The 72,089-nt window shown below is 41.9% G+C and overlaps 2 long non-coding RNA genes and 1 pseudogene across 4 annotated transcripts; 1 reads left to right on the forward strand and 2 right to left on the reverse strand.

The window, feature by feature from the left end:
* The first annotated feature begins 234 nt into the window (after positions 1 to 234).
* On the forward strand, positions 235 to 42,771 carry LOC140628680 (uncharacterized). The gene is made up of 4 exons (XR_012026691.1): positions 235 to 326; positions 20,994 to 21,118; positions 23,193 to 23,314; positions 42,614 to 42,771. It is a non-coding gene; the product is annotated as an uncharacterized lncRNA (long non-coding RNA).
* On the reverse strand, positions 22,980 to 32,880 carry LOC140628681 (uncharacterized). 3 transcript variants are annotated; one of them, XR_012026694.1, is made up of 5 exons: positions 32,635 to 32,880; positions 29,823 to 30,280; positions 29,564 to 29,718; positions 24,096 to 24,308; positions 22,980 to 23,239 (listed from the first exon to the last, which is right to left on the reverse strand). It is a non-coding gene; the product is annotated as an uncharacterized lncRNA (long non-coding RNA). The 3 variants fall into 3 exon arrangements; XR_012026693.1 differs by lacking the exon at positions 29,823 to 30,280 and having other exon boundaries at positions 22,980 to 23,236; XR_012026692.1 differs by lacking the exon at positions 29,823 to 30,280.
* Positions 42,772 to 71,767: 28,996 nt separating the features above from the next.
* LOC140628187 (large ribosomal subunit protein eL43-like) lies at positions 71,768 to 72,056 on the reverse strand (annotated as a pseudogene).
* Positions 72,057 to 72,089: the final 33 nt, after the last annotated feature.

A 72,089-nucleotide genomic window follows, 5' to 3' on the forward strand; every position in this document is an offset into this window, starting at 1 on the left:
GTGTCAATACAGTTGGTTCCTTTTAGGGCTGTGCGGGTGAATAGGTCCCATGCCTCTCTTCTAGCTTCTGGTCGTTTGCTGGCAACCTTGGGCTCTGCTTGCTGGAGACTCATCATGTTCACATGCTGTTCTCCTGTGTCCATCTCCAAATTGCCCCTCCTTTATGAGGACATCAGTCATATTGAGTTAGGGACCCACTCTTCTCCATTGTGACTTCATCTTAACTAATGATATCTCTAATGGACCCTACTTCTAAATAAGATCCTGGGGCTTAGGACTTCAACCTGTGAATTTTGGGGGGAATACAATTCAGTCTATAACATCTGGTAAGCGACTAATATGACTTCCACAGGGGCCCAGGGGTCTCTGTCAGGTTTGACAATGGGTCATTTTGACTAGATGCTTTTGGGGAAAGATAAGGGCAAAGTAGAAATCTACTGTCAACCAGATACTAGGACCATTTAATCCTATTTTTTTATGCCCCTCTCTACTTCCTCTCCACATTTGGGAGGACTGGGACTAAAAGTTGCTTGAACTTTGGTGAATCACTCACATTTTCTGAGGGTGCTTCAGGTCTCCCCCAGCCTTGGAGATCATAATCTAAGAATATTCTTCCTTAGTGTGTTCCATATGTTTTCCAGGCTAGCATGAAGTTTTGTGTCAGAAGACACATGGGTATTTTCTTTCTTTACTCTTTATAAAATTACTCTCTCCCACAGGAGGTATTCTCCCCAAGAATTTTCATATTCTTAACCTAACATGAGCTCTCAGAGTCCTTCCTTCTACTTTATTTGAAAACACATGGTCGAGTTTCCCTGCTGCACTCCCTTCCCCAGCCAACACCATGGCTGACTCCACCCCATCTTCACCCTTGTGGGGCTTTCTCCTTGAATTTGGGAGAATCACTGGGCTACCATTTTCCACTTGGAAGAAAGGGGATGGTGAGCATCCTCTTAAATATCCCAAACACTTTGGTTAGAACCATCCTGTCTGAGAAGTCAGCCCTTGGCATCGTGATGGGTTGTGTTTTGCAAGGATCTCTCTTGCCTGAGAACATCACCAGCGGTGCCTTGGACTTCCAGTGAGTAACGTCAGAGGATATTTGTGTCAGTGTTAAACTGTCCTTCGAAGACACCTTTCTCTTACCTGTGTGAAGCCCTCTTATGTTGCTCTGCTTCATCTGAGAACTTCTTCAGAAGTGGCTCCTTTTAATTGTTGATGATGTTTATTACAAAGCTTTTAGTAAGACAATAATAGCAGCTATGTATGCATAATGCAAGAACGGTTGAAGGGTTGAGTCAAACCACTGGGCAGTTCGGTGGGAAAGAATCATCAGGCCAAGCTTTCATCTGGCACCTCTTGGCTAAGTGTTGCATATATTTATACATACACATTTCATGATTAGATATTTACATATGTACATATACAAACAAAATCATGTTGTTTAGTTGTCAAACAGAAGTTATTGAAGTAAAACCTGGATGTCTCTGTATACAAATTAGTGACAAAATATACATTATAAGCCCATTGTAGGTATCAATGGGGGGGGTGCTAGGAGGCAAAAATCCAGATTTCTGTTCTCAACGAGCTTGATGTCTTAGTGGGGAGACGTGATTGTTCATTAATTCAAGAAAAAAATTTATTTTTTTTTAAGAAAAAAATTTAAACATCTAACATTGCAGGCCCAATTTGAGAAAGGATATATGTTGTAAGCTATTACCCCTATATGAAAGATCACAGCTTACTGGAGGATGTAGAGAGGTTGACAAAAGATGACAAAAGTCTGGTGGAGACTTTAATAGAGGAACACATAGGGCATTGCAAGAGTTGGTGTTAGATATGTTTAACTCAGACTAAGAGAGCCAGGGAGGCTTCCTGCAGGTGGCAGAAAACTAAGACCAATGCATTACAGCACCATAAGTGTTCTGCACTCACTGGGTGGTGCAGGTGTAAGTAGCATTGAAAGATGGGGAGGTCACTTCATGCTGAGGTGACAAGGGATGACCTCATGGAGGAGTGAGGTTTGAGATAAACTGTGTAAGTTAATGTCAACAACCGTACCTACCTGGCCACTCTGCAACTGGGCATTGTGGAAACTATCTGTGGGGAGTTGGGTGGTGAGACAATCCTGGGGTGTTGTACAGGTTGGAGCTAGAAGAGAGAGATTTAACATTGAATCTGAGCCCAGCTAGCCATGCTATCCAAGAGCTGTCACCTGTGTCATCAGTATTTGTGTGGGGTCAGGGGTTTCTGGGGAAGGGCAGGCTTCACAGCAGATGGATTTGGGAATGGAAGTGTGGTTACCTAGAGTAATGGATGGATATTGGAAGAAGGGGGCTTATTTATCATAGTGTATGAGTTAGGAATGCTTTTGTCTGCAAGTGAAAAAAACCAACTAAGAATGACTTTAACAAAAAAAGGACTGATTTTCCCTGTATATTCCAGAATCTGGAGTTAGCCACTGGGGCACTGATTTAGTGGTGCAAGAATGTCAGAGATGGCATCTCTCCCATTCTCTCAGCCTTCTCTTCATGTTTGTTGCCTCGTGGTTGAAATATAACATTCCCAATTCTAGACATCAGGTATGCACTGCGGGCAGGAAAAAGGGGGAAGGTTATGTCTATTTCTTTAATAAGGAAAGTAATATTTTCTCCAGAAGCACCCCAGGAGATTTCCCCTTGTGTCTTCATGGCTAGACCTGTAGTACATTGCCACTCCTAAAATCAGGAGAGGTTGAGAAAGAGTTTAAGATTTTTAGTCTGTAAGAAAAGGGAGAGGGGGCTTATAAATGAGTGTTGGGAGGGCCAAGCAGGAACTGGGATATGTGTGTTGGGGCGCGGGCGGGGGGAGGGGCGGGAAGCATGGGGAATTGCTAGGGCTATTTGTAGCTTGAGCTGGGGTACAGGGACCAGGTGCAGTACCAGAAGCGGCCTCAAGGGGGAACCAAAGGGAAGGACACGCGGCTGGGTCCCCACACAGTGCTCCTTTCCCGACTCTTTGGGTCTCTCTCCACCATCGTTGCCTCTTTACCTCTGCCCTTAATCCAGATCCTCGCCCTTTCTCTCAGATGTTGGCTTTTTCTTTGATGCTGTCATTGGCCTCTCTCTCTTCTCACTCTGCACACACCTGGAGGGATGTCAGGAAGCCGACATTAGCAGGGCCTGAGACTCCTGCCAGGCCTAGAAGCTGTGCCAACCATAAGCTCCCTCTGGGTAAGGCTCGGATTTGCCAAGCCTCGCATCCCAGCCAGCCAGAGAGGAGGAAAATAACAGGGGCTCGAGAGCCCAATGATTGGTGCCAGGCCAGTCAGTGGGAAGCCAGACTGTAGTCACCTGGGATAAGAAATCTGTTCTCTAAAGACAAGTTGGATTCCGGACTTGTGTATTTCCTTCTTGGTTTCTGCCTTTCCCTTAAGTTTCTTGGTATGCTTTTCCAAAACCCCCACCCTTATCATCTCAGAATGAAAAGAAAAAAGGAATTACCCACATCACACCAACGAGAGCCTCTTCCTTACCTCCCCAGCCAGGAAGGGGGAAGACAACCTGTCCTAGCCTGCAATTCGGGTAAGAAGAGGGTGGTTAGTGGAGTAACTATCTTGGGGAAGGGAGCCAAGGACAAGGGTGATTTCTACCGTCTTGAAGGGACTCTCAACCAGGGTCCCTGGGGAGATGGGGAAATCAGAATTTCTGGTGAAGCTGACCTGTTATGGTTTAAAACAAAGCAGCACTTTGCCCCATGGAGTGGTTTTTAATCACAGTGTTTATTTTGCATGTCCAAGGATACTAAAGGTGGGCATAGATGTTTTTTTAAGAGGCAGCATGGCCCGCAAAGACTTCTCTGAAGTACCTGTAAGAGGATTTGGCAACTTGAATGAGTGACCTAATGGGGGAGCTAGGCTTTGGAAGTCTGTTGAAGCCTATGAATTCCCTCTCAAGAACTGATCTTACATGCATAAAATAAAATACGTAGGATAACAATGAAAAGTCAACTATACTGAAAGACAGATATCAAAAAATTTAAAAATACCCAGGTCTGCAATAGACAAATACATGTGCTTCCTTATTAACATGTTAAATAAGATCTAGCAACAGTTCTAACAACTGCTGTAATTTTGAAGCAGTGATAAGTGTTAACAGTATTTTGAGATATCTGCAATGACTGAGATGTGAAATATGAAGATAACTGTGAGCTTTATTGGGGACAAAGTCACAGCCACTGCAAGAGGACTTTTGAGGTTTCTTGCCTATGTTGAATTGAAGGGAATGCCAAATTTCACTTGAGGGTTGAAACCCAAAAGGTAAAATTTTCCTATCCAAGTCATGGGCCTCCTGAATTCTACCCATAGACCTCATGGTGGTGGGGTGAGCGGGGGCCGGGCCACAGATTTAGAAGTCCTGACTACAAGGTAGAGAAAAGAGGAGACTACACAGTGGCAGGTTAATGCTACAATTAAGGAGGGCATGCAGAAGACCAGACAGTAGCCATGGGGGCACTATCCATCCTTCCGTGAATGGCCTGGAGTAGAAGCTGCATTCCGTTTTCTGGGTCTGTTTGGACTCACAGTAATGCCAAGTCCGGGAAATGGTGCTGTTCATTTTTTATTGGCAGTGGACTTGGTTATCTTGCGGGAGATTAATGGACTTAGAGTCTGCTCCAAGCCTGGGAGGGCTTCTGGTGAAGGTTTGCTCTCAGCCTTCCTGCCTTGACTGGCTCTGAAGCGTTCACACTGTGTCAGCCGGTGTAATGTTTATTTGCCTCCTCCATGAATGTGCTAAATGCAAATGAAAAGGCAACATCAAACACAAACGGAAAGGTGCAAGAAAAAGATTTGGCTTTGGGTCGTCCCTCTTTCTGAATATGGCACTGGGAGTCTAATTGCTAATACACATCAAGTCTTCAGTCAGAAGGTCACCTCAAGACTCACGTTAATCATTATTCTCACTTTGCAAACTGAGAAGGAGGACGGGCAATGAGTTCAAGGCCAAGGAGCATGACAAACAGGGTGTGATGAATAGAATTTCCAACCAAAGAATCACAATCCTTCTGGCCATGGATGCAGTTAGTTACACTGTTGAAAGCATGTCCACCAGTAAGCAAGTAATTATTGAATGCATGGCACATGATCCCAGCAAGGTGGGGCTGGAGGCCTCTTCAGCTGTGATGGTCAGGCATGGCCTCTCTGAGGGGGTGACATTGTCATCAAGAGCCCAATGAGGAAAAGCAGCAGCCACACAAAGATCCCAATAGAAGGAGTGGCGAGTGGCAATGCCCCCAGAGGGCAGCCTGTGTTGAGGGGCAGGGCCAGGTGGAAGGCCAGGGTGAGTGAGAGGGAGCATTGCAGGAGATGCAGCAGAGGGATAGGCAGGCCCAGAGCTGGGAGGGCTCCGGAGGTCACCGTGAGGAGTGGGGATTGTGGCCCACTTGAAACAGGAAGCCTCTGGAGGATTTTAAGCAGAGCAGCTGGCTTGGCTCGATGAGCAAGCTCTGACTTCCATTTCCACCCTAGCTCTGGCTGCTGGGTGAGGACTGCCAAAGTCAGGAGTGACCTGATGGGGAGTCGGGGCCACTTGGACTAGTACTGTAGCTGTGCGGATGGTGGGAAGCGCCCAGGTTCTGGAGATATTTTAGAGGCATAGACTATAGGACTTACTGTTAAATTAGATTAGACATATGAGAGGAAGAGCAGGATCAGGGATGACTCCTCAGAAACGTGAGGAGAGGTTTCTGAGCAAGAGAACACTAGCTAAAGATCTGCTGTAAGTGGCAGCACTGTCCACGGGAAACATGATGAGTTATGTGTGGTTCTTCTTGTGGCCTCTGAAACTGCCCCCCATGACCTTTCGCAATACCACTACCTTCTAGGTCTCCAGTGTCCTTTTTGGCTTTTCCAGGGTTATAACCATACACCTCTTTCTTAGAAAGCAGTATGAAGGTCAAGGGTTGTAGGGAGAAAGGGTAGGGTTTGGAACACAAAAGGACTAGAGCTCGAATGCTGGCCACCTCATTTACTTGTTCTGTGACCTGGGCAGCTTGCTTCTGAGTGTCAGTTCTTTGTCATCTGTGAAATGGGATGAAAAGAGTTACCATGTAGTGTTTTTGAATACGGAATAACGCGATGAATGAAAAGTGCCCAGCCCAGAGCAGGCGCTGAGTCAGCTCATCCCAACTTCAGATTCAGTTTACTTCTCTCGCACTCTCTTTGGGTCTTGGCTTGGTGACAGCCTGGCCAGATGTTCACTAATAAACTAAATCACATAGAGATATTGTCCTGGTTCTCCAAGCTGGCCCCACATACAGGCAACTGGGGAACTCTAAAAAATACTCAAACCCACACCCCACCTCCTAGGGTTTCTGATTTCATTGGTTGGGGGTGTCAAAGGGTCATTATTTTTTAAAGCTCCCGAGGTATCTATGATGAGCAGCTATGTTTGAGAACCCCTGTTAAATTAGTGGGCAGTCATAATTTCATCAATGATCATTCAGTAGCCACTAGCATTTCTAGAAAAATGGTAGGGGTTCTAAAGATTTACCCCAAGCTGAAGCTTTCACTTGAGGAAACAAGGGCTTCTATTAAGAATCCCTCTTAGCTAGTATTTGTTGTATACTCGTGTATCAGTGTGTCAGTGCTCGGTCCTGCATGCTTCCCGTGGAACTCCCAGGCTTCAGACCTCTTCAGGTGGCTTCCTATGGCACTTTGCTTCAAGAGGACAAACTTGAACAGGGCCTCTCTCTCTCTCTCTCTCTCTCTCTCTCCACCTCCATCTCTATGTCTGTCTCACTCTCACCTTAGCTATGTTGGCCTTCTTTCCAGTCCCTGAAACGTCCCACCTTCTCTGCCCCATTAGGGCCTTCACATGTGTTATTTCCTCCAGCCAGCCCCCTTCACACTCCCTTTGCCCCAAAATTCTGACTCCCGAAAGTGTTTTGATCTGCCTTTCGTAGGTATCTACCTCTTTGCCTGCTTGTGGAGTATCTGCCTTCCACACTCTATTGTGAACTCACAAAGGCATGGATGGGTCTGTTTTGTTCTCCGTTGAATCCTCACTGCCTGGCCCAGTATGACAAGATTTGTTTGAGTAAGTGCGGTGGTGAACATGGCTTCCCTGGGCCTTACACTCAATCAGGAGTGTGCTATGGGTGGAGAAACATTCTAGTGCCAGCTTCCCAAAGGGCTCCAAGACCGTCCTTTTCCAAACTGGGACCTTGGTGCCTAATTTGGTCAGTTGGTGACTCTCAGCCACCCTTGTGGCCTCAGTGTTCTCTTCTGTTATCTAGCCTTGGTCAGGACCACGAAGTGGTTTTAATAATGTTGAACCCCACACAGAAAAATTTGGGATGTTGGAGTGCTCTTTCTAAGATACTCTGTACAGCTGCCATGTAAATTCCTGCCTACGAGTTGATACAAGGACTGAGGAGCTGGGACTATCTGTCTAGACAGTATTACCAGTGTCTGTGCTGGGGGCTTGACTCAACTGCACTGGCCCAAGCCCCAATTTAGTTGAAGTGTTTTCTTCACCAAAGTGCTTAAGTGGCCTAGGGGGCAAGAGCAATATTATATTCACTGTTATACATAGTATGATTTTGGTGGCTGGCTATACTTCATGAGGAGGAATGAGTGGTGTATTTAGAAAACAAAGCTTCGAGGTCATTTTTATTCCCCCACCCCCTTCTGAAATCTTTCATTTTTTTTTGTGTTTGTAGGGCAGAAAGACCATGCATATCACTGAAAGTCTTTGCTGAGTGGTTTTATTTTTTTTTTTTTAAACTTTTTATTTATTTATTTATTTATGATAGGCACACAGTGAGAGAGAGAGAGAGAGAGGCAGAGACACAGGCAGAGGGAGAAGCAGGCTCCATGCTCCGGGAGCCCGACGTGGGATTCGATCCCAGATATCCAGGACCGCGCCCTGGGCCAAAGACAGGCGCCAAACCGCTGCGCCACCCAGGGATCCCTGCTGAGTGGTTTTAGTATGGAGGCCCTCATCAGCAGACCTTGAGATGAGCTGTGGATGCAGATAATCTGTTTGGGAGTGGTCCCAGGAAGCACTGGTAGGGGAGGGGTGAAGTGAGACAGGGGAGAGAAGGGAGCCTAAACAGACACACGTTAACGATAGTGTTACTATTGTGGGTGGCTGCCCCTCAGTCCTGCTGTGGGCCTCTGGGTGACTGTGTACACCATGGCTCAGAGTTGTTCTACCTAAGGGGTAAGGAAGCTGGGGTGCATATCCCCCACTCCCATCCTTTGTTGGTTGACAGCTACTGGAGGAGGCATTAACTCCTGGCCCTTCTGGCCTGCCCCATGTGTGGACAGAGCATGCGCCTGTGGCTGGAACAGGCTTTTAGGTAGGGGGCCACAGAGGCTTGCCTGGAAAGCCATGGGCATGTAAGAGAATCGTGAATGGCAAGAGGACATAGATAGGGTGCCAGCAGTTTCTGCTGTATCTGCTATACTGAGGATCTCTGCATGTGTGCCACATTGCTAGGAGTAGCAAAAAAGTTAACTATTTTGCTGGAGGCTTATGAGTTCAGATAGATGATGACTCAGACATATATATATATAACATATATAGTAAATGTTCAGAACATACACATACCTTCAGCAAATACAAACAAGTAGACAGACTGAGAAGGAATGTACCCTGAATACAAACTGGTATATTACACTAGTCAACCCTAGCTCCATTCTCATTCTGTAGATAAACTTGCAGAATTCAGGGATTGTGTAGACTTAAGAAATCTCAAAGACATTACAAAACAATTGTCAGGAAAATATGCATCCTTAAATGTATATAGTTTATATACAACTTTCCAACAACTGATAGGAAAAATACAGATGGTTTTAAACTGATAAGCTTATCAAAAATATTTCTTCTGCCTGCTTCATACAAGTCAAAGATTTGTTACACCAAATGTTGTCTTACAAATTGGGGTTTATGATACTAGCCCTACTTGAGAGACATACAATGAAGAAGAATTGAGAAGAATAGTGGTAAATAATGGAGAAAATATTGATGTGCTCTGAGTGTGCGAAGGAGATGTGTGTCATGTGTGTGCTAGAGGCAGGTGGAGGTAAAGGCAAGAATTGAAGAGGAGTCAGCAGCTAGCCTAAGCAATTGGTAAATAAAATAGAACCATTGTGAAATGTTTGTCTTATACTCTGTTTCCTTTATATGATTTCCTATGTTTCCCCCCCCCCCTAAAAAGTAAGCAGAAGCAGAGGCTGTTAATTCAAAATATTATTTATCTGGGTAAGGCCTTATCCTGACACACAAATGTCAACTGGAAGCATAAGAAAAAAAAATATTTACTTTGGTTGGCTTGTATTGTGCTTTGGGTTCAACTGAAAACCATTAGTGTTTATTCCCAACTCCCCCCACTGCTTTAAATCACTGAGCCAAAGACTGGCTTCATTTTGTTGAGGTCATATTAGCTCTGGGCATGAGGGGGCCCAGTGATGCTCAGAGAGGGAAGCTAAATGCTGCAGCCAACATCTGCCCAAGCTTGGTTTTAAGGTGCTCACCTCGATTCACTGCATTAATAATTTTTAGATGCAATCTTTTTTAAAACCTAAGTTATTTATTTAGGGAATCATCTTCCTACATTTCTTGAAATATTTGTTGGTTAATATTTAATCAAAGTACAACATGACCAAAACACTAGAGAAATAAAGATATGCTACAGATAGAACAACATAATTATGGCATTCATGTGTAAAAACCAATACTAAAGAGTTTTCAGTTTTCTAAATGATGCTTTTAGCTTGCATTCATTTCTGGGCTCTGATCTATGCCGTCTTGGAAGGTGTTCAGTCTGTTTTTGAAAGTGCGGTTACCACTGGGGTGGCCAGATACCGAGGGCTGGGAACATCTTCCTAAGTCCCATGCTAAGGTTCTGTTTCGTGGTCTTCTCTGTGGGACTGGCTGTGTCCCCGTGGAAGAGTATAGGCTCGATGACATGTGTGGCCTCTAATTTCTGTCCGGGTTAGTACCTCGTGTGCCCCTGCCCTGACTGGCAGGTGAGGACGGCCTTTGAGAGGAATAGTGAGGGAGGCACGGTGGTCCGTGGTCTAAGGTCATTACAGATCACCGCTGCCTACACGTGTGCACTAGCTGGATTGGCTGATGGGCTTACTGGGAAAAGGGACTTCTCGAAGACTCCTGTACATCTCTTCCATTGGAGCCACCTTTAGATGTGCACAGCATGCCCTTGTCAGATGGCCCGGAAACCACAGTTCGGTTGAAAGAGGAAGAAAGGCAGCGAGAGTAATGGTGGGGATGGCGAGCCTCTCAGAATCCCCTCTAGGCTTCTAAAAATAAAATACCGACCTTTCCCTAGTCCCTCGCCTGCAAGGGAAAAGTCCGCTTTCTTCTTTCATGGACAGTCACGGTCTTGGTGAGAAGATGAGTGAGGGTCTACCTAGGAAGAGGGAAAGTACACTAGGAATCTAAGTGGTAGGGATTCCATCCGGGAACTCGTGACCCAGGTGTCAGAAGGCCAGAGAGCAAAAGGGAAAGTGTGGGGAAGCCAGAGAATAGTTGCGGGAAGCAGTTCCCACCCGCTCTGGGAGGAGGAGAGGGAGAAAGGAGGGCGTGGGGGCCGGCGCCTGGGGCTCTGCGGAGCAGGGGGAGGAGGAGGCCGCGCGGTGGCAGCCTGAAGGCCAGGATGGCAACGGCCCAGCGAGCAAGGAGCGCGAGGTGAGGCCGCTGTGGGAACCGGAAGGAAGGACGGAAGGACGAAGTCCCTCTCCCCTTTTCGCATATTCCAGATTCCTCTGGGAGATCCTCCATGGCTCTCCCACTGGCTGAAGTGGCCAGGAAGCCACTAGCACGGCAGCTAGCACGGGCACCCGGGCCTTATGGCCTGCAGGGAGCCCCAGCTCCAGGCCCACGGCAAGCGGGGCAGGCAGGGGGGTGCTGGGGACAGGCCAGTCACAGCGACCCTCTGTCACCGACGGGAGTAGGCCTGTGTCCTTTCCTCTGCTCGGTACTTTGCATCCCTTCCTTCTGTCCTGGCCGTGAAGAACTCCCCAGCCTGGCCTGTTCCCCGCGTGGCCTCCCAGAAGGACGTTGCACGAAATGAAGATGAAGAGCCTTCGGTTTCTCCTGCACAGCAGCAGGATTTTCTCTGCGCTGGCCCTGCTGGAGGACCTGCCGAAGCCACGTGTGTTAGATTGAACGGAACAATAGAATTGTGATTTGACTTTCAAATATATCACTAATTTGAACAGGATCCAAGGATATTGAGGCTTGAGAGAGGCAAGGAATTAAAAATGAACACATTAGGAAAGTTCAACCCAAGCAGTAGATGCATGCGTCTCCCTAGTAATCCCTTAGAAAATACTTGACTGTTTACAAGACAGAACACTCTTATTCTGATGAATTTGAGGGATTTATTAAGGTCTTAAAATCATCCTGGTTCACTTTAATTTTTTTATTGTTATTTTTTTATTTTAATAAATTTATTTTTATTGGGGTTCAATTTGTCAACATACAGAATAACACCCAGTGCTCATCCCGTCAAGTGCCCACCTCAGTGCCCGCCAGGCAGTCACCCCCACCCCCCGCCCACCTCCCCAGGCAGTCACCCCCACCACCCGCCCACTTCCCCTTCCATCACCCCTAGTTCGTTTCCCAGAGTTAGGAGTCTTTCATGTTCTGTCTCCCTTTCTGATATTTCCCACTCATTTTTTGTCCTTTCCCCTTTATTCCCTTTCACTATTTTTTATATTCCCCAAATGAATGAGACCATATAATGTTTGTCCTTCTCTGATTGACTTATTTCACTCAGCATAATATCCTCCAGTTCCATCCACGTCGAAGCCAATGGTGGGTATTTGTTGTTTCTAAAGGCTGAGTAATATTCCATTGTATAGATAAACCACATCTTCTTTATCCATTCATCTTTCGATGGACACCGAGGCTCCTTCCACAGTTTGGCTATTGTGGACATTGCTGCTATAAACATCGGGGTGCAGGTGTCCCGTCGTTTCATTGCATCTGTATCTTTGGGGTAAACCCCCAGCAGTGCAATTGCTGGGTCGTAGGGCAGGTCTATTTTTAACTCTTTGAGGAACCTCCACACAGTTTTCCAGAGGGGCTGCACCAGTTCACATTCCCACCAACAGTGCAAGAGGGTTCCCTTTTCTCCACATCCTCTCCAACATTTGTGTTTTCCTGCCTTGTTAATTTTCCCCATTCTCACTGGTGTGAGGTGGTATCTCACTGTGGTTTTGATTTGTATTTCTCTGATGGCAAGTGATGCGGAGCATTTTCTCATGTGCTTGTTGGCCATGTCTTCCTCTGTGAGATTTCTGTTCATGTCTTTTGCCCATTTCATGATTGGATTGTTTGTTTCTTGGGTGTTGAGTTTAATTTTATTTATTTTTTTAATGTTTATTTATTTATGATAGTAACAGAGAGAGAGAGAGAGAGGGGCAGAGACACAGGCAGAGAGAGAAGCAGGCTCCATGCACCGGGAGCCCGACGTGGGATTCGATCCCGGGTCTACAGGATCGCGCCCTGGGCCAAAGGCAGGCGCCAAACCGCTGCGCCACCCAGGGACCCCGGGTGTTGTTGAGTTTAATAAGTTCTTTATAGATCTTGGAAACTAGCCCTTTATCTGATACGTCATTTGCAAATATCTTTTCCCATTCTGTAGGTTGTCTTTTAGTTTTGTTGACTGTATCCTTTGCTGTGCAAAAGCTTCTTATCTTGATGAAGTCCGAATAGTTCATTTTTGCTTTTGTTTCTTTTGCCTTCGTGGATGTATCTTGCAAGAAGTTACTATGGCCGAGTTCAAAAAGGGTGTTGCCTGTGTTCTCCTCTAGGATTTTGATCGAATCTTGTCTCACATTTGGATCTTTCACCCATTTTGAGTTTATCTTTGTGTATGGTGCAAGAGAGTGGTCTAGTTTCATTCTTCTGCATGTGGATGTCCAATTTTCCCAGCACCATTTATTGAAGAGACTGTCTTTTTTCCAGTGGATAGTCTTTCCTCCTTTGTCGAATATTAGTTCACCATAAAGTTGAGGGTCCACTTCTGGATTCTCTATTCTGTTCCATTGATCTCTGTGTCTGTTTTTGTGCCAGTACCACACTGTCTTGATGACCACAGCTTTGTAGTACAACCTGAAATCTGGCATTGTGATGCCCCCAGCTATGGTTTTCTTTTTTAAAATCCCCCTGGCTATTCGGGGTCTTTTCTGATTCCACACAAATCTTAAAATAATTTGTTCTAACTCTCTGAAGAAAGTCCATGGTATTTGGATAGGGATTACATTAAACGTGTAAATTGCCCTGGGTAACATTGACATTTTCACAATATTAATTCTGCCAATCCATGAGCATGGAATATTTTTCCATCTCTTTGTGTCTTCCTCAATTTCTTTCAGAAGTGTTCTATAGTTTTTAGGGTATAGATCCTTTACCTCTTTGGTTAGGTTTATTCCTAGGTATCTTATGCTTTTGGGTGCAATTGTAAATGGGATTGAGTCCTTAATTTCCCTTTCTTCAGTTTCATTGTTAGTGTATAGAAACGCCGCTGACTTCTGGGCATTGATTTTGTATCCTGCCACACTGCCAAATTGCTGTATGGGTTCTAGCAATCTTGGGTTGGAGTCTTTTGGGTTTTCTTTGTAGAGTATCATGTCATCAGCGAAGAGGGAGAGTTTGACTTCTTCTTTGCCAACTTGAATGCCTTTTATTTCTTTTTGTTGTCTGATTGCTGAGGCTAGGACTTCCAGTACTATGTTGAATAGCAGTGGTGAGAGTGGACATCCCTGTCTTGTTCCTGATCTTAGGGGAAACGCTCTTTTAAATGAACCGGCTATAAGGTTGCCTTCGATCCACATATGCAAATTCATCTTCGAGGCTGATGCAGGTGACAATGGAATTTTCCAAGTGCACAGCAATATATGCTTAATTATACATGGTATTGTTAGAGACGCCCATTTTTCATGGAGTTTTGAAGGTTTCATAACTTTGGCAAAGTCATTTAATGAAAGCAGTACTGAGATGGTAGCACTGATATTCTAAGTAACATCTCATAACCATCAGTGATTGGGCTTCACAGGGGTTTTAAATTTGTGATTAAATGATGTCTAAGGGTATGTGCTTTATTAAAAACATTTCCTATTTGTCAGTGACAGTTTTTGAGAAGATGAGCTGACTCAGTGGCTGATGTTCTCCTGTACCTTCCAGCAATTAGCATGCTTTACCTTAGGGAGTACTTGGAGGAGCAATGAAAGTAGAAGAAAAGTTTACAGGGAGGAGAAATATTTGGGCTGGTTGTTTATCTGTGAAGTGGTGGAGCTGATAAACAGATGCTTTTTAAAAAGGTTTTATTTATTTATGCATGAGAGACACAGAGAGAGAGGCAGAGACATAGGCAGAGGGAGAAGCAGGCTCCCTGTGAGGAGCCCGATGAGGGATTCCATCTCCGGACCCAGCATCACGCCCTGAGCCAAAGGCAGATGCTCAACCTCTGAGCCACCCAGGTGCCCCAACAGACGCTTTTTTTGTGTTTCCATCTCCCAGACTTTGATTTCATATCAAGGAAATTACCACCAACACCTAGAGAAGATCACTCCATGCTTTTGTTTGTTAGGTTTATGCCCCAAGTTCCCTCAATCTATGGGATTTGTGAAATTTCTACCCTTTTCTTATTCCTTGTCCTGAGTACATCTGTTTCTTCAGTCCTCTCTTGAATCCCCAAAGATTGTTGCTTATCTGCTGAGCTGGCAAGCATCAGGCTTTTTTTTTTTTCTCTTTTGATTAGATTTTCTCAGAAAGATGGAAACAGTGGTGGCATATGGTTTTGGGTCAGGTTATTTTTCCGTTGGCTTTAAATTGTCACAGTACCACGGATTTCCTTGTAGATAAATTAGGCACTTCTGAAAACAGGAGGAGGTCTTTGAGACCTACAGCTATGCTTAATTATAATACCTTATATTTGCATAATGTTCTAAAGTGCATTGTCTCCTATAAAGACTCTTACCTCATTATATTTTAATTGTATTGTTCACAGGTCTGTCACTTTTAATAGAAAGTGAGCTCCTGGATGGCCAGAAATATATGTATTTCTCATCTGGCAGGCCCGGTGCCTGGCATATAATTAGTGCTTTAATAACCATTTGTTGAATATGTGATAAATCTTGCACTAATTTTACTCACAACATTATCATGAGGATTAGATGAGTCTTTAGATGGAAAAACCCTGATCACTGAGCCTGGTACATAGATGGCTCTCAGGAAATGTTTTTGAATTAAGTAGCAGCTATGTGATGCAACAGGATGCTTGTAAAGGGTGAAGGCCTGGAATACAGATCTTTAGCTTCTAAAAGGCAGGCTTTTCCCGTCCTACCTGAGCGGATTCTTACATGGACCCATTGCCAAAAGAGTAGAGAAGGGCTATTCGACAGGTTCTCTTAATAAATCCAGTTATGCACATGAACGAATCTATCAGAGGAGACCATCTTGATAATGCATGACAATACACAGGGAGCAGTGGTGACAGGAGTTCAAAATAATAGATAATCCCTCAAAGCACTTATTCCTCCCAGAAATGCAAAATACCATGAGAGGTAGCCAACTTCATTATTAAATTTTGGTTACAGTTGTAACAGGCTGCAGTGGAGTTCATGTGGGTAGAAGTTTAATGGTCAGGTTTCTTTTTAAATTTCATTTATTTATTCATGAGACACACACACACACACACACACAGACAGACAGACAGACAGGCAGAGGGAGAAGTAGGCTCCATGCAGAGTGCCTAACGTGGGACTCGATCCCAGGTCTCCAAGACCACGACCTGGGCCGAAGGCGGCGCTAAACCGCTGAGCCACTAGGGCTGCCCCTAATGGTCAGGTTTTGAGTGTCAGCTCCAGGAGGCTGGTTTCTGTTATGATCAGCATTGTATCCCCAGTGCCTGGCACAGTGCCTAGAATATGGTAGGTGCTGTTGTAGACTGCGTTAATGGGCCCAAGCTTCTTTCCTCCTATATCCACATCCTTTGCCACCTGACTTTGCAGTTTGTCCCATTAAAGAGGCAGACTCTATTGTTCTGCCTCTTGGCTGACTTGCTTTGGCCAATGGAATATTAAGTGGCCAAAGCTTGGAGGCCAGACCAAAAGCTTGGAAAGCACTTGAAAAGGAGGCTTCTCTTCTTGTACCTCTGCTATTGCCATGAGAGGTACCTGCCTAGGCTCATTTTCCAGCCCCAGGAAGAGGATGAGAGCCCCGTGGAGCACAGCGGTACCACCACAGCTAAGCCCGGGCCTAATCAGCTAGCCTGAAGCTGAGACCTGCAGACATGCCCGCAGAGCCTGAATCATCTGCCCTTCAACTAACACATAAATTTGTGAGAGCGTAATAACTGCTGTTTAAAGCTGTTTAGTTTGAGGTGGTTTTGTAGTGTTTTTGTGGCAAGGGCCAAGTGCGTCAGATGCTTAATGAATCTTTGCGGAAGGAATTAATGCATAAATGGTGTGGCATGGCCAGCTGTTGTTAGGTACAGATTTCTTTTTCTAGCATCACTTTTCTGAAGAAGCTATCAGGCAAGGAAACCCGGAAGAAGATTCCTGGAGCTCTTAGTTAGGGGACTCAGGTTTTAACAGTGGCTCAGTCAGCCTTAAGTGGCTTCACTGAGACAAATCCATAGAGTAAGGGTAATTGTACGAAATACATAACCTGGGGATTTCAGAGGAAGGGTGTGAAGATGAAAAGCGCTGGTAGATTTTGCAAAAGCTCCATGTCCTCTGCTAATGTTATTACCAGGTTTTACCATAATGACCAATATATCTGACCTCATCAGAGAATGAGATAGTTCACAAAAGCGTTTTTTTTTTTTTTCAGGAAATCCCAGTTTCTGTATGTAAATGCCATTACATTTATTTTTACTTTTCGTAGCATGCATAAGCATAGGTATTGGGATATAATCATCACTGCCTCTTAAAGACTCAGGATTGTCATTATGAGCAGCAATAATTTGTTACTTCATCAACTCAATTGTAAGATAGGGAGGAGTCTATCTGATGTCTGGTGACCTCCAGTATCCTTTCTGCTTCTAATATTGGTCCTTTATTGTGCTGCCACGAAGTGATGTCTTTTGCAGCTATTGAAAGGTGGAGGACTCACAGGGTCCATTCACAGAACATCCCCACCTCACCCAGCTGCTCTGCCTGAATGCTTCTGCTTGCAGCGTTGGTCTCACATTCCTCATCCCAGTAGATGTTCTTTAGCTACGGTGTGTTCTGTATCTAATCCAGTTCTGTTTTTCACACACACGGTCATCTGGAGGAGACCAGTGGTATCTCCATGTATTTATATTATGAAGTTCATAGCTTTTGGGGGCATCTTTGCTGCACAAAAGTCCTTCAATTTTGGAGTTCCGTGGGTTACACCTGGCTGAGGCTGCTGGAAGTTGGACTTCTGGTTAGGTGAGGTATTCCTGAATTGTTGGCCTCCCGTGCACAGCTGTGTTTTAGTATACTCTTGACTGTGGGCCCAAGTCTTTCATTTCCCTTCACTCCACATTGCTTTATATGCATTTTGGGGGAAACAGAGCCAACTTTGCAGACACCTACTTTGTGTCCTCTCTATCTCCCATTCTGCCTTCAGATGGAGAGCACTATTTTCCATTTCACCTCATGAGGATAAACCTGGGCATGCTGTTCATGGTTGAGGCATTTTCTGATCTGTGCTCCAACTAAAGTCCTCCTAAATCAGTTATGTCACATGGTATAGTGGAAAGAATACAGACCCAGATCCAAATAGATGTGGAGTCATAGGGACACCGATGCACTCCACTCCAGGTGTGGAGTGAAGGGAAATGAAAGACTTGGGCCCACAGTCAAGAGTATACATATCATGCCTTTGGATCAGGGTATGATCCAGGAGTCCTGGGATCGAGTCCTGCCTCAGGCTCCTGACAGGGAGCCTGCTTCTCCCTCTGCCTATGTCTCTGCTCCTCTCTCTGTGTCTCTCATGAATAAATAAATAAAATCTTTTAAAAAAAAGATATGGATTCATATATTGACTTTGCCCCATGTGAGCTGTTCCATTTTTCCAGCTTTGCAATGACAGATCTGTAAGTTGTCATTGTCCCGTCAACAAAATGGGGTTAATCATAGTTCCTATCTTATTGTCCTGTTTTGAGGTTTAAATAAGGTATATGTAAGGAAATGTATCACAGGGACTTGCAGATGTAAGCATTTAATTAATGCTATCATTAATATTATTATTAATATACATTAATTGTAGAAATTTGTAAGGTATACAATAGTACAAAGAAAAATTTGAAATAGAATTCCACCACTTACAGGCCTATATATACATATGTATATATATATTGTGTATATATATATATATGCATTGTGTGTGTGTGTGTGTATTTCTGGGAGGGATGTGTTTGTCTAGCCCATTCTATGTTGCTTTACAAAATGGTTATTTCCCAAAGCAATTTATGATTAGAACCTAAAATTGTGAAACTCATTTGGGGTTTCCCAGAATTGATTTTAGAGCAAAGTGTTACCACTTTTTTTTTTTAAAGCAAGTATCTTCCCAAGGGATTAAGGGGAGGAGAGTTTGTAGTCAAATTACATAGAGTAATTGAAATGAAAAGCTTCATTTCTTCCTAATAATTTGGGCCAATTCAGTGATATTTTCTAAGCACATGCTAGGTGGATTACACATAAACATTTCTACGTTTATCCTAGATAAGGCATCGGGAGTGAAAATGCTCCAGATTTTGCCTTTTGCGGGGCTATATGTCCAAAGGTCAGCAATTTTTCTGGATGGCTGGTAGGAATGATCTGTACAGAATAAAGGATAAGGGACTGCTATCTTTCCCTTGGAAGTACCCCACAGATTAGACAGCCAGAAATCAGATTCAGTGCTCCAAAATGTCAGAGCTTCAGTCGACAAAGAAATCATTTCAGAGTCATGGTGTGAAGTGCAAAGTAGGCTTTTTCCTGGAATTTTGACTAGAACTCACATCTGAGAACAAAAGGCACTGAGTCCTCGGAATTTTAAGTTCAGAGAATTACCAAGGCATGTGAATAGTCTGCTCCTCCAGAGTCTGCCTGCTGAGAGGCACCATTTCAGCAGAGCAGGCACCAGTGCGGGCCTCCCTCTGCTTCCCTCCGTCAGGCGAATGTGGCTATGGCATGTGAGGCCGTCTGGGTAGGGAGTCGGTAGAGATTCACGGAGCGGCAACCAGCGCCTCCCCCCGGGCCGTGGAGCATTTGACTTGTCTGTTCCTTCTGCACGACCCAGGGTGACAGAACTCCCACAATCCCCACTCCAATTCTGAGAGTAAGAGTATCTCCTATACAAGATTGCCGAGCGCCCAAGCCAGCAGAATGCCCCATGCATCCCGCGGCTCTGGGATGACGACTCTGGGGCCCAGGGGGTATGGCAGGGACGAGAGATCAGAACCGAGAGGCAGAGTGCCAGGCGCAGCCAGCATTCCTACCCTGTGGCATGGCAAGAGTGTGGGACTTTGCTGTGTCCGGGGCGGGGCGGGGGTGTACCACGGAAAGTGGCTAGAACATACACTCTCCTGTTTGTGCGCCCCCACCCCCTCCAGAGGGCCGCCACCTCGGTGAAGGAGTCCCGTGAACAAGTCACTATGGGGAGGACGCCTGGAGGGGTGAGGAAGAGGCCAACTTCAGCTGGATCTTCCACCACAGGGCACTGTTCAGGGGAGACCTCCCACGGGGTCTTCCGAGGAGCCAGGGTGCTTTCTCTCTTCAGAGAGCCAGCATTTTAAATTCCCCACTCACAGAGGGACCTCAGGGCAGTCAGGGTTGTACAGGACGACAGTGACACCAATCGAAAAGTGATGGTCACCTCACCTCCCCACAGAAGAGGACGGTAATTATAACCAGTGAAAGAAAAGGGAAGGGATGAAAAGAATTCTTCTTTCTCTTCTCCCTCCAGCCCACTGCCTCAGCCCTAAGGAGGGAAGAAGGCAGTGTGTGAGGGAGCGGTTCCTCTCACTTTGGTTTGACACCTCCTCCTGTTGTGCCCGAGATTGCGAATCCGAGAAACCAGAGGAGCCGACACCGATGCAAACACACGAGGGTTTATTTACAAGCTCGAGCTTGGGTCCGAGCGTACCCGACACAGCGGAGCAGGGACTTGGACCCCGAGACCAAGAGGTGTAGCAGCTTTATAGGGACCAGTGGCCAATGGGATACACAGAGAGTTGCACAGTCATGTCGGTCCACACGCAGGTGGCCGATTGAATTACATTTTACCCTAAAGTATCCATTTGAACTGGCCTATCACTGAGCCGATTTCCGATTAGGGTGTGCCCTGGTCTTGACTAGGGCGGGGCAGTGCCCTAAGCAGGTCGGCACAAGGCAGGTGCAGCACAAAATGGAGTCAGTCCTGCTCTGCTTGTCCAGGGGTAGGGGATTTTTGTTAAATTTCCTGGGTCCCACACCTCCCACCGCCCAATTCCAAGTCTCCCGAGCCACTCACTAGTCAGCCTGAACGGGAGGAAGATTGAATCAAATATGAGATTGGAATTAGTTTTAGACTGTCTTAATAGTAGATTAATATTAAATATTACATTAAATATATAAAATTATATAAAAAGAGAATATACTATATATAAAATATAAATAATAGAATGAAATCTCACAGTGATTCATTTCCTGACTTGCAGCATTCATCGAGCATTTTATGAGATGTCTGCCCTGTTAAGTATTGAGCAGAAATATTCGGGATTCCGGAATGCAAAAGTGACTAACAGAAAATAAAAATAAATGAATAAAACCGGTGGTTTCAGACCAGTTATAGCAGAGATTGCTGGCTGTTTACCAAATTATTTTTTCATTTCTTCTAGAGCACCCAGCTTGATTGCATTTCCCAGCTTCCCTTGCAGTCAAGTTTGGTCACGTGACTAGTTCTCGCCAATGGGAGTATGAGTAGAAGATACTTGTTACTTCCTCCCTTAGTCAGCTCCAACATACTCTCTTTCCTTGTCAGCTGGGTGCAGATAACTACAAAGCCCCAGGGATTCCAGAACCACAGGTAAAAGGAGTCTGAATTTCTGAATTGCCTCATGGAAGAAGAGCCACCAACTGACCAGGAAGCATACTTTGGACTATCCTGTGAGCGAGAAATACAATTCTATTGTGCTTGAACTGTTATATATCTGCGGGACTATTTATGACAGCAGTCTATCCTACCCTAGTTCAAATGCCACTGCAATAGGACTTTTACCTTTACTAATCAGAATTTTGTTTCTTTTTTTATTTGTGGCTAACACTTCTATTGATTTCTTTTTCTCCTTTCCACCTTTCTTTTTGTAGTGGGGAATAAAGTTACTGTGGGATTCTGTGGAAATATTGTAACAGAATATAATTGTATTTAAGGGAAAATATTAGCAGGTTCTGGACAGATCACTAATCCTTTTTTGCTCTAGCCAAACCTTCTCAAGGCAAGATAGTATTATTGGTAGCCAGAAATCTCCATGATTAGGAACAGTTACCACTGTCAAACCAAGACCAACCTTGACATGGCTGCTGAATCATGGGTCCTTGGTTTGAGAGCCAGCACCTCTCCCTATTCTTTCTTTTTGTGCTAAGAAAGCCCCAGCAGTATGTTCCTTGAGCTCAGGAGATGAAAAACTTTGTGTAATAAGGCGGGAGAAAATGGAGAGAAACTTACTTTACTTTACCCAGGAAGGAAGTCTCCAGCAATTGAGAGAGAATCCTTAGGAACCTGAAGGGAGTTTATCTATGTTTAAAGATTTTCACCCAAGCCTCCCTGATTATAAAACGAATGTAAACAAAGTAGATGAAAATTTTTCAGTTGGACAATAGTTGATTTTCTGATAGGAACTATAAAATTGAGCCAATAAATACCAGTGTGTGGGTATATGTACATACATACATGTAAGGTCCATTCATCCTGTTGATCATTTCTTGACCTATTATGTAGAGATTCACTCTGGGTGGTATTTAGTGGGAATCTGTATAGAATTTTTCAAGAACCCAAAAGTACCTGCTGGGAAAATTTGCACTATACTAAAATGTATTTAGTGAGAGAAATTCTCAAAAGGAAATTGCAAAAGAAATTAGAATACCCAGGGGATCCCTGGGTGGCGCAGCGGTTTAGCGCCTGCCTTTGGCCCAGGGCGCGATTCTGGAGACCCGGGATCGAATCCCATGTCGGGCTTCCGGTGCATGGAGCCTGCTTCTCCCTCTGCCTATGTCTCTGCCTCTCTCTCTCTCTCTCTCTCTCTCTCTGTGTGTGTGTGTGTGACTATCATAAATTTTTTAAAAAATTTATCATGTCAAGGTTGGTCTTGGTTTGACAGTGGTAACTGTTCCTAATCATAAATTTTTTAAAAAAATTAGAATACCCAAAGACTTTAAGAGAGAGGAAATTTCATAAATAGAGATACCGCACAATTTTCCTCTTGGCTCCTTAGTTCTGATTGGCATTTCCCTTTGCTTTCCCACTCTGTCAGTGATTTATTTGAGGCTGAGGGCACATGCCGAGATGATTTGTGAGGCCTACCTAATGCCACGGTGATAGGGATCAATGGTTTGCTCTAAAAAGTAGTAAAATGCATCATCTCTATTGAACAAACGATATTTCTAAAAATATTTTGCTAAGCAGAGGAGTAAAACTTGAGATTTACTGTCAGGAAAGAAATATTAGAAAGTTAATTCATTTGCCTCATGACACGATTGGCATTTCTCTCAATCAAGCTTTATCTGTCATCCTCATGGAAAGGAAACAGGTGCCTCAAAAAATGTTCATTTCTAAACAGTCTTCTTTGGAGGGGAGAGAATTCTGCCAGAGACAACGCATTTTGCTCTATCACTTCTTTCCATTATGAGGTTTAGGACAAGAGACAACCAAGACCAAAATGAACCCAAACCAATTCTAATATGTAGTGAGGTAGTAAAGCTACATGGCTCAAAGAAGTGCTTTATGGTTAATTATTTTTTTACTTTCTCTCTACTTACAAAATGAATTACATGCTCAATGCAAAACAAAAACAAAAACAAAACAAAAAACAAAAAACAAAAACAAAAAACAAAAAAAAAAACCACCTTGGAAAACCTAAAGGAACATAAGTCAGAAAGCAGTCACACCACCCAAAGATAGCCTTTTCATCTGTACTCATGTAATCATTTTTCTAAAGTTCTGCTTTATTTAAAACATTGGCAGGCCATGGGCTTCACAACACAGGCTGGAAACCTGGAAACTTGATCCTGCTGGACAAGAGAGTGGGGCATATTGGAAACGATAAGAGAAACAAAGGATTTGAAAAAGGAAACTGTAGAAATGTGGTAAGTATAATTTTAGAAAAACAGTGCAAGTTAAATTTTTGATGGAGATAATTGATGCTTTTGCTCTTCTGGTAGAATACATCCATATTTTACGAATAAAATTGTAATGCATGCTAACTCTACTGCATGTAATTAGTGAGTGGGGCCGTGGTAGTCCAGGAAACATTACAAAGTTGGGACATTACAATTTTGCAAATGCCACACATGGAGAACAGAAAGAAATGGATAATGAAGAGTATCGCCAAGTATTATAACTTGATAATGGGCATGAAAGCTACTTGTCAATTATCATGTGCGCTACAGATGCTAATATTATTACTGTTCATGACTATTATTCTTACTAAATATATGGAGAGGCAGGAAGTCTGTAGGAAAAACCGAAATTGCATAGAATTTCCTGATTCTCAGGAAGATCTAACGGCCTGAGTATAAAGTGTTAGTTGGCAATATTTGAAGGGTGGTCATATAGAAGAGTGGTTCAGTTTGATCCTATGAATCCCAAGGAGTTCAGGATAAAGACTTTGGACAGTTTTCCTTGATTAAAAACAATCACTTGGGACGCCTGTGGGGCTCAGTTGGTGAAGTGTCTGATTCTTGATTTCTGCTCAGGCCCCTGCCATGCTTTCAGGGTCATGGGATCAAACCCTAGGTTGGGCTCTGCACTGGGCATTGAGACTGCTTGGGATTCTCTCTCTCTCTCCTTCTCCCTTTGCCCCTCTTCCTCCCCCTAAAAAAATCACTTTAGAAAAATAAATGAAATGATAACTAAGTAGCATCCTACCTTCATGAGAAAATTTTCCTTAAATTTCAGAATAAGTCCAGGCATTTTACTTCACTTTTGATGTCCCTCTGTGAGAGCCTGGGGAAGGCTTTGGGACCAGACTGAGTTGTTTTCCTTTTTGGAAAAATTTTGTTCTCTCCATGTTGAGCATTTTCTCCAAGTCAGCCTTTTAAAATATTTCTTTCATGTATTAGTCAGACACATTTCCAGCACCTGAAAAGCAAATACACTATGTTTATGTCATCTGAGAAGCCGCAAAGCTTTCTGCTCATCACCCACTGATGTTAAAACTACATTATTCATAACAACCCCAGTAGCTGAGATTGCAAAAAGCTGAATTGTTTTCTCTTTGAAAATTTAACATTATTATTATTGCAGGGTCTTTATTTTATTCCTCTGTGTAAATCAGGGTAGGATAAGTGTCATAACAAACGATTCAAAAAATCTCAGTGGTTTAGTACAATGAGAGTTTATTTTTCACTGATGTCACATTCCAGCTCAGGTAGAGAGTGTTGGTGACTCTGTTCCACTCAATCATTCAGGGACCCAGTGCCCTTCTGTCATGTGGTGTAGATCACTTCTACCCAGATTTTGTTGGCTGGAATTCAGTGACGTAGCCCCTCCTGTCCGTCTAGCTCTTTGCCCAGGAGGAAGAGAAATGATGTATTATGAATGCATAGAAGTCTCTACAGCACCTCAAAAAATTGTAATAATAGGCAATAAAAGTCTAAAATCTAGATTATTTCTAAAAATAGAAAGTCAACATTAAAATCAGAAGAATGGTTACATGATAAGAATTTTGGCTTTGAGATATCTCCAGTGTATACCTGTGTATCTCAAGCTGATTTTAGGGAGACTCTCTCAGTTGCTGGGCTGTTGGAAACTTGACTCTAATCAGATATCATTAAAGGACCAGCTGTGGGGCAGTGATTTCTGACCTGGGTCTCTGACCCCTGAAAATTCTCAAAATGGATCCATGCCATCCATATGCAAAAACTAATTTCCTTTTTTTTTTAAGAAAATATTTTATTTATTTATTTGAGAGAGAGAGGATGAGCCAGGGGGAGGGGCAAAGAGAGAGGGAAAAGCAGTCTCCCCACTGACCAGGGAGCCTGATGTGGGGCTTGATGCTAGGACCCTGGATCATGACCTGAGCCAAAGGCAGATGCTTAATGGACTGAGCCACCCAGGCACCCCATCAACAACTCATTTTCTAAATCAGCCACTGAACCAGGTCAGGGGACATTATGTAATGCTCAAAAGTGCTATGCTGTTCTTTGCTAATGATACAATTCTAAGAATTGAGTTGTATTTCTTGGAGCCTGTTTGAGGGCTTATAATAGACTGCGGTGTGTCCAGGGAAGAGTGACTAGGAGAATGAGGGCATTTCAAATGATATTATTCATTCACTGCTGTTGAGGGCCCACCATGTGCCATTCACCATGGTGCTAGAGATAGAACAAAAGAAGCAGTATTTCTGCCTTCACGGAACTTAGTAATGGTGACAGTGAACAAGAAAACCAATGTATGAACATGTTAAATTTAACTAGTGTATTCCTGAAGAAAATAAAGTGATGTGCTAGGGAGTGTCTAGTAGGGATGAGATGTCGTTAGGCAGACTTAGGGAAGGTCTTTCTGAGGAGGTGGGATATTTTAGTGGAGATATGAATGGTGAGAAGGATCCAGCCTTGTGGGGAAGAACATTCCAGTATAAACTCCAAGGGAGGAAGGACGTTGGTGTGTTCAAGTAACAAAAAGGCCAGTGTGACTTAAGTGCCTGAGCAGAGCAGGGGTTGGGGGGCTGGGTCGCAAAGAGACAGAGAGATGGGGAGCATCCAGATTGTGGTGTTTGGGTTTTGATCTCAGTGTCTTGAGAGGCCAGCAAAGGGTTTTAAGTAAGAAAGTGATGTGGCACTTGACGGGATGAGCACTGGGTGTTATTCTGTATGTTGGCAAATTGAACACCAATAAAAAATAAATTTATTAAAAAAAAAGAAAGTGATGTGGCTGGGTTTACATGATTCAAATGGCGTCCTGGCTGCTGTGTGGTACATGGAATGTAGGGATATGAGAGTGGAACCAGAGAGGCCAGTTCTGGGCTGCTGGCCACCGGGTCAAGGATGCTGCTGCTTGTAGACACTGGTAGCAGAAGGAAGGTCAGAAAGGGTGATGAATCTTTGATGGAGGTTGGCTACCCTAGGAAGGTGTTGTTAGAGAAGAGGAATCCAGATTACTCCTAGGTTTTTGGTATGCACTGCTGGGTAGAGATCTTTCTGGAATGCTGAGGGAGGATTCAAGTGTTGGTTGATCCAGGTGAGCTTTCGGGTTCTTTGAAACTTAAGGGCCACAATTTGATGCAAGACAAAATAGGAGCTGGGGGGGCACCGCCCCCCGGGGATAGGGGGCTGGTGATCTTGCTCCTGGAGGTTCTATCCCATGAAGTGTTACGCACAGACTCCTGCAGGTACCATGGGCTCTGCAGCTACAGCCTTAGTCTTTGGGAGGCTGTGCTATCCGCTGCGATAGAATAGAAAGCCTCCATTTTGTAGACTGGAGCATTCCTTCCACCCTACCCTTCTTTCCTGAGTTGTAAGGCTAATTGCCATTCTTTTTCCTTAGTTTTTTTTTTTTTAAAGCTTAATCTTATTATGAGAAGTTACATTCTGGCTAAAATGCATTCTCAGCTTCCCTTATAACTAGGGGTGGCCAATGATGCGTAGGCAAAACACGCTGGCTGAGACCTATGGGAAGACACTATAAGAGGCACAGGTCAGCTTGGAACACAGGTGTGATGGCTGGTGATAAAGCAACTGCTTTGGCCTGCAGCAGACTTGAAAATGACAGCTGAGAGCTCAGGCAGGGGAGGCAGAAAGGTACAAGGAGCCCAAGGCCTGGATGACAACATGGAGACGTCCCATGTCTCTGAAGTGCCTATCCTCATGCTTCTTTTATGCAAGAGAAAAAGCCCCTATCCTATTTAAACCACTGGTATTTTACTTATCAGCAGCCAAATACAATTCCTAATTGGGAATGCTTCTCCTCCCCAGCTGAAACTGCTTTTCAAAGCAGCGTCTCCTCTTTTCTGTGAGTTGCCCCAAGCTTGTTTCCTTGGGCAAAGAAGTTAGATAAGTGCTGCCTGCCCTATCCTCACCGAGGCCTTCCTTAACCACCCTATTTAAAAATGTACCCCCCTACCTCTACTCCCTCATCCTCACTTACTGCTTTATTTTTCTCCACGCCACTTATCAGTGTCTCACATACCGTATGATTTATGTATTTTATTTATTGTGTCTCTCTTGCACTTCTCCCCACAATCTTAAATTAAGCTCTGTGAGGAGTTTTGTCTGTTTCATTCCCTGCTGTATGCTCTGATCTGATTCCTCCTAAACGATTCAGTTTGTAGAGAAATGAACACAGAGACCAGCAGTGACTGACACTTCTGCTGCTCCTTTGGCCTGTATTCATTCTCTCTCTCTCTCTCTCTCTCTCTCTCATACACACAGACATGCATTATATGTGTACATTGTTATTATAAGTTCACTTCCGTTCTCTTTGGCCCATGTCTTACTGAATTAAAAAACACCTTAGAAATAAAGGTCAGGGATCCCTGGGTGGCGCAGCGGTTTGGCGCCTGCCTTTGGCCCAGGGCGCGATCCTGGAGACCCGGGATCGAATCCCACGTCAGGCTCTCGGTGCATGGAGCCTGCTTCTCCCTCTGCCTGTGTCTCTGCCTCTCTCTCTCTCTCTCTCTCTCTCTCTGAGACTATCATAAATAAAAATTTAAAAAAATAAAAAAGAAATAAAGGTCAAATGCCAATCGGCAAGGAGAAAGGACAAAGTTCCCAGTATTCCCCTGTGTCTTGTCATGCCGGAGCATTTTGTGTGATGTAGACTTGCTGGGAAGCAGTCCTCATTTTTCCCGGCACCAGGCACTAATGATGACCTCCGTGCATTGTCTTGTTTGAGGTCACGTAAGAGAGGAGAAAGGCTCAGTCAGGCATCCACTCTCAGAAGGGAGCTGGCAGTAAGTAGCACTGGGGTCTTAGGTGAAATGACTGAAGAAGCTCACCAGGGTCCAGCTGTTCATGTCACCTGCTCCCAGTTCCATGTTAGTTGGTCTGAATGCATTTGCAGGGCCCAGACTCACTCTCTGTTCCTCTCTTGCCTCCATGTGGTGTGAAAAAAAAGAGGATGAAGTTTTGCTTGATAATGAAAGGGCCATCCCAGAGATGACAGGGGACCCCAGCCAGGACGCTATGCGTCTGGCTCCAGGGAAAGTAAGACCTACTTTCCTAGTCTGGGCATGGCACACTTAAGGGGCAGCAGAGCCCAGGGCAGTCAGGTCACTGGAGAATTTGCCCTGTTAGTGAGGCGGGATGGTCCAAAGGCAGGGTCAGGGTCCAGTCTGGGGTCCAAGGCCTCTTGTTCTGCCTCTGCCGTCTATATACCTCCTCATGGGAAATCTGTCGGCCTGCTCTTGCCGGTGTCTTTCCTGTTGTTTCCTAGTTCTGCAATCGTAAACAGGAGATGAAAGGATCTGAGAGCTGCTTGCTCCACAGCAGTTCGGGGCAAATGAATGAAACAAAAAGTTCAGATTAACCTCTTTCAATGACATATTGTTGCTTAACACAGTATTCTCACATGCGGTGGCTCAAAACAAAGCAACTTACTATTTCTCCTGGCCTCTTGTGAGTAGAAAATGAGATAATGTATGCATAGCCCTGAGCACAGTATCAGGCACAGAGCTGGCACTCCATAATTATTGTCCTTTGTAGAGAATGACCTTGCCCATGACCATATCCTGAGGCTCTGCACCATCTTGAAATTGCATATTAGAGCAGCACAGTAGAACTTTGGGATTGCCTGCTATTAGGGTTGCCCCTAAAATGTCAGGGGGGCACCTGACAAATATTTTGTGTGTGACCTCTATCTATGTAAGCAATTGAATAAAAATTGTACTATAAAAATTCATGGATGCATGTGAGGTTTAGCATTTTACTGATGAAGATTTAGGACAGTGGATGAGTAGAGATGTGCTATTTACATATGTGTTTATTGTCAGATCAATACATGTGAAGATTCTTTGTTGTGTCCAGCCATCATGTCTTCTCGTTCAGATCTCGGTACCACCTAATTAGTGTTCTTTATTGTCAAATACACCGTTCCTGGCTTGTGTCACCTAGCACCCCTTGCTTACTTCCTGAGAAAGAGATAGACTCACAATACCATGGCTCTTTGGAACCTGTTTATATTGGAACAACCGAGATCTTCTTGCCGTTCATTTTCCCTGGGACCCTTATTTAATGCTGGCTATTTCATTACCTGTGATACTGCATCAGCCGTCACACTGCCACAGATCCCAGCTGCCACGGATTTTCCCGAGGTAATCTACCAGGTTTTGTCGATGCTGGACAAAGTAGGCAGGAAAGTGTGAACGAGAAGTAATTTTAGGGTCATGTTAAATTTACCTTTCAGAATTTTATAGCGTTAATGCACAAAGACACATCTTCCAACCATGTGTTCTCTTGAACTCCTTAGGCCATAATCACTGCATTTCTGTATTGTGGTCCGATTTGATGTTGATCAGCATACTGGGTATCATTGGTGGTGGTGGAACAGGTAACTAGAGGTGGAGCAAGGGTGGGTGAGTTGACACCCACACCCACACATGTGGCCCCAACCTCCTTCTTTACTTGTGATTTTGACTCTGCTTGTGAATATACTTACTGGCCAGAAAAATGAAGGTTCTGTATCAATCAGTCATATCATTGACTTGGGATGCTACTAAAGTATAGTGAGAGCGTTGGGAGGGAATACTTTAAGGAACTTAAATGAAAGGGAGTGTGTTTTTAATCAGCGTTGGCTGTGTTAGGTATTTGAGGAAGCTACTGCTTTGCTCATGGACTCTGGTGATAGCTTCCTAGAAGGGGTCTCCACTTCTGAGCATGCAGAAAACAAATATTAGAACTCCAATGTGTATTTACTTTTGGTTAAAAAAAAGGGAAAAAAGGGCAGCCTGGATGGCTCAGTGGTTTAGCGTTGCCTTCAGCCCAGGGCGTGATCCTGGAGACCCAGGATCGAGTCCCACGTCGGGCTCTCTGCATGGAGCCTGCTTCTCCCTCTGCTTGTGTCTCTGCCTCTCTCTCTGCATCTCTCTGTGTCTCTCATGGATAAATAAATAAAATCTTTTTTAAAAAAAAGGAAAAAAAAGAAGAAACAAATTAAGCTTTTCTAATATTTAGTGTTGCCAGATAAAAGACAGGCTGCCTACTTAAATGTGAGTTTCAGATAAACAACAATTTTTAAGTCTAAGTATGCCCCCATTGGCATAAAGTAGTGTTTGTCATGTATTTGAAATTCTAATTTAATTAGGCATCCAGTACTTTTATTTTCATAATATGATGACTCTGCTATGACTCTGCTAGTATTTAATATACAGAAGGACACAGATGCCCCTCCTTGGTCTGTATGTTACATGGTCACCCTATCACATCCTGAGGGCAAAGAGGTATTGACAGTGGGTCCATGGCTCATTATATGTTTTTAGGTAGTTACCACTTACTAAAGTTTACATGTACCCGGTTAAGGGCTTATAAATATGATCTATTTTTAAAACACATCATTATTATTATTATTATTATTATTATTATTATTATTATTACTATTAAGTTATAGCTATTAAGAATCCGCATTAGCGGAATTTAGCATGACTTTTGTCCATCGAAAGATGAATGGATAAAGAAGATGTGGTCTATGTATACAATGGAATATTACTCAGCCATTAGAAACAACAAATACCCACCATTTGCTTCAACGTGGATGGAACTGGAGGGTATTATGCTGAGTGAAGTAAGTCAATCGGAAAAGGACAAACATTATGTGGTCTCATTCGTTTGGGGAATATAAAAAATAGTGAAAGGGAATGAAGGGGAAAGGAGAGAAAATGAGTGGGAAATATCAGTGAAGGTGACAGAACATGAGAGTCACCTAACTCTGGGAAACGTACAAGGGGTAGTGGAAGGGGAGGTGGGCAGGAGGATGGGGTGACTGGGTGATGGGCACTGAGGTGGGCACTTGACAGGATGAGCACTGGGTGTTATGCTATATGTGGGCAAATCGAACTCCAATAAAAAAATATACCAAAAAAAGTCAATCTAAAATTTCCTAATGAGTGCTAGAGAGGTAATATGTGACTTTTGAACTAAATTAAGAAAGGAAGAGTATGTTGGATCATACTACTCAAAAATTTCATATTTTGCCAGTGAGAGCAGGGGTGACTTTTGTACCTCTAATGAATGAAACAAAATTAAGCATAATTTTTAAAAGATTACATTTTCATTTTTAATGTTTTTGATATTTCAATTTTGGGCACATGTTTTATAATGTGATAATATATTAGTGTAATAGAACATGTATGTGCTTTATGAATAAGCGTATATATATTCAGGGGTATGCAAAAATCTCTCGTACAGGTAGGATGCTTGCTTTATCCAAATAGTTTGGAGGCCCCTCACTTAAAATTTTGTTTTATATGTGGGGGTGTGGGTTTGTCTTGGTGGAAGCAACTACTAGCTTTAAGAATAATTGCTTGTTCTCAAGTTGTAATCAGTAACATTCTTGTGGTTGAACAGATTGCAAAATTTCACCAGATTTATACTTAGATGCCTATAAGAGAGAAATTTGGAAGCTCTCTAACATCTTTGTAAAGCCTCCAAAAGAGTAGCCACACTGCTAGAGAGAGTAGCTCGGAACCCTGTGTTACAGAGACCTGGAAGTTTATAAAAAGACTTCACTCCTTAGTTCCTGGCTGCCTCAGATTCATGGAGAACTTGCCCAGTGCATCAGGCCTTCATATACACATAAGGAGTTGGTCGTAAGGTGCAAACTTCCAATCGTAAAATGAATGAGTCCTAGGGGTCTAATGTAGAGCATGGTGACTATAGCTGACCATCCTCTATTATATACCTGAAAGTTGGTAAGAGGGACCTTAAATGTTCTCACCACACAAAAAAGTTAATTATGTGAGGTGATAGAGGTGTTAGCTAGCCTTACTGTGGTAATCATCTTGCAGTATATATGTGTATCAAGATATCACATTGTACACTTTAAACTTACAAATGTTATATATCAGTAATATCTCAGTAAAGCCAGGAAAAAAGTGGGTGGAGATGGCAAATGTCAGTAGGGGGTGAAAACCGAGTCCTTTTCTAGAAAACCTCCCTAGAGACATTAGCATCCTGGGCTCCCGGGTTTTCTTTGGAGTGAGAGGTTTTCTCTGGAGGACACAGCCCGACCACCTGGCAGCCGTGGTAACAGGTGGTCCCAGCCGCTGTATTCATTGCTCTAGGGATCCGCCGTGAGCCTCCATGAGAGGGTGATCCCTTGCACCCAGGATGACAGGCCAGTGCTCATCACAGCCACATTCCCCACCACGCTTCTGGGCTGGAGCAGCAGTGTCCTCACGACTGCAGCAAGAGAGAAGCCTCACAGCACGGGTGGCAGGAGGCTTTTGGCAGCCTCACAGGATGTCTGCAAATACCTTTCACTTATGCAGTTTGGCAGTGCAGTGGCGCATGGAGACAGCATCCTGGCTCTGCTTGGGAGATACTGGCCTTGGAAGCTGACTTCTCAGGTTGAAATCTTGAGACTGAGGCTTAAAACAGTATAGGAAAGGCCATGGCATTTCCAGAAACCCTTCTCTTCTGCTGGCCAATAGATGGTGGCTTTAAATGTGCAGTGCAGTCAGGCTAGAAAAGAAGAAAGGATTTAGAGTGCTGGTAGAGCCATTATTTCAATAGTATGGAACATAATGGTTTCTTTGGTAACCAAGCCAGGGAGACACCCACACAAAGTTAGAATGCATTGGGCTCATTTCTGTTCCCCACCCCACCCCCCAATCCAACGAGATTAAAATAGTATAAAGAGAAAAATGAGATGCAGCAGCATTTCATACCAGAGGGGCTTCGTTCCCTATGAGAATATATTAATGACCTATATGTCATCTTATGGACAAGGGGACATAGCAGTTTTTAGCTATGAAACTCTGTATTCATGGTCACTCAGATGGCTTTATTCTACTACCTGCCCAGACTTCAGTGCTTATTTTGTAGATAGGACACTGAGAAACAAGGTGGGGGGGGGGGCAAGGGAACGAGAAACATTTAACCCCTTCTGCACTGCCCATGTTCTTAGTGTCAGCCAGGCAAAGGCAGCACACAAAAGGCAAAACAAATGAGTTTGAAAGGAAACCATGTACTTTTAGTTCTATGAGTAATTGTTCTCCTAGCTGATAAAGTTCCAAACCCCTACTCTGGATGAGGGTTTAAAAGTGTCACATAACAGGATTCACATGTGAAGCATCAACAAGAGAGTGCCCTCCTAGATTTACAGTTCTGTCCATTGGAATTTTTTTGTTCTTGTTGATGGAATTGCTCTGTATCTTCACTATCCAATGAGGAAGCCACTGGCCATGTGAGGCTATTTAAAATTCAGTTTCTCCATTTAAATTAAATGGCCATATGTGGCTAGTGGCTACTGGATGGGAGAGTGCTGTTAGAAGTTCAGAAGGAAAGGATGATTTTCATCACTGAAAAATCACCAAATAGCAATTTGTCTTTAATGTTTCACTTTACCATTTTTTTTTCCTGGTGTCAACTTTCTCATCTGGATGTTACCCTATGGATTACCAAAAGCAATGTTTTACCTAACAGTTCTAATAATAGTGTATCCAGGGGGCCTCAGGCACTCCACAAACATCATCTCATTAATTCCTCCAAACTCCCAATGGGACAGGTAGGGAATACAGATAATTATGTTTAATTTTATAAAAGAGAAAAACAAACATTAGTCTAAAATGTAAATTATTAGCAGCGGAGGGCCTTCTGGAATCCCACTCTTCTTTTGCTTTCTTTGTACTTTACAGCAGACAAAATTCCAGCCTTTCTGTTTGAGGAACTGACATTAGTTAAATAATCAAGATGATATATGTACATGTGCCATGGAGAAGAGATACTTGAGCCTGTAATAGGGAGAGTTAAGGCAGAGAAACAGTTTATCTTAAACAGGGGCCAAGAACTAGAGAATGAGCAGCAGCAATCAACTAGGGATAAAGAGACTATTCCAGTTAGAAGGAGCAACATATGCAAAGGCCCTGAGGTAACAAGGACTACGGTTGAATATGAGAGACTGAAAGAAGGCTGTCATTGGGGAAACATATAAGGAGAAAGTGGGTGAGGTGCAAGATAGGGTTGGAGAAGTTTGCAGAAGCTAGACCAGATAGCCCCTGCAGGCTACTTTTAGGAGCTATATCTTTACCTTAAGTGTGTGACACTGAAAGTTTTCTGTTTTTTTGTTTGTTTTTTATTTGTTTGCTTGTTTTTTTTGTGTGAGATGTATGTGGCCCATGACAGAATTATATTTTCAAAAGGTCACATTAGTTGATTGTGGCAAATAGAGAACAGTTTGGATGGGGGTTGTAGCAAGAGATGGTAGGGATTTGCAAAGACTATTCATTATTTCCTTCTGGATTTATTCTGAACCTATTGAGCAGTCTCAGAACTTGTACTTAACCAGATTCTTTGTATCTTGCATGAGGTCTTTTGGCCTCATGCCAAATGAGATGTCCTTAGGCCTTTTGGCCTAATGAGATGTCCTTACTTTTCTGCTAGAGCTAACCACAGCAATGGTGGGTGATGAGGTAGGGAGGTTCTGGCCTATAGTGTTGTAGGAATACCTTCTGTGACTGATGATTTTAGCATCTTAGTCTTTTCTTTTTCCTTCTATGTTGCTAGTTTTCATCAGAAAAGGCAAATACCATTATTTCCCTTTTTGCTTTGATGTCTTGGATCTTTCAACATTTGCTGACTTAAAAGTATTATTTCAAATTCCTGTCCTGCAGGGTTTTTGTCTTATTGTGTTCCAGGCTTTTGAGACCAATTACAAAACTAATGCTAGGGTTTCTGGGTTCATACTTGAAATATGATAATTTTATGTGATTTATATAATGAAAAAGGAAAAAGATCCTGAAGTTCTATTGTGCTTTTTAATGTCTATTATAATACTTGTTCATTCTGATTTGCATTACAATTATTTATGCATGCATAGTAAGCTCTTTCTATAGCCCCACCCACCTTCCCTTTGGCCTCCTACTCATCCTTCAGATTTCATGTCATCATCACTTCTTCAAGGAAGCATTCCCTGATCTCCCTAACTAGGATGCTTCCCTATCTTATAAATTTTTGTGGTACTGTGATCACTTACAGTAACTCCTCTGCTATTGAATCACTGTCTGTCTGTTGGATGAGGAGGTGGATTGGATCTTGCCCTTGACTGTGCTCACCATTAGGTCCACTGCATCAGCACAATGCCTACCACAGAGGAGGCACTCACTAACTGCTTGCTAATGGATAATTAACTACATTTCTTGAGGTCAGGGAATTTTTGTTTCATGGTTGACCTGCCATTTCTCCCAACATTTGAGGAATTGCTGTGGGCTTCCAGTAGGCTCTGGGGAAACCAGGCCCCCATATCACCCTGGTCCATGCTGGCTTTAGCAACTGCTGGTAGCTGCTATGGCCCCAGGTTGCTCCCATGGGCCCAGGTGGTATCTTTGACATAAGGCTCCAGCTCACCCCAGGACCTGCAGATTCCAATGGCCCTAGGCTGCTCCTGTGGCCCCAGGCTCCTGATGGGCTTTTGGAAACTCAGGCTGCCAGGCAACCCCTGTGACACCAGGCTTCCACTGGATTCCTATAAACCCAGGCTCCCAGCTTACCCTGCTGGCCAGGTGCCATGACACAGGGTGGCTTCAGTGCTACCAGGCTCCTGGAATATTTCAGCATCACCTGACTTCTGCAAGTCTAGGTAGTTTCTGTGGCCCAAGGTTCCCAATCATTCCCTGTAAACATAAGATCCAGGTGGGCACCTATGAATCCAGTCCCCCTGGCAGGCCTAGCACCGGGCCCACTCCATGGACACAGTCAGGCTGGTCCCTGTGTATCTGTGCACCAGGTCTGCCCACTTGCTGACCCAGGCCCCAGACCTGCCTGACCAGTGACTCTAGCAGCAAGCCAGCCCACTGATACCACCAGATGGCCCACCCACAGTCTCTGGACCAGCTGACTGGAGAAGAGTTTTGCTTGCTACGATGGTCTGTAAAGATTGAAAGAGTTGTTTATCTCCTTAAATGCACAGATACCATTGCAAGGCCACAAAGATTATGAATAATTAAGGAAACATGACACCACCAAAGGAAGCAAATAAAACTCCAATGGCTGACTTTAAAGAAATGAAGATCTGTGAATTGTCTGACAAAGAATTCAGAGTAATCTTCCTAAAGAAGTTCTATGAACTACAATAAAACAATCAAATGAAATTAGCAAAGCAATGCATGAACAAAATCAGAAGTTTAACAAAGAAATAGAAACAATTAAAAATAAGCAAACAAATCCTAGAGTTGAAAATTATAGTGACTAAACTGAAGAATTCAATAGAGAGATTCACTAGGAGATTCAGTCAAGTAGAAGAAAGAATTAGTGAACTTGAAGACATATCAGTTGAAATCATTCAGCAGATGAGCAAAAGGAAAAAAAGAGTGAAAAAGAGTGAAGAAAGCCTTTGTGGAGTAAAGGGCACTATTAAAAGTAACAATCTATGCATTTTTGGAGTCCCAGAAAATGAAGAGAGAGAAAGAGGCACAAAGCTTATTTAAAGAAATAATGGATGAGAACTGCTTAAATCTGGGGAGACATGTAGACATCTAAGTTCATGAATCTAACAGTTCACCCCAAAATTTCAACCCCACGTGGTCTTCTCCAAGATACATTATAATAAAACTGTCTAAATTCAGGCAAATAGGAAATGTTTAAATAGCAGGAGAAAAAAAAATCTCACATATGAAAGAACCCATAAAAGGCTTTCAGTGGATTTCTCTGTAGAACCCTTGCAGGCCAGGATAGAATTGTATCATATATTCAAAGTGTTGGGAGAAAAAAACAAACTACCAACCAAGAATAATCCACCTCACAAATGTGTCTTTCAGGAATGAGGGAGAGATAAAGACTTTTCCAAATAAACTAAAGCAGAGGGAGGTGATTACCACTAGGCTTGCCTTACAAGAAATACTTGTTTGGCAAACTGAAAAGAAAAGATACTAATTAGTAACATAAAAACATATGAAAATATATAAAGATACTGGTAAAGGTAGGTATAGAGTCAAATTTGGAATACTCTAATAATGTAATATGGTGGTATGTTAATTACCTAATTCTAGCTTAAAAGTTTAAAAGAAAAAAGTTTTAAAAATAACTATAGCTACAATAATTTGTCAATGGATATACAATATAAAACGAAGTAAATTATGACATCAAAAACAAAATATGGGGTGGATTGTAAAAAGGTAGATTTTTTTGTATGTGATCAAAGTTATGTTTTCATCAGTTTATTTTTCTTAGAGATTTTATTTATTCATTCATGAAAGACAGAGAGAGGCAGAGACATAGGCAGATGGAGAAGCAGGCTTCTCACAGGGAACCTGATGTGGGACTCGATCCCAGGACACTAGGATCATGCCCTGAGCCAAAGGCAGATGCTCAACCACTGAGCCACCCAGGTGTCCCTGTTTTCATCAGTTTAAAAGACACTGTTATGGGGCACCTGGGTGGCTCAGCGGTTGAGCAGCTGCCTTTGGCTCAGATCGTGATCCCAGGATCTTGGGACCAAGTCCCACATTGGGCTCCTTGCGGAAAGTCTGCTTCTCCCTCTGCCTATGTCTCTGCCTCTCTCTCTCTGAGTCTCTCATGAATAAATAAATAAAGTCTTAAAAAATACACTGTTGTAAGATATTTTGTAAGCCTCATGATAATCATGAAACAAAAACATGCAGTAGGTATACAAAAGATAAAGAGAAGGGAGTCAAAGCATACTAATATGGAAAAATATCAATTCACAAAGAAGGCAGCAAAAGAGGATGAAAGGAAGAAAGGAACTAAGAAAGAGCCAGAAAACTGTTAATAAGATGGCATTAGTAAGTCTTTACCTATTAATAATTACTTTAAATGCAAATGAATAAAATGATCTAATCCAAAGGTATAGCCAAATGAATTAAGAAACAAACCCCATGCTGCCTTCCAAAGACTTCCAGAGACTCACTTCAGCTTTAGGGATACTCATAGGTTCCAAGTGAAGGGATGGAAAAACAAGAGAGCGAGAGTCACTATATATATTAATAGAATGAAAGATAAAAATTATATGATCATCTCAATAGACACTGAAAAAGCATTCGACAAAAGTCAACATCCTTTTATAATATAATCTCTGAACAAATTGGGTGTAGAAGGAACATACTTCAACATAAGAAAGGCCACATATGACAAGCCCACAGCCAACATACTCAGTTATGAAAGGTTGAAAGCTTTTCCTCCAAGATCAGGAACAAGACGGAGGTGCTTACTCTTATCACTCCTATTCAGCATAGTACTGGAAGTCCTAGCCAGAGCAGTCAGGCAAGAAAAAGAACTAAAAATGCATCCAAGTCAGAAAGGAAGGAGTAAAATATTCTCTGATTGTAAGTGATATGATCTTATATATAGAAAACCTGAAGTACTCCACCAAAACACTGTAAGAATTAATAAGAGAATTCAGTAAAGTCACAGGAAACAAAGTCAATATTAAAAAAATCAGTTGTATTTCTGGACACTAACAATGAACTATCTGAAAAAGAAAAAGAGACAAAAATCCTAATCACATGCTTGGCTAAATTTATTCCTAAGGATTTCATTATTTTTGATAAAATAGCATCAAATTTAACCAAGGATGTGTGTGATTGAAAGATCTGTACACTGAAAATTACAAGACATTGATGAAAGAAATTGAAGAAGACACATATAAACAGGAAGATACTCTGTGTTCATGGATCAGCAAAGTTGATACTGTGAATATGTCCATACTACCCAAAGTCATCTATAGATTCAAAGAAATCCCTATCAGAATTCCAATGGCATTTTTCACAGAATAGAAGAAAAATCCTAAAATGTTTCTGGAAACATAAAAGACATTGGGTAGCCAAAGAAATCTGAAGAAAGAACAAAGCTGGAAGCATCACACTTCCTAATTTCAAACATTATTACAAAGCTATAGTAATAAAAAATGTATAGTACTTACATAAAAACCAAACAGTCTGATTTTAAAATAGGCAAAGGATTTGAATAGACATTTTTCCAAAGAAGATATACAAATGGCCAACAGGTACATAAAAAGATGCTCAATAGCACAAATCATCAGGGAAATACCAATCACAACCACAGTGAAATATCACCTCACACCTGTAGAATGGCTGTTATAAAAAAGATAAGGGCCAACAGGAGTTGGCAAAGATATGGAGAAAAGGGAACCCTTGTGCACTATTGGTGGAAATGTAAATTGGTGTAGCCACTTTAGAAAACAGAGTGGAGGTTCCTCAGAAAATTAAAAATAGCTATGATCCAGCAATTCCACTTCTGAGTATATACCCAAAAGAAGTGAAATTACTATCTTGAATATTTAACTGCACCTCCATATTCATCACAGCACTATTCGCAATAGTCAAGATATGGAAACAGCTTAAGTGTCCGTCAGTGGATGAATGGATAAAGAAAATTTGGTATATATTTACAATGGTATATTATTCAGCCAGAAAAATGAAAATCCTGCCCTTTGGGACAGTATGGATGGACCCTGAGGGCATTATGCTAAGTGACATTAAGCCAGACAGAGAAAGACAAATACTGTATGTTCTAACTTATATATGGAATCTAAAAATGCTGAATTCATCAAAACAGAGAATAGAGTGGTAGTGGTTACCAGGAATTTGAGGGATAAGGAAATGGGGAGATATTGGTCAAAGATTACAGACTTCTAGCTATAAGATGAGTAAGTTCGAAGAATCTAATGTATAGTATATGGTGATTATAATTAACAATACTGCGTGTGTATATACTTGGAAATTATTAAGAGATCTTACATGTTATCACTACAGCTAAATGTTAATTATGGGAGGGGGTAGAGGTGCTAACTAACCTTCTTGTGGTAAACATTTTATAATATATATGTGTATCAAATCATCATGCTGTACACCTTAAACTAAATACATTATATATCAGTAATATCTCAATAAAGCTGGAAAAAATTTATGTGAAACCTATATTATTTTTTGGAGAAATGTGACTATGGTTATTTTTAAATTTAAATTTAAATTCTAGTTAGTTAACATACGGTGCAATATTGGTTTCAGGAGTAGAATTCAGTAGTAATTCATCACTTACATACACTACTCAGTGCTCATCACAAGTGCCCTCCTTAATACCCTCATCCGTGTATCCCATCCCCCACCCACATCCCTCCATCAACCCTCTGTTTGTTCTGTGTTGTTAAGAGTCTCTTGTGATTTGTTTCCCTCTCTCTTCTTTTTGTTCCCCTGCCTTCCCATACATTCATCTGTTTTGTTTCTTAAATACCATATAGGAGTGAAATCATATAGTATTTGTCTTTCTCTGATTGACGTATGTTGCTTAACAGGATTTCATTCTTTTTAATGGCTGAGTAATACACACACACACACACACACACACACACACACACACCCCACATCTTTATCCATTCGTCAGTTGATGGACATTTGGGCTGTCTCCATAGTTTGGCTATTGTTGATAATGCTGCTATAAACATCCAGGAGTTTGTACTCCTCTGAGTCTGTATTTTATGTCCTTGGGTAAATACCTAGTAGTGCCAATTGCTGGCACATAGGTAGTTCTATCTTTAACTTTTTGAGGAACCTCCATACTGTTCTCCAGAATGATTACACCAGTTTGCATTCCCAGGAACCGTGGATGAGGGTTCCCCTTTCTCTGCATCCTTGCCACCACTACCTGTTGTTTCTTGTGTTGTTAATTTTAGTCGTTCTGGCAGGTGTGAGTTGGAAACCTGTATTATTCATTTCAGCCATTTCACGGGTCATTTTTGGCAGAGATGCCAGTATTCAAGTGGACATAGCTTGCCACTTACTACAAATGCATTAAATATAGTCCATTTAAAATGGGAAGAAGATACTAAAAAACATAACATATACAGGAATATAGTGAAATAGGTAAGAGCAGTGATTTTAAAGCCAAACTATGAGAATTCAAATCAGGGTTCTTGACCTTACTAGCTGCACGGCCATGTATAAGTTGTTTAACCTCTCTGTTTCCTCATTTGTAACATGGAGACAGTGATTCCTACCTCAAATAATATTATGATGCATACCTGAGTCAATTTATATAAGTCATTTACAGCAATGCCTTGCATAAGTGTTACGCTGTTTCTGTTTTGCGACTGTTCCTAGGAAGGACAGGCTATGTGAGGTTAACTAGGGCCCCAGTAGCAAAAACCCTCAAGTTCCTCCATGGCTCCTTTTTGGAAAGTTGAAGATGAGCACCTCTATGGTATTCTCAGTTGATACTTTGCTCAGTGAATTGATTTGATTTTTTTCAGTTCCCACATTTTAATACTATGCAGCTGGTAATGGAATTAGTTTTCCCACCAAAGTTTACTGCAAATGGTGGAAGGCCAACAAAAGCTAAGGACATTGAGATGATGCTGGTTATGTCAAATTATTGGAGAAGCTTCAGAAAAGGGTGTGGGAGGGCCTTGAGTTTGTCAAATTTGGCTCCCCAGAGGAAGTAAGGGGGTATTTACATATGTGTGGAGGGGGTAGAGGCTATGCAGCTGGGGGCAATAGGTTCATGTGTGTATATTTTAAACTTTACACTGGGGGTGATATATACACAGAAAGGCACATACACATCATAAGTGTATAGATTGAATTTTCACAAGTAAACATATTCAAGTAACCAGCATCCAGATCAAGAATCAGAACATAATCAGCAGCCCAGAAGGCCTTTCCAGTCACTAATCCCCCAGCTCTAATCACTATCCTGACTTCTACCACTGCAGATTAGTTTTGCCTGTTTTTGCTGTTTATTTAGTTAAAATCATACAGACAAACCATGAGAGACTCCTAACTCTGGGAAACAAAGGATTGCGGAAGGGGAGGTGCATGGAGGGATGGGGTAGCTGGGTGATGGGCACTGAGGAGGGCACTTGATGGGATGAGCACTGGGTGTTATATTATATGTTGGCAAATCGAATTTAAATTTTAAAAAACTGAAAAAAAATCATATGGTATTTACTCCTTTGTGTCCTGCCTTTATCCTCAATATTATTTATGTATACAAGATTCCTCTATACTGTTGTGTGTAGTTGTATATCATTCATTGACATGCTGTATATTATTCCATCCTTTGAAAATGTATTTCCTATTCCATTGTTGATGGGCATTTGGGTGGCTTCCAGTTTGGGGCTACTGTGTGCTTTTCTGAGCATCCTAATACATTTTTAGTGCACATGTGAGTGTATTTCTGGAGGGCATATGCCTCAGAGTGGAATTGCTGGGTCACAAGGTATGTGGATGTTAAGCTTTAGGTTTTATGTGATTTTTTTTTCAGCTCTGGAGGTGATTCTGATTCCTGGCCAAGGCTGAGAACCACTGATCTATAATATCTACCCAAAAGGAAGGTTTAAAGCCATGCTATCAAAGCATGGATGAGCTCATTAAAGATGTAATATTAAGAAGATGAACTACAGGGATCATCCAACTGTCTCACAGATAATGCCAATGTTTGTTGCTTCAATAGTTAGCTTGCCTTTTCTGTAGGGGGTCTGGGTGGGTGGGTTAATGCTGGATCCTGGCTCTCTTATTTTCTTTTCTCCCTTGGTTCGACCCTTATTTCTCTCAGGTTCAGCAAAGTGGAATGCTGACCGAGAACTGGGACTGAAGGGAAGCATTGCCAAGTACTGTTAATTATTAATGAAATGAATTTGCATCAAACCAGAGGGGATTAAAGTGGCTTGAAATGAATAGCAAGTTCTTGATAAGGCTTTTCCTATTCTCAGGTGACTGGAATGATGCACTCGTGTTGGAGCATATTAATTTAATAGAAGCACTGCTCCCCCCACAGTGCAGCTTGGAGCTGGATGTAAGCCCAGCCCAGGGACAGCAGGTTCCAAAGCAATTTCTGCTTATGTGGCTATGGTGAAACAAAGTGACGCGAGCACGACACGGTGGGTTCAAAAAATGCTGCAGACGTACCCCAAAGCAAAATATCCCTTCACTCCCCCACTGCAGGCACTGGGGGGAGTAAAGGAACTTGTTACCGTGGCAGACAGATCCCGGTTCAAACCCCAGCTCAGCTTTACCAACCGTGTGACCTTGGGCAAGTTACCTAACCTCTTGGAGCCTTTGATTTCTCCATCTGTGAAATGGGATAATTATATGTACTTCAAGGAAATTGTATGCAAAGTGCCTGGCTCACAGTAGGCACCTAGCAAATAGCAACTAATTGCTTATGGTACTGTGAGAGACTGCTGGGAATATCCCTGTGTGGTAGGGAAGGGCCGTGGAGGAAAGGTAGTGCTCTAGAAGCAAGTTTTGGACAGATGGCAGGCCCATATTGAAAATGGAAATGTTTCCTGCTGCTACAGATTCGAAGAAGGTCTTTGAGTCTGTGTAAAACACAAAGGGATTAGCTACCAGTATTTTCTGTTAGTTTATTACACACACAGGCATACAAATATGCCCAGGAAGTGTGGAAAGCTAACCAAGCTTGAAGATTGGTAGGAATGTCAGGGTGGCTCAGCAGGGCATTCTGCATAGCCCCATTTTAGAACCAAGTGTCCCCACTCAAAGAAAACTCATTTGGGTGGCCATGTTCTGCTCCATGTGTCTTCAGCCCTCCTTGACTGCAGCTGACTAGACCATGGATGAGTGTGAATGCTGGGGCTCTCTGGTCTATCTCGCTCATCTTTTAAGATCTAGTTCAAGTGTTACCATCTACAGAAAGTGTTCCCCAACAGTTTAGGCTGTTAGGATAGGACTGACCTAGATGGTGTTGTGTTATGATGGGTGGGAGCTAACAGGCAGAGAGATGAAGCTATCCAAACCCTAGACACTAAGTGGCATGGAAGAATGACAGTAATGATAGTACAACATTTATTGAACACTTATTTTGTGGCAGGCATTAAGCTCAACACTTTTGTCACGTGATCTCTTCTGGTAACCCATTAAGGAGTATACAATTATTTTCTCCATTTTAAAGATGAAGAAAGCAGGTTCACTGCTCTCCAAGCTGGAAGCAAGTACCAATCTTGTTTTTAATTTTTTTTAAAGATTTTATTTATTTATTCATGAGAGAGAGAGAGAGAGGCAGAGACATAGGCAGAGGGAGAAGCAGGCTCCCCGTGGGGAGCCTGATGCTGGACTCGATCCCAGGACCTCAGGATCACAACCTGAGCCAAAGGCAGAGCTCAACTACTGAGCCACCCAGGCACCCTAATCTTTTTTTTTCTGATCCGATACTCTTAAATCACCCTGACACAGCCTATTAGGTGGGCAACCATGCCTGTGTAGCATAAGAACTGGGAAGTGCTCTGTTATTCAATAGAAGCCATGTTCAGAGAGAGTGTGATGCCATTTTTGTATGTATTTCTTGTGTTGGATTATTTCAAGTTGTAAAAAAAACTACTCTTGTTCAATTGATAGCAGTTCATTTGTTTAATGATTTAAAGGTCATTCTTTTACATTTAAACAACATATAATTCAATGACAGAAATTCCTGTAGCAGCATTATTAGGACCAGGGCCATATAATAAGCATCTAAAAAGCACTTGGTGTTTTTGTAAATGGTCAGGTCATTAATTGATTTGTCCAAATACCCCTTATGTGGTGGCTGACTAATAGAATAATCCATGTTTTAGGGCGAAGTTTAGGAGACCCTAGGAGGTTAATATGTACCCAGGTTCCCTACTGAAAAAGATAATGCAGGCTCAGAATCCAGCATCGCTAACTAGTCATTCAATCAGTTCCTTGGTACTGAAAGGAAGTAACCCCTGGAGTGGCTGCACACATTGCAGAACTCTTTCAATATTTGAATGATATGCTCTTTGGAGTTAGAGTTAGAGACAATTGAATACTATTCTCAACACTCCCATTCTATAATTTTACTACTGGTAGATATCCATCAATTCCTTCATTCCACAAATATTTTTTGCTAAGTATTATGTGTAGACATTGGATTCCATTTTGGAGGCATAAGCCTGGGCAAGATTGAGCTTACATTGAGAGGAGCAGACAAGTAAACTGCAGTTCTATGGGGTGGATAAGAGCAGTGCTGAACATACTCACCCAAGAGGTGGAATATAGCTGTGATGTGTGAAGCTTATATCAGCCAAATGAGCTGCTTTGCCATCCCAGACTCTTCTACCAGTTACCAGAACCCAGAAGCCTGTAGACAGTGGCTCTCGAATTTTGGCAGATAGAAGAGTCATCTGGGAGTCTGGTAAAATACCAAGGCCCAGACCCTGCTTCACATGAACAAAACTGGGCCTCTGTGTTCTTTATCAGCTCTCCAGGTGATTGTGACCCACGCCTAAGTTTGAGAACCACTGTTGTAGACCAATACCACACCATTCCACTGGATCTAATAATGCCATATGTGGCAGTTGGGTTATTTTCTGGGTTTTCTTTCTGGAATGTGGAATCGGACCTGCTACAGGATATCTGATTTCAAGAGACTTTGGCTTGTTTGAAGCTGAATTACTCAAAGTGGGAAAATAGTTTTACATCTCTTTTCATGCTGGTTACCTTGCCTCTGACCTATATCTTTGGTTTATTGCACTTGTTTCTTTGAAGTTGTTTTCTGAGCAGAAAACATATTATTGAAAAGTGCTCTTATGAATTCAAGATGTGGGATTAAGTAGGAAATACCAGCACTAGAACAGAGGCAAATACTTGATCGAAGACAACATCCCTTTGGGGGAGAATCCCTGTTTCTTATTTCTTTGTCACTTTCCTATTTCCACCAAATTGAGACAGGGCTTAAAGCAAAGCTTTCCATGTACAGCTGTGTGTCTTAGGGCAAGTTGCTTCATGTTCCTGTGCCTCAGTTTCCTGGTGTGTATGGTGGGGATAGTGATAATAATAGTGCCTGCCTAACAGGGTTTTTGTGATGATTAAGGTAACACAAGACTGCCCTTCGAACTGGACACCTAGTAAGTGCTACATAAATGTTCTTGCTATTATTTTGTCCATCCTGCCTTTCAAATGTCCCTTTCTTCCTCTTGTGCCTGTTGTTTCATTTCTGGATTATGTTGAGACTAAAGACCAGGGGGTCCTGCCAAGATTCATTCTAAAAGAATTGGGACCTCACAAAGGACTAAAATGAACTTAAACTCACCTTGTGGTTACTGCCAGTGCTTTTTAGAAACAGACAGTGCTTAGAAACGGGAGGTTAAAGTTTAGGAACAGAACCTACTGTCAACCAATGTCAATGCAGAGCCATGCTTTGGAATGGTGGGCCAAAAAGCGACTTGTGATCGATTCCCCTGACATTCCCTAGAGGAGCCCAGCAATCTCTTAGATGTACCTTTCTACCATGGCCCCAGGCCCCACTCTTCCCCTTCCCAGGACGGGGCAGACTGGCCAAGGTGAGATCCACATGGAGACTGTATAGGGTTGACTGCAGCAGAATTTGTATTTCAATAAGATGTTCATAGTTCCACTTTGCCTCTTGCAGGCTAAGGTGAAAATTCTCCATCCAAATGCTTACTGCCTTTCTGAACCTCTCAGGGTCCCATTGCGGGCCACAGACACAACCCTGAGCATCTGGTCTCCAGCAGGCCTCTATGCACATCTCCGCTCCCTCCTTCCTCCATGCTACCAAGGGGACCTGGTCTCTGTCCTCTCAACTTTCCTTATCTCTCCGCCTTCACTGTGAAGCCCTCCACTCCCGCTCTACCATCCACTGTAATTCTCTGTTCTCTTTACAAGCTTAAGTTGTAAAAAGAGATGTACTCTTTAAAAATATATATATTCATTGCTACCCACCCTCTCTGAGCTGAACTGATATATATATATATATATATATATATATATATATATATATATTACACACTTTGCTTTTGTATACAGAAATAAAACCACAACTATAAGGATTTTACGTGTAGATAATTTGGGAAATAGGAAGGGTTGGTACACTATATATTTTTTTAAAAATACGGTTAACTTAGCTAGTTTTATTTGTATTTGGCCATTTCTATAGTCAGTGCATTTTGTATCAGGCTCTTCTATTTTCATCTTTGCTTTCATGTGCCAGTTCTTTAAAGGACCTTTTCTTATACTATAATACTAAATTTATCTGGTGGTCACCCTTATACTGTATTACTTTAATATTAAATACTTAAGAGAAATTTCCCATTTGCAAAAGAAGAAAAATATATGCATAGAGTTTATGTACCAACTTAGACATGTTTTAAATTTTTTGTATCTTGAAATAATTACAGACTCACAGAAAGTTGCAAAAATAGTGCATAGCATCCTGTGTATCCTTCCTCCGGTTTTCCCCAATGGTGATGTATTACACAGCTGGAGTATATCAAATCAAGAAATTGACATTGGTACAACACTGTTGACAAGACTACAGATCTTTGTTTTTCACCATTTTTACATGCACTTATTTGTGTATGTGTGTGTCTCTGTGTGTATGTAGTTCTGTTCAGTCTTATTCAGTGTAACCACCAGTACAATCTAGATGTAGCACTGTCCCATCATCACAGAGTAACTCCCTTGTGCTGCCTCTTTGCGTTTATATGCCTTGGCAACTACTCATCTGCTCTCTACCTCTATAATAGTTTTATCATGCTGAGGATTTTATGTAGATAAAAGCATACAGTATGTAACCTTTTGAGAGTGATTTTTTTTCCACTAGGCATCATGCCTTTGGGTCTGCCTGAAGTATTACATGTGTTGATAGTTTGTACTTTTTTACTGCTGAGTAATATTCCATTGCATGAATGGACCAGAGTGTATTGACCATTATTATTTTATTGTCTCTTTTTTGAAGTCTTTGAGCTGCTGACTTTCTACTGTAGTTCTTCTATCTAAGGAAGCTAATATACAATTCAGTGCATTGAAATGGGATACTAGCATGTCAGGGCATATATATGAAAATTTACAATCTAGTATATTCTCAGTTGTAGATAATAATCCTTTGGTAGCATTTGGTTGGGTTTTACATATCTTTGAGCCATAGAACAGCCAGTATTTTCAGTGATGACCAGTTATTCTCAAATCTTTACTTCCTCTCATGGACTTGTCCCTCTGCATCTGCTCTTTTCTTATGTGCTCATATATATCATATATATGTGGAATGATGTCAATTTCTTAATGTTGAATTTTTTTGTCCAGCATGATAATAATAAATAATGAAATTTTTAAGTAATTTTAATTTCTATTTTTACTAATGGAAATCATATTCATTATGAAAGTTTCTGATGATCAGAGTGAAGAAGATTTTAAAATTACCTATAATCCTGCCACACAGGAAAATCTGCTATGCTATTTAATATTTTATTGTAAATCCCTCCAGGGCCTTTAGAACATTTAAGCTTTCTATTCCTCAGTATTAAACTGTCTGTCGTCTAGACCTCATTTGGTGTTAGCACTCTGGGAGCAGAGTTGGAGTGTGAATACACTGTGTTTGAGAGTCTAAGACATAATCAGAGGAACCTGAGCCTGTGCTCTGGTTTTTTTTTTTTTAAACGTATGTATTTATTTGAGATTGAGAATGTGTGAGCAGGGGGAGGGGCAGAGGGAGAGGGAGGGAGAGAACCTCCAGCACGCTCTGCACTAAGTGCAGAGAGTGAGGTGGGGCTGGATCCCACCACCCTGAGATCATGACCCAAGCTGACACCAAGAGTCGAATACTCAACAGACTGAACCACCCAGGCACCCCTCTCTCTGTTTTTATAGTCCAGACCTCAGCGTTGAGCAGAATCACATCTTCTTTCCTAATTGGTAAGCTGATCCAGAATTTGCAGGAATCTTGATAAATCACTTGCTATCCTCCCCTGACCCCTACTCTTCCCTGAGATTTGGGGCACTGCCAGTCCCAAGCTGACATCCTTTCCTGAGAACCTCTCCCTGGCCCTGCTTGGCCTTTCGAGGTAAGGGTGCTCCTTTCCCTAGCCAAAGTCACCCACAGTTTCCATCTCTTGATACAAATCCCAAGGGGGAAGGAATCCAGCAGCAGAAGAAGAGAAAGGTTACATACGTTCCTCCTCACATAGAAGCCTCTAATGCCAGAGTACTGTTTTGGGGAGCTTTTAAAGGTGACCTTCCTCAATGTCTGCCAGCGTTCTTCCCCCTTGAGGTTAGAGGGAAAAGAAGAGGGCTGTGGCCTGACTGCCTTTCCTTTATCTCAGTGATGTGCTGGAACACCGGTCAGATGGCCTGAGGGGAGGGGAACTTGATCCCGGCAGTGAGGTATATAGCCTGTTGCTCCTTGCGGGCATCTGGCAAACTCCCAAGAAGGAGGGTGCGCCTCCCCATCCTGTCACTGCTGTGTGCTCAGATGCCTTGCTCAGGGAAGATGTTCAACAATTATTGTGGGCTCCCCACGACGTTTTTCCTCTACTCCAGGAAGCAGGTTGAAACGTTAAACTGACATCATTACAGGGATGGCCTTAAATTATAAACTAGAAAGTTTATGAAAATAATGAACTTGATCACCACTTTGTTGCTAAGTATTGGTTACAAATTACTCGGGCCCATCCCCCAATCGATCCTGGTGCAAAAGTGTGTCTCAGTCCTGTCATGTCCTAGGCTTTGCTACCACCCCTTAGAAGGGCATCATTTCTGCATTCCTGAGCTCTGAGGTCCTAGCCTGTCACTAGCATTGTGGCCACCTTTTCCTTACTGCTCCTGCCAGCCGTCCTTGTGACCTCTTCCATCCATTCACCATAGGACTAAGAGTGGTCTTTCTGAAGGGCACACCGATGTGTTCCTGGTCCTCTGTGGCCCACCAGTGTTAGCAGGGTGGCGCCCAGGGTCATCAGGAGCTGCCTGCTAGTTCTCTAGTCTCATGCCATCTCTCCCCCGCCCCAAGCCATTCTAAGCCTCCGATATTTCCTTCCCAGAAGGCCTTCCCTGCCTCCACATCTTCCCATGGGTCATTCCCTCTGCTAAGATGTTCTTTCAGTCTGCTGTTCTCCAGACTCAAACTGTTACCGCCTTTCAAAAAGAGGTCTTTGGTGCTTTCTGGAGAAATACTATGCTCCCACAGCTCCTTGGGTGAACCTCTAGTGCAGCTGTGTCAACCGTTAATTTCTTGTCTTCTCTACCCCCTTATCACTATACTGCAAATATTTGGAAAGAGATTATGTTCTATTTGGTCTTGTATCCTCAGTTTCTGACAAGAGTAGATGTTCAACACGTGTTTGCTGACTCGATCAGTATAATTAAAAACTTCCACTTTTTTTGTCTTTTGTCCTACACCAGTGTTCATATTTAAAACAAAATTGCTTCTCAATGTTTCTCTCAAACTGATCACGTTAGACCACTGCATTTGTTTTCCTCAAGTTTGTTTTTCCTCCCTCTGAGAAGATACCTTCACAAGCATTGTGCCAAATAGGACTTCTTCTGGGGGAGTCTCTTGAAATACCACAGGAGAAAGTTTCTGAACGCCTGTTGTGAGTTGATCCTTCTTGATGCTCACGATTTCTCTCATCAGAATCAAAATATCACACATGAGTACCACACACATGGTTGGATAATTCTTCAGCACTGACAACTCTACCACTGAATATCATCGCCCAACTTCGTTGATCCCCGAGCATGTTTTATTATTATTTTCTGACATTCTCTTTACTGGATTTCCTTCCCCCTGTCAACAGGCCCCAGTCTTTACTAGCTCTTTAGAAGCACCCTTGTTAAGGCTACTTATAGAGTCTTTGCTTTGCCACACCTGGCCTTTTCTGTCCCCTTAAACTTCCAGTGACCTCTCCCACAGCTTCCTGCATGTGCTCAGGATCACCCGAGAACTTGCTAAAACCCAGACTGCGAGGATCCACCCCGAGCTTCTGGTTCAGTAGGTTTGGAGTAAGGCTGGGAATTTATGTTCCTTAACAGGCTCCCAGGTGAAGCTGATCTGCTGGTTCAGGACTATGCTCCGAGAGTCCGCTTTACCAGCATACCTGGCACTCTGCCCATGTTCACAATGACAGCTGCTTCCCTCATGCTCACTGATTCTGCGTCACACAGTGGCATTTAGTTGGTCCAGTACCATGTACCTTGGCAGGTGGCTCGGTGTAATGCGTGGGTCTGGGCCTGTGCTCAGTGTTCCAGCTCCCATACTTTGTCCTTGGCCGAGTTCCTTGCTGGACGTATTAGTTCCTGGGGGAGTAGGTACTTCGATTTCCCTTGCTTAGCCCCTGCTGGAAGCTGGAGATCCCAGGGTAAGTTTATTTCCTGTATCTGGGAATCGATCTGTTTGCCTAGTTCTCTGTGACTGTGCCCACTCTGGCGTCGTTGGTTTGTCTGTACTGATTCCTGCTTGTTTGCTGTGAAGACTTCGGGGTTTGCCTGTTTTGTGCCAGTGTGTCTGGCATCTTGGAATTGCTTCATTCTAGTGGGGCATTTGTCTGTGTTAGGCAGGCTTGACTTCAGTAGGTATTCCAGGCTACCTTATTATTGCTTTGTAAATGTTGAATATTCAATTGAACAACTTTGTCTCTATTTATCTGTTGCTTTATTTCCTCCTTTTGTTGATTTCTCTGTTGTTTTCAGACTCCTTAACCCCAGTCTCCGTCTCCCTTATGTCTTGGGACTCCATTCTGGCTTTTTCTTAGCTGAATGGTTACTTTTCTGGTGAGATCATGCAACATGGCTGAAAGGTTCTAGTGCCACCTACATACATAACTTTGTTCAGAGTAAATGCAGTTGACCCTTGAAAAACATGGGTTTGAAATGTATGTGTCCACTTACATGAGGATTTGTTTTGATACAGTACTGTAAATGTTTTTTCTTTTTTAAAAATTTTATTTATTTATTCATGAGAGACAGAGAGAGAGAGGCAGAGACACAGGCAGAGGGAGAAGCAGGCTCTCTGCAGGGAGCCTGACATGGGACTCGATCCCAGGTCTCCAGGATCACACCCTGGGCTGAAGGCGGCACTAAACCGCTGAGCCCCCCGGGCTGCCCTAAATGTTTTTTCTCTTATGATTTTGTCTTTTCCCTAGCTTGATTATAAAAAATAGTATATAATACATATGACATGCAAAATATGGGTTAATTGACTGTTACACTTAGAGCTTTCAGACAACAGTGTGATAATGGTAATTTTTTGGACAGTCAACATGTAGATTTTTGACTGTGTGGGAGGTTGGTGCCCCTAACTCCTGTGTTGTTCAAAGATCAACTGTACATTATAATTTCTTTAATTTTATTTTTTGGTACCTAAATGTTTTTTCTAGTATTTGTATTTTTTATTCGAGTATAATTAGCATAAAGCGTTATATTTCAGGTGTACAACCTAGTGACTCGACAATTTATGCATTATGCAGTGCTCACCATGAACAGTGTAGTTACCATCTGTCACCATACGAAGTCATAATATTATTGACTACATTCCCTATGCTGCATTTTTCATCCATCTTCTCTACCTCTTAAGCCTGTGTCAGTGATGCTTAGGAGCTTGCTACCCAAAGTGTAGTCTGAGGATCAGCACCATCAGCTGAGTTAGGGGAACTCATTAGAAGTACGTAGCTTCAGGCCCTACCTCAGACCTATTGAATTAGCATCTGCATTTTACCGGCAACCCCAGGTGATGTGTATGCATGTTGGAAAGAACTGCTCTGTGGAATAGCTTCTGGAGGATCAGTTGCTACCACCTGAGCATTCATGACTCAATCTTAGCATGTAACTTTTTCCAACTTAATCACCACTGATGTAACTACTACTAACTTTTTTTGGGTGGGTTTCCAACTGACAATATGGACTATGACAAATGACCCATAACTGTGCAGGAACCCAGAAGTGCTTTGTGTATGTTTGAGATTTTTCACTTGGGATATTTCTTTGGCAAGGCCTAGCCCATATTATCAACACACCAAATGAATAGTTCTATATCTTTGTTTGCCATTGTCTTACGTGGGCTTGGATGAGAGGCAGCCCGAGGTTCTGGGGTGGATGAGCATCACTCCACAGTCAACACTATATTCCAAGTACTTAATTTAATGCTGGCCTGTAGCAGGTGACCATTCAGACATCTGTCACCAGCATTTAGCCTGGGGAAAGTGTTGAAAGTGGATCAGCCTGGGTGAACTAACACTACCCCAGGGCTTGTATGGTGAATGGAGCCAGCAGTAGTGGTCTGAACAGTGACCAATAACCGGTCTTGTTGCCAGATGCCCATCTCTCTAGGAACAGGACTCAATCCAGTAACTAAGAGTCTAAGTGTCAGACCCAGTCATTATGGGGAGAGGGTGATTAAGACATGTATGGAGTATGAGGACCTCAGTCAGGACTGCCCGGATTCAGAATCGGGCTATATCTCCAGAGGCAGGAAACCTGGACCATCAAGCTGGAGACCCAGGTGGATAGGCCCTTCCTTATTAGCAGTGTGGTAAAAGAGAATGGGTTTGGGACGCCTGGGTGGCTCAATGGTTGAGCGTCTGCCTTTGGCTCAGGTTGTGATTCTGGGGTCCTGAGATCGAGTCCCATATTGGGCTCCCCGCAGGGAGCCTGCCTCTCCCTCTGCCTATGCCTCTGCTCCTCTCTCTGTGTCTCTCATGAATAAATAAATCTTAAAAAAAAGAATGGGTTCTAGAGTCCAACTTGGGTTTGCATCACAGGCCTCCTTCCTCCTAGCTATGTGACCTTGAATAACTCAACAAACCTCAGATGGTCTTCCTAGTCAAATAAGACTTCATGTAAAGGGTCTAATACAGGGCTTCAAGTGGTAGGTGCTTAAGTAAATAGTAGTTGCTAATAGGCTTATTATAATTAGAGGCAGTCATATTCTTGTGTCAGCATAGGGACCTCAGGAAAGTTCTGGTTCTTCAAGTTCGCAAGGTTAAAGCAGCAAAGCTAATTCTGATTGTTGGAGGTTTGGGTAACTAATGTGCTTCCTTGATGGCCAGTAGCTGGGCAAAATGGAGCGTGCATACTAAAAGCACGCGTGCTTATTTTGGAGAAGGCGAGGATAGTTCTTAGTGCCAACTGGGCAGCACTAAAAAATGGAGATCAGTATGGTGCCACTGGTAGTCACAAAGGGGGGATTACAGGCGTAGGCTGCTGTTGAAGTCTGTGGCTTTTGACAGGTTTATTACTCTGCTCAGTTTGTTCATCTGTAAATAGGGGAATTGAATGAAATGCCCCTGCAGGTAGTGGACAATTCATATTGTTACAGGTGTTCCTAGTACAATGGAGTTTAGTGGGAATTCTGTGTGTAAGATTAATCAGTATAATTTTCATCCTTGTATGTAGCATTTGTAAGTGGTTATTTATAGACTTAAAGTGAAGTGCAGCTTACCCTGTCACCTCCGATCTGCAGGCGGTCAGTGAGGTGGAGCCCTGGTGGTAAGGGAGATGGACTGAGGCTGAATGTCAGAGTTGAGCCTCATGCTTGCTCTTAAAGCTGCTGAAATTCTGGAACAAGTCCCTCACATTGCAGTAGCAACTAGATTGAAAGGGGCTGTTGATCCTTCACCTGTAATATTTCTTTTCAAAAAGGATTAAGTCTGAAAGCAGATTGAAATGGCTTTTTTTATTATGAATTCTTAGATGTATAGGCATGCTTTTTCAAGAGCATGCTCCTTCTGTATGGGATCTATTTTGCTAGTGAATCTGTGTAGTGTGAGTAGCAGATCCCTATGCCAATGGAAGACTAAAAGTCACCCAAGGGCTAGGAGAGGGCTTTTCTAGTCTCCTGGAATCCTATGTGTTTCACTGTATGAATTCTGTAGAGCTGTGTTTGGTTAGTGCTTCTCTTCTTCTTAGGTTGTGGAAAAGCATCACCTGGAGGGCTGGCTCAGCTCAACTCTCGGGCCTCATCCTCAGGTTTCATGGATCTGGTATAGGGCCTGAGAATTTGCATTTTCAGCAAGCTCTTGGGTGATGCTGATGGTGACCTGGCCCCAGGTTGAGTATCACAGCTGTATGCTGTTTTCAATGCCATTTTCTTTTTTTTTTTTTAAAGATTTTAATTATTTTTTCATGAGAGACAGAGAGGCAGAGACATAGGCAGAGGGAGAAGCAGGCTCCCTGTGGGGAGCCCAATATGGGACTCGATCCTGGGACTGGGATCACACCTTGAGCTGAAGACAGATGCTTAACCACTGAGCCACCCAGGCGCCCCTCAATACCATTTTCTATAGCCTGATTATCCTCCAGCTTCTACCGGCATCTTCCATTTGCCATTCAAAATTGGTCCTCTTCCTTTTTCCCTCACCTGCTCTCCCCCTAAGGGAAGAAGTGGCCAAAGTGACCTTCATGTCAGCCTCAAGAGGATGTACCCTTACTCTGAAGGCTCCATGGCTTGGATACCTCTGTGGATAGGCAGCTTTGATCATGGAAAATAAAGGTTTATCTCATGGCAAAACTTGGTCTGTCCTTTGGATATCCTGGAGGCTGGGCGAGAGCATCAGTAGACCAGAGGTTTGCTGCATTTGTTGCTCTTCTTTAATCCCTCTGTTGGAACCCAAAGTAGAAAATAAAAACCAAAGTGGCAAATGTCAAAACTCAAGTCTTACAGACTCTATTCTCCCAGGGGTTGTCTTCCTCTTGCTCTATAGCCTGCTTGACTGCAACGACAGCTTACTGGTGGGGTGGCATGGAAGTCCACAGAGTACTCCAGAGTTGGTCAGCTGTTCTCCCTGGGTCTAACCCAGGAATCCTCAGGTCGACCCCCTAGAAAGGCCTAATAATTGTTTGGGGGAAGATTCCTCACTGACTCTTGGTCCTCTGGCCAGTAGATTACCAGAGCATGAGAAACAATAAAAACAAAAAACGCCCCTGGGTCCTGTACTCTGCACAGCTTTAAATGCCTGTGTGACCTTGGACTGGTTTCCTTACCATCTGACCTCTTTGACTTCGATACCCTCTGGATCTAATCCTGAGCCTGGAAGTTAAACTTTGGCCAACTGGACAGTTGGGAGATGGGCTGTGTGGTTATCTACTTAGTGGCTGTATTGTAAGGTCTTGTTTAGCCTCCTTGTGTTCTGGTCAGGGGCTGTCAAGGCCTAAGGATCTTCTTGTGTTGGAGAACCAGAAAGACTGAGGCCCTCTCTGCCTAGGAGAGTGGGTGGCTAATTCAAAGACCAGCAGTGGCAAGAAAGTTCTATAAATGAGAGAAGTGGGCTGGGAGTGGTGGTAAGGAAAAGAGGATTGTAGTGAATGGAGACATGTGCTGGGTCCTAAGAGGACAGCAGCTAAGGAGACCCAGCTGACTGTTGCCTAAAGTTGCCAGATCCTCCCAACTTGGCAGGAAAAGCCAGAGCTCTAGGGGATTCCTCCCACCTCCCAGTGTGAGATAAAGAGTACTTTGGAAAATTGTGAAAGGTCTTAAGTAACTCTTGAGGTTGAACTTAGCCTGCAAAGACCCTACTTTGACTTTATGGCATATCAAGCAGGGAAGTAAAGATTTAATGAATTGGTTATTAATAATCATTTCCGAATGTATGCCTGCCTTACATCAGAGGTTTTTGATCTGATTCCCCAGCTTGGGTTTACTTAGGTCTTAAGCAACAGACAAGGATTTAACAACATATTTTAATACTCATTAAAATAGAACTCAGGATTCTGTTCCAAGCTTGTACAGAAATGGATCTAGAGAAGTATATTCTATATTGGAATCTATCTTCCTCTTGGCTTCCTCCAACAATTAGATGAAAATGAAAGAATTTAGCCCAAGGATATTAATGGCATATGGTATTAATACAAATCTACAACACTTCTAATTTGAGTATAGGAAAATGAAGAGTGAGCACCACTGGTTGAGTGACAGTGAGTATATCTAGGGAACTGCTGTGATTCTAAATTTTCAACGCTATTTTTGTCCAGAGATCATGTTGAATCATTCTTCCAAAACACTTTACAGCAAAAGAAAAAGGTAAGGACAAGGCAAAAGACCAACTTGAATTTGATGAAAGACCTACTGAAAAGCAAATGTTGCCCTACCTATTTTCCTTTTCTATTGCCTGTGCTGCTCTGGGTCTCTGTAACCTGAAGAGAGAAGAGGATAAATAAGGGAATGGAACACAAGTAGGAAAATACTTAATACAGAATTGTTGAGTATGTAGCAGAGTCATGTTAAAGCCAAGTAATTCTTCATAAATAATTAGCTCAAGATATTAAGACTTACTTGCTTATCTTTAAGGACTTTAACACAAAACTACAAATGTCAGCATAAATGGGGATATTATAATTTATTTTTTTAAAAGATTTTGTTTATGAGAGAGAGAGACAGAGAGAGAGAGAGACAGAGACAGGCAGAGACACAGGCAGAGGGAGAAGCAGGCTCCACAGAGGGAGCCCGATTCGGGACTCGATCCAGGGACTCCAGGATCATGCCCTGGGCCGAAGGCGGCGCTAAACCACTGAGCCACCCGGGCTGCCCTATAATTTTTTTTTTAAATCCGAGGCCCACTGATGTTTAACAACTTTTAATGTCTAGAGTTTTTAAACAATCAGAATCCATTCTTAAGGTCTGGATCGTATTTTGTTTTTTGTGGGTGTGATACACCCAACTTAAAGTTGAGAGAATTTTCTAAGAAATAAAATCCTTGTTTAAAACAAAACAAAAATGAAACCACATGAAATACTCCAGACTTGGAGAGGCCAGGCAGTCTAAGTTAGGAAGCACTTCAGGCTTTCCTCAGCCAGGCAGAACCACTACCTGGCTAGGGTTACCAGGGCCTGTAGGCTTTGACAGTCTTTATGCCTTATAACCTTGGTGTTAGAGGCAATCCTTGGGAAACAGGGTGGCCTGGAGCCTGGAGCCTGCCTTGTTACAGAATACTATGTAATAATAGCTGTTCCCCTCCCAAAGTCCTCCTAATCAACCAGAAGGCTTTTCTCAGCATTTACCACCACTCTGAGACTTCTGAACTACTGCATTCCTGCCTTTTTGTATTGGAGTTTCTCTTATTCCCAAAGCACAGGTAGCCTCGAAGTAGCTTAGACTTTTACTCTAAGAAGGTTTACTTTTGCCTATGCCTAGGCCTCCTAGAATTGTCAGTTCCCATGATTCTTGTCTTAAAATCCTTTTGGTTCTGTAGACTACTTAAGTCTTTTCTAACTAAAATCACATGTGTTTTGTTATCATAGAAGGTTGTGTATCCTGTCGTTCAAATCTACAGCTTTCTCCTTCCAGCTGGCTTGTCAGGTAGAGTGAATTAGTTGGAGACTAAAATATGTCTGCTGCTTAAAAAATTTTAAAAAATAAACTTTTTTTTATGACCACACTGTGGATATTGACTACTAAGACTCATGAATTCCTGTCTCTATTAGTGCTCTTGGCTTTCACTTCTCTGAACTACATGTTGCTCAGGTTCACCTACACCCATCCTCCAATGGACAGATTGCAATATACACGGACCATTGGGTGATACATTCTTGGAATCCCGATACCTGAGCACATAGCATAACTACCCAGCACTGCTTTTGATTCTGACTGGCTGGTCATATTCTCACATTCTTAATCAGATATCTACTTAAACCCCAAAGAGTGAGCTCACTAAATGTTATATAAGGTTACATTTCACTTCCACAGAAGTCTGTAGGCACTAGAGGGTGGAGTACAGACATTGGCTTCATATTTGTGGACTCAGTGGTTCCTCCTCTTAGATATTCTGTGAAGACCAAGACCATTCTGGGGTCACAGGTAAAGATTAAGTCTGTTATCTTGTGCTCTTAAAATAACAGCAAATTTTTTTTGCCTTAAAATTGCAAGAAGGCTTTGGCAGGGAGATGTGGAGCTTATAAAAGCAGGCCCTTAACTATCTTCAGTACAAAAGGGAGTATAAATTAGTATAACCTATCTCAAAAGAAATCTGGAAATTGTCTTAGCTAGTAATGGGCTTTCTAGGAATTTGTCATAAGGGAAATGAGGTTAAAGTGAATAAAGGTATACAAGACTACTTTTTATTAGTACAATTAATAGGAAATGGGCAACAAGTGGTTACTGTAAGTGTTACCCTCTGGGGTATTAAATACTCATTAAGATGGAAATATTTTGAAAGTCTTTTGGGTGAAGCAAAGTATCATCCTAATAAAATGGCATATAACATTACTTTTTTTTCCCTCACAGGTTGTCATTAGGTAATAGAATTGCATGTTCCCTGTGGATTTTTTAAAAAAATTTTTCTACACTTCTTAGTATTGCTTTTAGAATCGAAGTGGTGAAAGAGTTACTTGATCTGATTCTTTGCCTGATCCTGCTGCTGTCAAGGTAGATGAATGAGTGTACTTTGCATTGTTGCTATTCTAGGGCCTGAGAGAGTTGGTTCAGTAACTGTCTGAAATCTAGCATAGGAGAAAGGGAAGCCCTCTTCCACTGCTGGTGGGAATGCAAGCTGGTGCAGCCACTCTGGAAGACCGTATGGAGGTTCCTCAAAAAGTTGAAAATAGAGCTACCCTATGACACAGCAATTGCACTACTGGATATTTACCTCAAAGATAGATATGTAATGATCTGAAGGGGCACCTGCACCTTAATGTTTATAGCAGCAATAGCCACAATAGCCAAACTGTGGAAAGAGCCCAGATGTCCATCGACAGATGAATGGATTAAGAAGACACACACACACACACATATCCATATATATCCATATATATACATACATGTATATGTATGTATGTATACATATCCATATATATGTGTATATATATATACTCATGCATATAATGGAATATTACTCAGCCATCAAAAAATGAAACCTTGCCATTTGCAATAATGTGGATGGAATTAGAGGATATTATGCTAAGTAGGGGGCCGAGGAGTCCATCAGAGAAAGACACATAATTTCACTCGTATGTGGAATTTAAGAAACAGAGGAGCAGGAGCCTAGGGGAAGGGAGGGGAAAAATAAAACAAGACAAAAATCAGAGGGAGACAAACAATAAGAGACTCTTAATTCTAGGAAACAAACTGAGGGGAGGTGGGTGGGGGGATGGAATAACTGGGTGATGGACATTAAGGAGGGCACATAATGGAATGAGCACTGGATGTTATATGTAAGACTGAATCACTGAACTCTACCTCTGAAACTAATACTAAATGTTAACTGCATTTAAATAAAAATAAAATAAAAATACATATGTATATAATCTGAAAAAAATCTAGCCTACATGGGCTTGACTTAAATTGGTGTCACCGTAAAAGGATGTCCTCACAAAACTGGGGGAACAAATAGGTGGTGGCATCTAAGAGTCCAGGGGGAGATAGCTAGTCCCGGAACTGCTCCATATCTGATGTCTGCTTCCTTCATTTCTCTATGCTGTCAGCCTGTGCTTACCCATGTTCTTGATTTCCTCTCTGTTCTAAGCACTTTTTTTTCTATACCAGACTGGATTCTGTTTTGACAGGAATTACAGCCTGCGTTATGCCCAAGACAAGCCATTGTGAATGGCTGGTGTATACCTGGTTTGTTGTAGGGTTCCAAGACTTTATCCATTAGGAGATGAAGTGAGAAAGACCTTGGTGATTTAACATCCCACTAAAGCCAGCTGTGGTTCAGGATGGCGCTCCACACTTAGAGGATGATGGAATATCTAAACAGGTAGTTGAGGCAGAAGGACCATTAAATGAGAAGCTAATTCTTAGAGATAAGTTGCTAATATATCTAAGTAGGGAATGTAATCTTAGTGTATTATAATGTGGTTTTAATAGTCTCATAATAACAAGGGGATACTAGATTTTGAAGGGTTGCTAGCTAAAATACAGGACACCTGGTTATATTTACATTTCAGATAGACAAAAAATAACTTGTCAGTAAGAATGTACCAAGTATGCTATAGTATAAGTATGCCTTGGATGTTGCATGGGATATACATAATACTGGTAGATTGTTCATCATAAATTGAAATTTAACATGGTATCTTAGATTTCATTTGTTAAATCTATCCTAAATCTTGGGTAACTTAATTTGCTTAAAAAGTGGCAAATGCACTACTCAAAAGTGGTTCTGATGGTTCAAAACTTGTTCTGATAACATAGTATGATGTTGCTTTTTTAATCCACTTGCATGGATTTGGCCAATGTGCAAGAGGCTAAGGCTTCTCATGTGAGTGAGAGTACAGAGCTCAGAGCATATAGTGGGTTTCTACCAGCAGGATTACCCTGCATCTAATAAATTCCTAATGGACTCATCCTGTAGGCTGTGGTAGGGGTGTCAGCTGCTCTGGTTGACAGCTTGAACGTTCTCATTTCGGTTTTTATACCCTTATTTTATCATCTATCTTCCCCAACCTTAAAAAAAAAAAACTATTGAGAAATGATTTATATACCTTAAAATGGACCCATTTTATGTGTGTCATTCCATGACTTTTAGTAGAATCACTGAGTTGTATGATAACTATATCTTCAGATGCTGGAAAAATGCCTTAAATAAATGACCCTGTTCATAGTTGGTTATTTAAAATGGAGGTGAATGAAGTCCTATAATGGTTTTACGGTTCTTTAAAAGCCAATTTTGTTAAAACCTATTGGATTGGTGGCTGAGGGGGGTGGTCAGAGGTGGCAGAGGGAGCTGAGGCATCAGATATGATGTTCTGTAGCTATACCTAGCATTTAGGAAGTTAGAGTTCTAGAAAGAAATACCCCCAAAATGGACCATGAGCTACCACACAGCAGTAAAATATGTTGGGGAACCAGAAGAAGGAACTGGAAATTCTACCAACTGATGAATGGATACAATTTGGTATATTCAGCAGTAAAAAGGAAGAAATTACTGATACATGGATGAGCCTCAGGAATGTTCTAAGTGAATGAAGCCAGGCACGGGAGACCACATTAGGATTCTAAATCTAAAGAGGCAGAAAGTAGATTAATGGTTGCCTAGGACACAGGCAACCTATGTTGCCTGGTATGGACATAGTCACTGGGGGCACAGGGAAGTGAAGGGAATATATGTAAATGGCAGGAAGGATTTTATTGAGGAGATGAAAATGTTCTAAAACTGGATTGTGGTGATTGTTGCTGATATCCCAACAAAGTTTTTCCTGTTGGGGTGGAATATCTCTTAAATCAGGGACCACAAAGTTGGCTGTTTAAATGCAAATTAGATGTTATTACAATAACCTGCACCTAGCAGTTTTGTGGCACTGAACTCTTGTAGCAAACTCTAAGGGGTCATTAAGTGAATCTTTTAAGTCTTGTTTGCTATAGTGATTTTTCTCCCATTGAATTAATTTAAAAAGCCTGACTGGAAGAAGCAGCAAAGGCCCAGGTCTGAGTGTCCTCAATGGGAGTCTTGGTTCAGTCTTTATGTTGCTGCACAGGTCTCTTTACCTCGCTTAGTTTTGGTAGAACAATAATGGCCTTTTGTGAAGAGTAAATTTCATGTATAGAAAAGCACACTATAAAACTTCAGAGTGTTATCTTAATCCTACTGCAGTTAGAACCTTCTGACTTACAAAAGTAAATTTAAATAAAAATAGGAACGATTTTGATGACCAGAAGTCTAATGTTTTAAAGAAAGATAATCCCTTTAAGACTCTTTTTTGTTACTCTCAGGACAACTTAGTTTAAAGGTTTTGACTATATTCTAGTGATTGTGTTTCATATTGCTGCTCTCAAAGAAAATAGGAGAACAACATGTTACACATGCAGTAAAGCACTTCAAACGATTGGGTTTTGGAAGTGAGTATTCATAGAACGCAATTTCATTGATGTTTGCCTTCATGTTGAAGGCAGTTGACTTAAAGCTGAGAATATACATGGAAGTTGGGAGAGGTATTGGCTTCAAAGCAAGGGATGAAGATTGACAAAATGAAGATTTCTTAGACGTAACTTAAGTTCATATAATGACTGACTTTTATATTGAGATGTTAATGGATAATTGTGTATAATTGACAGAGAGATTTTGAATTTTTTATAAAAAGATAGTAGTTAAAACCTAGTGTTCACAGCCCACACCAAAGACTGTTTCTTAGTTTGTGCTAGTTGATAAGATGATGCATTCTCACCATAAAAATGCTTAAAGTGCCTTTTAAACATTACTTTTTTAAATTCCAAAACTAACTTCCTGTATGGGCCACAGCCTGGAATTGGGCCAAATCTAAGCCTGAAGTGGAGTCTCCCAGAAGAAGCTGTTGTGGGAACTGCATCTTGTAGAAGGACTTCCATAACTGGTATGGACATAGTCATGGCTGAAACACAGTATAGATAGGGAGGTGGAAAAGAAAGAAATTCTTTCACGGTCTGCCTTAAAAATAAAATGAAATATGTTTAAGATAGAACTCTAGAAACTGTAAAAGAAAAACCAGAAAGAAGAGTAAAGCCAAAGAGGAAGTAAAGATAGAACTTTTAATAAAATAAAAATTGGTTTACATGATTTATACAACCAACAGTTAAATCCTTAAAAAGAGATACAGAGGCAAACCTTTGGTGAGTGACTAAGAAAATAAGGTGGAGAACCAGTATTTAGGAATGAAAAAAAGTAGCATATACACATGAACAATAGAGTTAAAATGGTCATTGAATTTAAACTTGCATAATAGAGATTTTCTAGAAGTAAGCATTTAGACATCCTAATGTATAAATGTATATACATGTATATGCACACATACACAATATTATTGACCCAAGAAATAGCAAATATGAATACAAAGTTCAATAATGCATAAAAACTGTGCTTTAAAATAAACCTCTCCCTCAAAATAACTTGAAGACGAACCATTTTTAGGAGTAAACTTTTACCAAAACTTAAAGGACTAGGCAACCCTTTTATGTTTTAGTTTAAGACTTGCTGTTGAGCATAAGAAAAATTCATAAAACATTTTCTATGGCTAGAGCTATAACCAAATAAAGTCAACTGAAAACTGTGGGCCAGTCTCACCTTGTGAACATTGAAAAGAAAACCCACAAAAATCGGATAAACAGCAAAGCTGTAAAATCAAGAGGGAATTTATACCACAAATTCAAGAATGTTCAGGCACTAGAAAAGCTTATCAGTGGAATTTGCTACCTTAGCAAAGTAAAAATACAACAGATGTGTACATCTACTTCAGTCAATGGCCAAAAAGAGAAGAAAGCTTTAAAAACCCATTAGTGATAAAATCTCATGGTAAATATGAACTAGGAATGCACAGACATCCTACTTCACCTTGATGACTAAGCATGCCCATTTAGGTTGAGTCTGGGACATGATGAGGGTGTCGGTTTCTCCTACCTAATATTTTACTGGAGGTCTTCAAAATTGAGTAGAATAGGGAAAACTCCTAAGTGCTTAAAGTCTGAATTTGATTATTTGTGGACTGTTTATAGAAAATCCAAGAAGATAAACCTATATTATTAGTTCAGCCAGGGTTTTTGAGATAAGATCAGTATTTAAAAAAAAAATAACATGACCACATACCAGCAGCAATCAAAGAGATTAGAGAAAATATCCTTTTCACTATAGGAATAAAAATCAAAACCTGATAAAACTACAAACCTAAGATATAAATGGAAGATCTTTAAGGACAAACGAAACATTACTGAATTATATAAAAAGTATATACGAGCTATACTACTCAACTGGAATGAACACTCAGTATTAAAGATGTTGATTATCCTCAGATTAATTTAGGAATTTATTATAATACCAAGATCCTTCAGCATACTATTGGTGCAGGAGGAGATCAATAGATCAGAGTCCAAATAGACAATGTAGAAAGAAATGGAAGATAGTTCTATGAGGCAGCAGTAAAAATTAACAAGGAATTGGATTGTTCAATAAATCCTGTTAGGAAAGGAATTTTATATTGAAAAAGAAGATTGCTTCCTCAGACTGTGTACGTTCACAACCCTCTTGGGAGCATTCTCTGTGTCCTCTGAAACCAGTCCCCTTAGAGGCAAGGACACACCAACAGAAGAGGAAGACCACTCTGTGATGGCAGGTGGCAGTTTTAATAATAACAAGAGGAAGGTCCATAGGAGACTTGTCTTGAGGTGGGGGTGGTGGGGTGGTGGAGGGCAGCAAGATGCATTGATCCTCACACCTGGCATCCAAATCTTAAAAGTTGCTGAAGATGCCACCATGTAGTTGTTTTCAGCATAACATCACCGTCTCAAGGTTATGTTTCTGGAACAGTCTCTGGAAGAGGGAAAGGCAAGCAGAAGCCACATTCCAAGGACGGGAGGGGTGACGAGGCTTTAAGTTTTCAGGTCCAGTGCCTGGGTCAAAAGGTGATTACAGCCTTTGTTGTTGTTGTTGTTGTTGTTGCAGCCTTTTTGATAATGTTTTCCAACAGATTGTATGCAAAAAAAAAATTCCAGAGGAATTGATGTTTAGTTTAAAAAGAAACCTTTAAAATGTTCACAGAAATTGTGAAATAACATCTTTATGACCATGAAGAGAAGAAGACATTTTAAAGTACCAATGACTAAGCATAGAAGGAAAAGACTACATTTGAGTATATCAAGGTGGAGACTTCTGGAACTCGGAGGACACTATTAAACACATAACTGAGAGAAAGGCTGCATAGGGGGAGAGTATTTTTAGCATACCTAACAAAAGATTAGTATCCAAAATGCATCAAGAACCCCTGTACCTCAATAAAAGGAGAAACACAAGCGAGACTATACATAGTGAATTCAGAGTAGAAATGGAAATCTCTAATACGACATGTGAAGTTATTTTCACTTTCAACCAGCAAACTTAAGTCTGAAAAGACTGACGATACGAGAATATGTCCACTGCTAGCAAGTGTGAATTTGTAGAGCCCCTTCGAAAAAGCTTTCACTGCTGTGAGTTGGCAAGTATAGAATACCTGTATCCTCCTCACCTAGGCCTTCTACCTTCAGGGGCATGCCCTGTACACTCTCACTGGTGTCTGGGGAGAGTATGAGGATATTAATCTTAGTCTTATTTATGTGGAGACAGTAGAAGAAACCCTATAAATATCTGTTGAGAGTAAATACAGAAGATGTGGTCTCTTCACAGGAATAACAAACTGCAATTATAGAATATGGAAGTGGATCTCTCCATACAATCGGTGTGATCAGGTGCTCAAAACACATGCTTGCTAATGAACAACTGGTAATGGTTGCTCAGTGAAAGGGGAGATGAACACTGTTGATGACGGAAACGAAGGCAGAAGAGAAATTATTAAATTTCCTTACTACCTACAGCGCATTGACAAGTCCTTGAAACAGGCAGAGTGACGTTAATATAGTGCTTCTACTGCCTCAATGTTGATACTTTGCTAAAGACAAAAGTCAATCTTAGCCCAACTCTCATGATCCTGTAAGTCTACTTTAACATGTAAAAATTCATTTGGAAACTTGCTTTTTATCTATACCCCCAGAGATACATGCAGGCAATCATCCCCCAACATATGGCCCACTGATATACATCTGAAGGGTCTCATGACTAAGATTTTATTAGACAGTAATAAATGACCTTTTCCCAACAATAGCTAGCCCCCTCAAGGTCCTGGAAACCTTGCTTCCAAAATTCCTTAGGGACTTATGCTATCCCTAACCTGCTCCCAACTTGAAAGTATGTAATGGTCCACTCCTTGTGACCCCAGTACAGCTCTTGCTGTTCATGAGTCTTGTCCCTGTGCTTTAATAAAATCACCTTTTTGCACCAAAGACTTTTAAAGAATTCTTTCTTGACTGTCAGCTTCAAACCATCAAAATTCTTTCTTATACTGTGATTAAGGCTGGAGGTCCGAGGGGTCTTAGGTTTTATTTATATGTGTGTGTATGGGTGTTTAAAAAGGTATGTGTGTATGTATGTAATTTGGATATAATGAAAGTATGTGTGCAAAGGGAAAAATATAAAACTCAAACTAGACTGAATTTATGAACTGCTTTTCCTTGAATTGTGCCATTTGAACTTTACACCATTTTGAGAGGTAGGCATTAATTATTTCTATATTCAGATGAGAAAAAAAAAGAAGCTTAGGGTGCCTTATGATCTGCGTAGGAGGCAGCATGGTTCAAAAAAGACTCCAGGCTTTTTTCCTTCCATCACAGGACCCTGTTCCCTAAAGTTGGATCATTCATTTTTGCTAGCTGTGGAGTTGGGTTTCATCTCCACTCTTAAGAGGCTTCCATCACAGTGGAGTATCTGGGTAGGTCTGTGCTTACAGAATGGAACTAAGTTGAGTTTCTGCAAACAAAATGGTTGATTAAATAAAAGTACAAAACATGCTTGGTTATTCTTTACACCTTATTTTGCAAGACTTCAAAATGTCATGAGAAATGTGGTAATAACTAACATTGGTGAGATTTGGCACAACATAATAGTGCTATTTTTTAAGAAGCAATTACAGTTGCTTCAAGAAGAAAGCAAGGAAAGAGGAGTGAAGCTGGGGCTTATGTTTCTAGATGGCAAAATCACCTTAGGAAAAAAGAAGGTGGCTGGTTGGTTACTATGATCAAGTCTTGTGTTAGGTATTTCTTATTCACATTTGAGTCTGATCACCCTCAGAAAGTCGTAAGTTTTTCTCCAAAAAGGAAAGACTTTTAGAAAGACTCTGCACTTAATTCAGATCCTTGTCATTGCAGGCAAAATTGTATATGTGAACTTTTAAAAATGTTACGGTGCATTTAAAATAATAATTTTGATCAGTAGAAGTTTCCTATAATATATTTTTTGAACAAAGACATTTGAACTGAAAGAGAAAAGGATAGAATTCAGTAAATTGTGGGTTTCTAATATCTCAGTGGAATATATATCTACATATAATCTATCTTCTTTGTAAATAAAGGCTATGTTTTCACTCAGGGGTTTTCTGCATTATGAGCATATCAAAATTTCTAGGCCCAAGAAAATATTTTAGGATAAAAAATATTGGTATATTGCTTCTTACTACAAGTGTCTTAATGAAAGATTTTTCATCTATAACATTTGGTAGAGACATGTGGCCAGAAAATAAGTTTAAAAAGGGAGGATAACTCACCAGCTATGAGTTCAGTTAAATATAATTTTGATTTCAATCTAAATGACCGCTTATGATACATGGAAAAAGTGATATATAATCTGTGGTATGAGCTAAGACTTTCCAATGAATAATACATGGCACCTTATAAATTTAAAAGAAGTATATTTAATAAGAATATGAAATTTATTTTAGAGATAAGTACTGTATTAGTATCCTACACAAAGTGATTTAAAAAAGCCAACTCATGAATAAAGTAATGAAAAATGTGAGAAAAATTGTAAGCTATAACCTGGAATGATAATTTTTTCAAAAATATCAGAAACATCTGTATTTTTTATTTATTTGTCTTAATTATTCACAAATGGGACATTTTGAGGTGCATCATATATAGAGATTATCTGAGAGGAGAAGTTAATTTTTGCTGAGTAACTAATTTGTTAGTACCATTTTTTTTGAGTAGCAACTCTGTTCTAGAGTGGAATTGGAGGGCAAAAGTGAACAAGATGGAGTCCCTTAGTCCCACAGGAGCTCGACCCTAGCAGTGGGGGAATTTCTTTAGATACAAATGATCATAATTCAAAGTGATAAACATAAGTAGCATGGATTCCCCACTTAAAAAGTAAAACTGGTGAAAGCCAACTCTGAAGCATCCTTTTGGTTTTGGTTTATTTTTCAAAGATTTTATTTATTCATTGATGAGAGACACAGAGAGAGGCAGATACATAGGCAGAGCGAGAATCAGGCTCCCTGCAGGGAGCCTGACGTGGGACTCCATCCCAGGACCCCGGGATCACAGTGTGAGCCAAAGGCAGAGGCTCAACCACTGAGCCACCCAGGTGCCCCTGAAGCATCCATTTGTAAAGCCCCAGTTCCTTAGTTTTGCATTCCAGATCCTTCTTTTCTATCTACATCTTTAGAGTTTCTCTCCTAATACTCCTCACTTCCTCCCATGATCACTCCCTCTCTTTTGCCTCCCTCTCCACACACAAACTTTTCTTTAGCATCTATTCTTTAGCGTCTGTAATTCCCTCATCATTCTCTGAACTTAATTTTCTCTTGCATGTATGTGTAACTTTGAGCATGCCTGTTCTCTCCAACTCCCATCTTCAACCCCAATGGATGCCTATAGTTCTCTCAAGACTCGATGCAAACACCACCTCCTCTGAAGCCTTCCCTGGCTTCTCATCTTGGTTACAGTAGCAATCTCTATGAATTACAATTTTTTTCTTTCTGCTCTCTCCACTAGGCAGTGAAACCAGGAGGGCAAAAAATCCTATTTTCTATGACCTAGTGTTTGGCAGGTAGTAAGAGTTGAATAAATGCTTGCCAAATGAAAAATGTGTGCGATAATGGGGTACACAGAGGGGTTAGAATGAATTCTGTCAAGCTTTTTACCCAAGAGCATGCAGCAGGTGTCTGCACTACCTAAAAGTTCTCTCTCGGCTGGGTGTCCAGATAATGGATTTGGCATCACTCTGTGGTAATCGTTGTCAAAAACTGAAGGGCCTGAGATTTTTCTCTGTTTGCAGACTAATAACTGAGCCAGCCACAGTATCATAGATGCTGAAAGAAGTATCTAGTTCCCTAGCCAGAGACCAGAGACTTCATTACTCATGATCCTATTGTCAGCATCAACGTCCTGTTTGAACCAATTCCTATAAGTCCTATGGAGGTGACGCAGAGGTGGGGCTGGGTAGATGTTGCCTGCATGGTGCATTTATAGCTCAGGTTAGGATCTGAACATAGGAAACACAATCTTTTGAAGGGGCTTGTTGGCATACTTGCCCATCCTTTGCCCTGGAAGGATCTAGTCCCTTTATAATCCTGGAGAACGAACACACCTGCTTTGTGCTCTGGGTAGTAGTGGTGGGGGTGGTGCTGCGGGGGACACACTATCTCTAGCTGCCAAGACTGTTGGCTATCTAGGTTCAGGGTTAGTGTCAGGCAAGTGAGGAGCTGAAGCACAACATTGAAGGAGGTACTCACCTATGGGGTGAGTATCTCTCTCAATTTGGAACCTGAGGTGCCATGTCTGCTTCCTTCTGGTCCTGGCTCTGTGAAATGCAAACAGCCTTGAGGAGTTACTCTGAAACAAGAGGGTTCAATGCTTTGCTCAGAAGACCTGCCAGAAGGTGAGAAACACATGGAGAATTGTTTCCAAGCCATAGGTAATTCCCTACTTGTAAATACATGATATTAAGTGTTCTCACCTCTGTACCTGTTAACAGGGCCTCTGATGCTTCTATCTGGGAAATGCTAGTAAAAGTCCAAATATCCATCAACAGGTGAATGGATAAGAAAAATATGGTATGTCCATATAATACTACTCAGCAATTTAAAGGAATGGTCTATTGATATATTAAAAAAAGAAAACCCAAGATGAACAGATGCCAAAATGATTATATTGATGAAAAGAATCCAAAAAAATCTGTCCTATCCATCTATACTATGTGATCCCATTTACATAAAGTAAGAAATGCAAACTAGCATATTGTGACAGCAGGTCAGTAGATACAAAAAGACAGGAAGCTTTTAGAGGTGTTGGGGATGTTCATAGTCTTGATGATTTCATGAGTATATACACATCAGAATTTATCAAGTTGTACACTTGAAACATGGGTGGTTTATTGTGTGTCAAGCATACCTAAATAAATCTGTTTTTTAAAAGGATCTTTTAGGTTCATAAATAAATTGATGCTTGACTTGCTGCTAGGCTCAGAAGAGAAAAGTATTTTACTGGATACCTGAGATTGCCTTACATGTAGTCTGAACTTTCTCAACTTGCATCCGGAGTGAAATTCTTTTGAATTGAAAGATAATCCATTAAAAAGACAGGAGCACATGGGACCCATAAAGGGGCTGTCATTGATGCATAGCTGGTGTGAATCGTACAGATTGCTTTTCTCCTAATACGTACCTGAGATCAGTGTCGGAAAAAAACAGGCTCCGTAGGGGTTGGTGTAGATCACCTAGGCAATATGGAACAATTAGGAAGTCTGAGTTACAGCTTATGATCATAGAAAAATGTATGTGTTCTAGAAAGTAGTAGAGAGGGAGGTGGAAGTGGAGATGTGTTAAGATAGCTCATGAAAGGGATGCCTGGGTGGCTCAGTGGTTTAGTGTCTCTCTTTGGCCCAGGGTGATCCTAGAGTCCCAGGATCGAGTCCCACATCGGGCTGCCTGCATGGAGCCTTCTTCTCCCTCTGCCTGTGTCTCTGCCTCTCTCTCTCTGTGTCTCTCATGAATAAATAAATAAAATCTTTTTCTTAAAAAAAAGATAGCTCATGAAAATAAGTTGTTCTATGACATAGATACCTGATAATGACTTGATGGATGAATGGACAAATGGATGAATATTGCCTTGGGCTGAGGAGTTGCCCTTCTCTTGGCATGTTTACATAAGTAGATTGGTTGGATTTTCTATACCAAAGTACATTCTAACTTTCAGATGAGTAACTAAAAATTAGTTAAGTATCAGCCAGCCTGTTGGTATACCAGGGACACTGTCCCGTTAATCATAATCAGCATTTGTTGTGCTGTGTTCTAAGACCTGTACCATTTGGAACCATGGAGATCCTTCCATAAGAAATGGTCACTCTCTGGTTGTTGCTGTTGTTACGTAAATTAACCCATGTGTTATAGGCTAGCAATGTTTCAAATGGTGGAGCTTCTACTGGTCTTTCAACCCCTTCAGTCTTCTGATGGTGGACTTTACTGTGATGGCAGAAGTGGTGTTGTAGGTCCAGGTACCACTGGCTACCGTTTTCATGCAGGAACCACAAAAGCTCACAAAAGATGAACTCCATAGCTCATCTTTTCATCTTCGTTTTGCCATAGTAGGAGCAAGTGTACTTGATGTGCTGGCTTATTTCAATATTCTTCACCTTTTTCCTGAGGGAAGCACCATAATGGGTCTCATATTTACCGATAATTCCAAACTTCTTGGTGCGTTTAGCCATGTCCCTGCAAACCAGGTCTCATCCCAGAGAGCC

The sequence above is a fragment of the Canis lupus genome, chromosome X, assembly GCF_048164855.1.
Source record: "Canis lupus baileyi chromosome X, mCanLup2.hap1, whole genome shotgun sequence".
NCBI classification, from domain to species: Eukaryota; Metazoa; Chordata; class Mammalia; order Carnivora; family Canidae; genus Canis; species Canis lupus.